At 40.5% G+C, this 72089-nt stretch overlaps 2 protein-coding genes across 2 annotated transcripts in view; one reads left to right on the top strand and one right to left on the bottom strand.

Annotated features, from left to right (window-relative positions):
• Positions 1 to 13062, bottom strand: part of rgs7a (regulator of G protein signaling 7a) — a 52939-nt gene extending 39877 nt beyond the window's left edge. The window contains exons 1-2 of the mRNA XM_053632131.1: positions 12765 to 13062; positions 11265 to 11390 (exon numbers count right to left, since the gene is read on the bottom strand). Of these exons, the coding sequence (XP_053488106.1) occupies positions 11265 to 11342 (78 nt within the window). The 5' untranslated portion in view covers positions 11343 to 11390; positions 12765 to 13062. The remainder of the gene's footprint in view (positions 1 to 11264; positions 11391 to 12764) is intronic.
• A 2945-nt stretch (positions 13063 to 16007) lies between these two features.
• reep3a (receptor accessory protein 3a) lies at positions 16008 to 36048 on the top strand. Its single transcript, XM_053632130.1, has 8 exons — positions 16008 to 16183; positions 25436 to 25508; positions 25742 to 25818; positions 26028 to 26148; positions 26486 to 26599; positions 29241 to 29376; positions 31578 to 31705; positions 31867 to 36048. The coding sequence occupies exons 1-8, from the start codon at positions 16152 to 16154 to the stop codon at positions 31939 to 31941; spliced, it is 756 nt and encodes a 251-aa protein (XP_053488105.1). The 5' UTR covers positions 16008 to 16151; the 3' UTR covers positions 31942 to 36048.
• The last annotated feature ends 36041 nt before the right edge of the window (positions 36049 to 72089 follow it).

Genomic DNA, 72089 nt, shown 5'->3' with positions numbered 1-72089 from the left:
ACCCCAGTAACGAGCACTCGTCCACTTAAACCCCCGGTTTGAAACTGAGTGTAAAAGCAGAGGATGAACTACAGTCGAGTAAAACCCACCCCATGCAGAAGCTTCGACCTTCAGGTAAGACCAGCGCTTCCTCTTTGTAGCCTGCTGTTGCTTAGTGCCTTGTTCCCACTGGGCTTTGCATTCTGTGCTCTTTAGGACACCGTGGGATTCACTGACTCTCTCCATCTCCAACAGCGAACTGAGAGCACACGCAGCTCTGGGCTTTGTACGCCACGTAAACACGCTTTAACCCTTCTGTCCTGCTCAGGTCAAAATGGCCCATTGTATATTTGTATACAGCTCATTGTCATTAACGAACATGGACAATAAATTAAAAAAAAAAAGAAAGAAAGAAATTTATGTAACATGAATGTAGCTACTTTATATTTATACAAGACCTGAATAACCAACAGAGGGCGCACTACTGAAAACACCAACTGTAAAACATCTGCTTTGTTTTGTTTTGGCTATTTTTAAAGATTGATGATCCATGAAGCAAGTTCATTTCGTTCATTCGCCAGCATCTTCTTCTCTCTTTAATAAGACAAAATAAACGCAGGTTGTCATGCTAGCAAGAAATCAAACTGGTTCCTTATACAACTGTATATAAATTTGATCTGGCTACAACAGGGACTATTTTTTTTTATATATACACGAAGGAGCATAACTCAACTGAACTTCAAATAAATAGCTAAGCGTAGCTAATATGCGCACACAGTGCTAATTATCCATTCTTCAAGTAACACGTTTACAAGCTAACGTCTCAAAGAGCAACACGTCATCGTGGTTATTCATTTATAGTTACGTTTAATGTTGGATAACGTCCATGAAGCAAGTTCATTTCCATTATCGCTTACATTAAAGCAGCGATAAGCAGTCGTTCATTCGCCAGCATCTTTTTTTTTCTCTCTTGAATAAGACAAAATAATTTTTTTTCAAAATCTCCTTAAATAACCATTGTATTCATATAAACCTGTGATTTACCTCGCATCTGAAACTACTGTCAAAGCTGCTGTTATAGAAAATTAATCACCACCTTCAGACCAATCAGAATCAAGAATTCCACATTGCTGTGGTATAAGTGAAATAATGGTATAAATCGATGAATTTAACTTGTGATTGCGATGGATTGACGTCCCATTCATGGTGTATTCTCGCGTCATGCCCGGTGTTCTTGCGAGACGCTCCGAATCCACCATGACCCTGAAGTGTTTGAGTTTTTACTAAATAAACAGCATTCATAACAATAAGCTCTACACAGTCTCTATGCCACAGGATGTTTTAGTGTACAAGAAAGAGGTTTTTTTTTTTTTTTCTGGAGCCCGGGCCATATCTGGTTTAATGTGACCGCAAGATATAAAAACCCAAGGTCACAAAGTTGCTTTCAAATTGCTATTTTGAGTGCTTGAGTTAATAAAATTGCTCCCATGATAATGTGCGGTTTTGGTGCTCTCTTCTAAAAAAAAAAAAAAAAAAGCAAAAGCAAAAAAAAACCTCCCCACAATTCAGTGGAAAAACCTCACCAAGTTGCTGTGTGTATATCAGTATATATGAAATAGATGTGTGATATATGTTAATTAAATTCATGTGCCTGAATTAGTACATCATTTGGTCTCTCGAGATTTCTTCTTGTAATGTGCAAACATGTCGTTTTTATTTTAGTCCCATCTGACTCACTCTTCCCTCACCCTCATCCAGAGTGTAGTACTTTACCGTGTCGAACAGAAGACATCTACATTTAATGTGTGTACTCCAGCAGTTTTCCATTTCTCTCTCACTCTCGCTCAGTCCTTCTTGCTCTTGTCCATCTCCTCTCTGGCTTATATTGCACACAGTGGATGGCTTATTAATCACTTCAATCATGGCCTCTCTCTCTCTCTCTCTCTTTCTCTCTCTCTCTCGTGTGCCATGTCTTGTTCTTTCTCATCTCTTTGTCTCTTCACCTCACTCTCACTCTCTCTCGCTTTCTCTTAAATTGCACACTGAGGATAGATTATTAATGTTCAGGTGCTGGAGGCAAAACCATAGAGAGAAATAAAGCTGTCATCATCAGTCTTTCTATATCATTCTCACTATTACGCATACCCTCATGAACACATGCACACACAGGGAATATTATAATTCTGAAAAATAATAATAACAAACACTACTACTACTACTACTACTAAATACCAACAAGAACACCATCAGAACAACACCAACAACAACACCAACACTACCGCCAATGCAACACCAATTACATCACCGCCACCAAAACAACTGCACCAGTAACATCAACACCACTAACAACAACAAAAACAACAACACTACCGCCAATACAACATCATTTACATCACCACTACCACTACAAAAATACCACCACCACCACCATGAACAACACTATCACCATTACAACACCAATAACATCATCACCGCCACCAAAACAACAACACCAATAACTAGTGTCCATGTCAGCATCACCACCACCAACCTGAACATCAATACCATTACAACACCAATAACATCATCACTGCCAGCAAAACAACACTAATAGCAACATCAGTACCACCACAAATACACCACAATAAACATCATCACCACCATCAAAACAGCATCATCACTACCACAAGTACAACACCAATAACATCAACACTACCACCAATACAACACCAATAACATCAACACTACCACCAATACCATCAACATCACCAATACAACATCATCAACACCACCAATACAACACCAATACCATCAACACCACCACCAATTCAACAATACCATCAACACCACCACGAATACAACAATAACACCATCAACCAAAACAACAACACCAGTAATATCAACACCACCACCAAAACAGCACCAATAACACCATCACCACCATAACAGCACCGATAACATCACCACAAAAACAACACCAATAACATCAGCACCAATAACATCAACAACACCACCAAAACAACAACACTAATAACATTAACACCACCAATACAACACCAATAAGATCATTACTGCAAACCAAAATAACACCAATAACATCACCACCACCACAGCAGAATCAACACCACCACCAAACAAGACCAAAACAACACCATCAACATCATCACCATGATACCCTAACACTGCAACACCACCAGTCAGCAAGATCATCAACACTAAAACACCAACATCAACACCACCAACACTCAAACACCATGATTTCCGGTTGTCTTTATGGGGTCACATTTGATTTCCATTTGCCTGAATACCACTTAAGACGTCAGCGAGGCTTTAATGAGGTAAAAACGGTGTGTTAAAACTTACTGGAACAAAACTGTAGTCCATCGACTTCTATTACAAAATAGCAGCGTTAATCTAAGCCATGCTAAATTAGTAACTCTCTGAGATTTTATCGGTTTATGTGCATTATAATGTTAGTACAGCGTCTTCTCCAGGATGTGGCTGTAATCATATAATGCATTAGAGGTTTAGTGATAAAAGATAAATTACTGGACAGGCAGAAAAATGACTATGATGGAGCTCATACTCATGATTATCTTCCAAACGCAGAAACGTCAGCGATCCGGTTGCAAACGGAAACAATTTGAGGTTTAATCAGCTTTTAGCTTTTAGGACTGTTTACTCAAAAGCATCACGTTACTGTCCTCAGCAGATGAAAAAACTTCCACCGTCTGCAGGAAGTTAGCTCAGTATAAAGCTAGCTTGCTAGTGTTTGCTTGCATGTTACAGCCATGTGCTTAACCTCTTATAACAGTTAGCTAGTTTAACATGCTGGAAAAGATAAGTTCAGCACTCAAAAAAATTAAATCGAATGACATCACTCCACTCCGCGGGCTAGCCACCTCGCGAATAATGCTACATCTTAGCTAATGCTACGCTAGCACACCACCCAGTATTTCCCGCTAATTTTCAGTGATGGACTACTCAATGTGCGTGTGTGTGTGTGTGTGTGTGTTTATTTAGATTTATAAGTGGTGAACCAGCACAAAATAAGTAGTTGCGTGTGTGTGTGTGTGTGTGTGTGTGATTCTCGTTCCCCCCGGCTACAGGTCATAATTTATCGCTTCACTAAGTCACCCAGAGGCAGACAGGAAAAATAAGTTAAAAGTCACATAAACACAGCTCAGCGCTTGTCCTCAACACACATGTGACGTGCCCCAGAAAAGACGAACACAAAAGCAAAACGAAATTTTTTAACAGAAGCGGAACGACATTAAATAAACATCTACTAACAGAAAGCCTCGTCACATCAAACATAATATGATCGTCTTTGTTAAGCAAAACTTTTGTTTAAAAAAATCTGCTTACTAGTAGCTGTAGTTTAGATGGAGTTACAGCTATCTAAGTCCTTGCGAATGAGCAGTTACTGTAGAAACGATAATGCATTAGAACAAGCGCATTTTTACAATCCCCTCCGAAACTATTGGAACGGCAAGGCGGATTCATTTGTCGCTGCTGTAGACTGAAGACATTTGGGTTTGAGATCAAAGAGAGTTTAGAATTATTAAAGTATATTTCCTGGTATTTATATATAGACGTATTAAATGACATAGAACATAACACGTTTTGTATCAGCCCACCCAATTTGTAGGCGAGCAAAAATACTGGAACATGTGACTGGCAGGTGTTTCTTGTTACCCAGGTGTGTTCTGTTAGACTGATTGTTTATACATCTGAACATCTATTCTTGGTTTTAGCCTTCAGTTTCACCTGTGAAGACTGCATCTGTTGTTAAAGAGGCGTAAGTTGTTGCATTTGTTGTTAATAAGCCAATATGAAGATCAGAGAGCTGTCTACGGGAGAAAAGCAAGCCATTATGAAGCTGAGAGAAGAGGGAAAATCAATTGCACAAACACTGGGTATAGCCAATAGAACAATTTGGAGCGTCCTGAAAAAGAAAGAAACCACTGGTGTACTGAGGAACAGACCGAATGGGTCGGCCAAGGAAAACAACAACAGCTGAGCACAGAAACATTGCGAGAGCTGTGAAGAAAAACCCAAAAACAACAGTCAGTGACTGTTCACGGTATATTTCATGACAACCTTCACAGGCAAGGGTGAACGTATCGCAGTCCACCATTCGAAGACTTCGAGAGCAGAACTATTGAGGTTGTGTCGCAGAATCTGGAAGCCAGATTGGGATTCGCAAAGAAATACAGAGACACACCACAAAAGTTCTGGAACCAAGATGAACCTCTACCAAAGTGATGGAAAGGCCAAAGTGTGGAGAAAGAAAATATCTGCTCATGATCCAAAACTCATCACAAGCTCATCTGTGAAACATGGTGGAGGTAGCGTCATGGCTTGGGATAACATCGCTGCTACTGGAACATTCTCACTAATCTTTATTGATGATGGAATTCATGATGAGCAGCAGAAGGAATTCAGAAGTTTACAGGAACATTTTGCCTGGAAAAGCATCACAAAAGAAGAAAAGAACAATTTATATCTATCTTGTGATCTTAAACCCAAATGTCTTTGCTGTATAGCACAAACAAACATATCAGCCTTGCCATTACACTAGTTTAGGAGGAGACTGTATATAACCCTATCCTTTATGTTACAACCTGAAATACTGTCCAAGGTGTTTGGTTATACAAAAATAAAGCAGACCTTATGACTAAGAAAGTCTGGATGGCATCATCTTTTAGTGGCACTTCAAATCGATGGCGTTTGTTGTAGCAGTATACTTGATGGACTATATGGAAAAAAACAATAGCATAATAGAATAACTCGATTCTCTCCAGTGGTGGCGTAAATTCATAACTGATCCAGTCTCTGAGCGTGCCATGCCTGAGGAATGGAGATTTTCTATTCGTTTACTAGGATGGAGATGGGATCCCTCGTACTGCTCTTCCTGGTGTGTGTGTGTGTGTCTAAATGAGAACGAGTAGCGCAGAAACCAACTGAAGGGTGAAATGAAGAGTGAGAAAGTGAATGTGGAAGAGAGAAACACGGAAATGATTCACTTTCTCATGCAATTCAATTGAACGGAGTCCACATCAAACACTAAACGCACTCAGGTGTGTAGTGAAGTCCAGGTACAGCGAGAAAATCTCGGGTCTACGTCACTGTTAGTATGCGTTTCATACCGAAGACGAATCCGTCATGGAAACATCTCGCGTTCACGGGTTGCACACTGAGCCGTGAATAGATTTTTTTGTTCTAATAAGCATGAATAAAAAAAGCAGAACGTGTTCGAGTCATTCATCAGATGTAATAGTAGCCTGTCGTGTGTAATAAAATACAATACACGCTACTACAATAGGCACGAATCACACAAAAGCCTCGTAAACATACACATCCGTTCATCCACGGGTCGCATTACTTTCTAGTGAACGCTTTAACCCCTGAATTATTATTGAGATTTTCATCAAATTAAAAAAATAAAAAAGCACACAACTCCCTAACTATTATGAATTCTTTAGTATCTATACAATAAGACTAACAGGAGAGGTGTGTACTGATGAGACGTTAAGGGTTTGTTTGAAAATGAAAGGTTTGGAGCGTCCAAAAAAAAGAGGAAAAACTCTGTTGTGTGATTCTTCATGGACGCTTTAAGCAGTCCGTACAGGATTTCGTGGATTTTATTTGAGAGCCAAGCCGAAAATGCTTGATTTTGCTGCTGGTTTTTTTTTTTCAAGATTCGTGATGCAATTGGAGTTTTTTGTGCTTATTTTTGGGGGAAAAATACTCGGATTGGCGAATCTGCGGTTGCACGAAGAGGGCTTCGGATGAACGCGCGTCGTGATGACGTCGCATAAGCGTCTCGGAACAAATCTGCGGTAATTTAGAAAAACTGAAAGCTCCTCTGGATGTTGTAGAGTTAGCTTAAAGTTGTGTTCATTTTCGTCATCACAAAATCGGAAAAAATCCTGGAGGGACTCTTTAAGGATTTTTCCCAAAAGGACAACTGAAGAAATTTGACATTTTAAACTGAACAAACGGAACGTCAAGGCAGCGAAGCTCCATGTAGAAACGTTGCATCATTTGTCCCATTCGTTCCAAAGAACCCCTGGAGGATCCTACAAGAGTTCCTCACAGGTTCTTCAAGACTTCCTTAAGAGTTAATTAGATAATTAAGGGTTCTTTGTTTCCCAAAAATAATAAAGTGGGAGGTGAGGTAACTCTGTTGTAGGATTACACAGTGAATACAGAAGGACAACAGAAGAAGAACCCTTACATGTTCTAAATCTTCTGCGAGTGTAGGACGTAATTATAGGGTTTTCTTTGACAAGAAATGCTAGAAGTGTGACTACACTGCCAAAATAATGATATCTTAGCAAGTGAAAATATCTTGAATATTTGTAAATTGATAGAATATGACTTATTATGAGTATTAGAAGTGAAATATGAGACTATTCATTTCATTTCAAGCTTTAAATTGTAAAATTGTATCGACAGATATTTTTGCTTCTTTCTGGAAAATGAATGCTTTAAAAATTCGAACAACAAAAAACAAATAGAACGAGCCTAGTTCAAGCTTAGTAAAAAAGTGCAAATAAAAAAAATAAAAAGTCTAGAAATAGGGTTAATAATCATATCTTTTAATCATATCTTTGACAACGTGCTAACAATGCAGTAATAACATGACAACATACTAACAACACAATAATAACACGACAACATGCTAATAATGCAATAATAACACGACAACATGCTAACAACACAATAATAACACGACAACATGCTAATAATGCAATAATAACACGACAACATGCTAATAATGCCATAATAGCACGACAACATGCTAACAACACAATAATAGCACGACAACATGCTAATAATGCAATAATAACACGACAACATGCTAACAACACAATAATAACACGACAACATGCTAATAATGCCATAATAGCACGACAACATGCTAACAACACAATAATAGCACGACAACATGCTAATAATGCAATAATAACACGACAACATGCTAACAACACAATAATAACACGACAACATGCTAATAATGCAATAATAACACAACAACATGCTAACAACACAATAATAGCACGACAACATGCTAATAATGCAATAATAACACGACAACATGCTAACAACACAATAATAACACGACAACATGCTAATGCCATAATAGCATGACAACATGCTAATAATGCCATAATAGCACGACAACATGCTAACAACACAATAATAACACGACAACATGCTAATAATGCCATAATAACACAACAACATGCTAATAATGCAATAATAACACGACAACATGCTAGCAACGCAATAATAGCATGACAACATGCTAATAATGCAATAATAAGGCGACAACATGCTAATAACGCAGTAATAACACAGTAATAACGCAACAAGATGCTAATAACACAAAAATCAAATGACAACATGTTAATAACACAGTGATAACAAGACAACATGCTAATAATGCAGTAATAACGCTCAATGTTTCCTCAAAACTGCTCCACTGTCACCCCGTGTCTTCTTCTGACGAGCTATTAGCAATCAGTAAACGATGCAATGGAAGAGATCTTTGAATTTAAATGAGTAATTAAGAAACCTATCAGCTATCCTTGTAGTGAAAGTAGATATCGTGTTAAGTGGAAAACATTTCTATCGAGAGACGCGAGGCGACTGTAAACATCTGTGAGCTCACGTATGCGGAAGAGGGTAGATAGCGCTTTGCTCTGAGTGTCTACTAAGCCTACAGATGGAGGATATACTCTATGATATGATATAACAGATGGCTAATATAGCAATTTATTTCAGATTCCTATGTAGCTGTCACTAAACAAAATGTGACATGATTCAACTTGGGATCATCACATTATGGAAAATTCGATGCATTATCATGGATAAGAATGTACCTGAGAAGTACTAAAACCCATTTAGCGCCGTTAGAAATGTCTTCATTTTTCATTTCTCTAACGCCAGCTGACGTCTCGCCTGCTGTCTTCCCTGACGGATTAAACAATAATAATAATAATAATTCAGCTTCCAAAGTCTGTGACTAACACAAGTACGACTTCTTTGGTGCATTCATTTGGGACGTTATTAAACAGCACTAAGACAAATGACTCAATCTGGAAAGAGGAAGACGTGGATAGAAATAGAGAGAAAGAATGGAAATCCGTTCGGATGAGTCGACACGTCAGATAGAGTCACAACAACGAGTTAAAAGCGAGCAGGAACAAAAAGATTTCAGTCTGGCTGACAGCCAAGGAGCCGAGCTTGTTTCCCTGACAGACGATCTTAACACGTTGATTGTCAGACTGTGTGCTCCCTACCCACAATGCACCTGCTACTCTACACAACTCTACTCTACTCACAGTCCACCTTGTGCCTGAGGACAACTAAAAGAAAATTAACATAAAACAGTAGGCATTCATTTCTTTGTCATGTCAGTAAGGTGCACAGATGCTAATAATGAGTGAAATGTATTATGCTAGCTGCGTGCCTGGCCTTTTACTAAGCCCCCCTTGTAGCTAGCAATCTGTTTAACCCCTTAAATTCCCAGGAATCATCGTCAGGTCCAGGCTCGTGCAAAAATCACATGTGACGAACATGTAAAGGCGCATTTTATCACTTTATGCCATGACATTGCACATGAATACAATTAACCACGAGACATCGTGCGATCTACGACATCTATGTCAGTGTTTCTCAACTAGCGGTCCGTGGCGTAATTGCAGGAGATCCGCCGGAAAGTTTTTTAAATGTATAAACAAATAAATAAATGATATCTATATTTGTTAAATGTTTCAAAATATATTTAAATATATCATATGCCATATCAAATTGTAAGAACAATTTAAGCTATGTTTTCAAATTAACCAGTCTGGTTATTTCAAATGAGATGATCATTTGCAAAACCCCGCGAGTGGTAGACACGTTCAAGTGTCGCATTGACGGAGAAAATGAACGAAAGAGAATTCAAAGAGTCAAATTAAACGACACAAAAACAATAAAATGTATAAATAAATAAATAAATAAATAAATAAATAAATAAATTAAATGTTTTGATTCAATTTTAAACGTCCAATGCTAATATTATTAATGCTAAATATTAATAAAATAAAATTACATAAATAGAAATGACTGTTAAATATATTTATATATATATATATATATATATATATATATATATATATATATATATATATATATACATATATAGCCTATAACTGTTGTGGAGTGAGGGGGTCCTTGTGGGTTGTTCGAAATAACCCATAGCTCACGAACGGTCTATGTGATAATAAGTGGAAATAAGGATTATTCATGTGGAAGAAAACTGCATCTAATGCGCTACATGTGAAGAATGAACACTTCATGTGAAAAATGATCTTGTAAAAAAAAAATAGTCATGTGATAAACATCAGGTGAAGAAAAGAAAATATGCAATATGTGGCAAACGAATTTTTTTCTGTGTGAAAAATTGTGATGAAAATAAATGAACCTCATGGATAAATTAAATGTGTGGAAAATTAGCGTCTGAAAATAATAAAAAAATTATTGTGTGTATGGGTGGGGGATTATCTGTGCAGCTGTGGTTCAGGTGGTAGAGCGGGTCATCCACTAATCGTAGGGTTGGCGGTTCGATTCCCGGCCCACGTGACTCCACATACCGAAGTGTCCTTGGGCAAGACACTGAACCCCGAGTTGCTCCCGATGGCAAGTTAGCACCTTGCATGGCAGCTCTGCCACCATTGGTGTGTGAGTGTGTGTGTGTGAATGGCTGAATGAGACACAGTGTAATGCGCTTTGGATAAAAGCGCTATATAAGTGCACCATTTACCATTTATCTGTTAAACTAAAACCATATTTCCTACATGTGAAAAATAAATATATATAAAATAAATTTTAAAAATCAGTCTGGGGCAAAAAAAAGTCATTACACGTGAAAAAAAATGAACATGTGAATATAAATGAATTGTGTGGAAAATCTCATCGATGGAAAAATAAATCAGACTTGTATTAAGTGGGAGAAATTAGCATGAGAAAATACATTCATTGTGTGGAAAAACTCACACGATATTAAAACTGTATTACAATTTGCCCTAAAACTAAAAATTTAACTAAATCTTCCATAACAGCTACACGGCTTGAATAAGAATCTCTCGAGTCTATCGAGTGTACCTTCTTCCAAACTGAAAAACAATTCAGGTTCAAACCCAAGCTCTGGATAATGATAACTCTCCGAAATTCCGCCTCTATATCTTCCGGGTGTCCTTCTCAAACGTAGCAGGTACAAGTGTAAAACACTGCGTCCTCGGTCTTACCTTTCTATAGACCAGCGTGTTGGGAGAGTCGTCCATCTCTCCGTTGCTGTTCTGGCTCACGCTGTTGGTTTGCGCCATGTTGGCCGAAATCCAGTGCTCGACAGCTTCTCCAGAAGACCAGCCAACCTGGTGAGGAGATACAGAATGGAAAGGAAACACTTACATGTTTGCAAGGCAACGCACATGTGGACAATCAGACAAACTTGATCAGACTGATCAGAAGGACGTGCGTTTGAATCCCAGGATTGTCAGAGAACCATGTGTAAGGCACTCTTAAATGCTCAGCTCAGCTGCGGAGAGTATATATATATAAATATATATAGGTTGATTATTGTACACAGCATTGTTTTCCTAGAATAGAACGCTCGTTTTTGCATCAGTTTGCTCAACGTACACTCCATTTACATGTAAATCATATATAAAATAATATACAATCTCTATTTTGCGATCATTAGATAAATAATACGGAGCAAAGATACAATTCAAAAAGGGCACCTATATACACAGCTTCAGTACTTGGTCCCTGAAATACACCAATTATAAACACGATCAGCTCTACTTTATTGTTTTGTCATTTCAGTTCAAAAGTTTTTTTTTTTTTTTAATGCACTGAAAAAAAACAAATGCTATATTCTTGCGAAGAACCTCGTATACCGCGTGCTCGCGTCCTGAAAGCATTCTAATCGAGAAACAAGGAAGCACACTTCATTTTTGTCAAAATAAATAAATAAATAAATAAATAAATAAATAAATAAATAAAAAAGCTCTAAGATATTCGCATAACGTTCTATTTTTAGAGACTGAAATCAACGAGTAACTTCTGATCAAACTCAATCACATGAAATCGGAGCAGTCTATTGACGAACGGAAGGATGATATGACTGAGATGGCAAATAAACATAGCGGTCCGTCCGGAACACGTCGAACATGGTGATGTATGAACTCTGACACCTTTCTGCAATGTGGACTAAAATGTTGATCCTCATGATGATCCTTTCTGTAAAATGTACCACAAGACTCCCATCTCCAACACTCATTTGTTAGAAAGTGCAAACAACAACAATTTGGTCAACATTACTAAAACGTTCAAATCTTCCAGCCTGAACGCAGCAGTATTGAGAAGATACACAGATGCATGAGAAGCACCTTCAATGCATAAGATATTCTTGCCCTGTCCATGTTGCAGCTCTTTGCAAAGCCTCCAAATGAAGAGCCAGTGATCTGTATAGATGCCTACACGCTCATAAAAAACACACAACCCTTTAAATGAGCACCAAAATGGCCCCGTTTATTATTATTATTATTATTATTATTATTATTATTATTATTATTATTATTATTATTTCACCATTTCAGCACCTCAGACAGCTCCAACCCCCCCGCAGCGTTTGAACCCGGTTTGGTTCGTTCTTCATCCATCCCGGGTTAAAGGGCTCGAGAGGGAAATAAAGCCCCGGAGATGAAGCACATAACGTGTGTTGACGTGTCTGCAGTCCTCACCTCACAAAGCGCGAGAGGAAGTCGGGATTCCGTCAGCTGGCCGACATGGAAAACCGGGGAGTAGGATGATGCATTTGAAGCCGTAAGAATCTGCAGGTCGATGGAGACAGACAGCGATGTTGCTGAAGGACGGCAGGCGTGCGCGCACCACGTACGCGAGCACGCGCGATCAGCACGCGCAGTCCACCCAGCCAGCACCGAGCCCGCGCGAGCGCACGCACGCACGCACACACTCACACAGAAAGAGAGAGAGAGAGAGAGAGTCTGCGCCTCATAAAGTGCGACGAGCCTGAATCAGGGACATTTAAAGTGATATATGTGTGAGACACTGCTGTAAACCTGACCGACTGGAAAGAGACACAGTCAGGTTTTACCCAGCATGCAGTGTGCAATGTGGGCTGATGTTGTACACTTCACATAGGCTAATGTACGCTGCATGTGTGCACATGATTATTAAACCCGCTTGACTTGACTATACATGTATATATGCATGTAAAAAAAATTAACATGTCCGTTTATTTCATTGTTTTATCGTTATTTTGTGGCTTGTGTTTCTTTTTCAAAAACCTGAGGGATGGGAAAGGCGTTGTGTGAATTAATGTGAATTAATCTTATGATGATGACGTAGATTATTATTATTAAATACAAGGACCCATACTATTAGTACTACGACTACTACTATTATTATTATTAGTAGTAGTAGTAGTAGTAGTAGTAGTAGTAGTAGTAGAATTAGCAGTAGTAGTAGTAGAATTAGCAGTGGTAGTAGTAATAGTAGTAGTATTAGTAGTAGTAGTAGCAGTAGTAGTAGTAGAATTAGCAGTAAAAGTAGCAGTAGTAGTAGTAGAATTAGTAGTAGTAGTAGTAGTAATAGTATTAGCAGTAGTAGTAGTAGAATTAGTAGTAGTAGTAGTAGTAATAGTATTAGCAGTAGTAGTAGTAGAATTAGCAGTAAAAGTAGCAGTAGTAGTAGAATTAGTAGTAGTAGTAGTAGTAGTAGTAGTAGAATTAGCAGTAAAAGTAGTAGTAGTAGTAGTAGAATTAGCAGCAGTAGTAGTAGTAGTAGTAGTAGTAGTAGTATTAGTAGTAGTAGTAGTAGAATTAGCAGTAACAGTAGTAGTAGTAGTAGAATTAGCAGCAGTAGTAGTAGCAGTAGCAGTAGTAGTAGTAGTAGAATTAGTAGTAGTAGTAGTAGTAGTAGTAGAATTAGCAGTAAAAGTAGTAGTAGTAATAGTAGTAGTAGTAGTAGTAGAATTAGCAGTAGTAGTAGTAGTAGTAGTAGTAGTAGCAGAAGTAGTAAAAAGTTATGATTATTCGCAGGCATTAAAACAATGATACAAGGACCCATACTACTACCATTATTATTCTTGTTGTTATTATTACTGTTATTATTATTACTATTATTATTATTATTATTATTATTATTAATAATAATAATAATAATAATAACAATAATAATTTCATCCTCATCTTACGTAAGCGATTTATCTTGGTCAGGGTCAGACTTCGGTCAGACAGACCAGTCCATCATAGGGCACCATGCACACACATTCATACACTCAATCACACCTCTGGGCACTTTATCATAACTAATCTGCTTACCTGCATGTTTTTGGATAGTAGGAAACCTGAAATCCCGGAGCAAACCTACGCGAACACGGGAAGAACATGTGACACTCAGCACAGACATTAGCCCGAGCTCAGAATCCAATCTGGGACCTGGAGCGGCATACATGCAATATACTGTGTTCTTGTTGTTGTTGTAGCAGTACTAGTCATATTTATTTATTTCTTGTACAACAGCCTTAGCTATAAATAGATTGAATTGAATTTATTTAATACAAATCTTGCTTCTTGAATTAAACTCGCATCTGGGTCAAGCAGCCACATTAGTTCCCTCTACCTCATGGACTTCTAGACTGTTAAAGTACTAACTACAATCGTACACTAGCCTATGCTTAAGATCATGCCATCTGTTCTGTTTGGATCAGGATTGAGTCGATTCGTTGTTGTTGGAGAAACTGCTGTGTATATAAATTACTCAGATGCCTCGGTCAGGTCTCAGGACTTTCCTGGTGAAGCAGCACCCTCATCTGCTCAGTCCTGAAAGTGGACTTTCACTACAACCGCCTGGGTTAAATCACAAGTTCTCAACCCTGGTCCTGGAAGAACCTCTGTCCTGCATATTTGAGTGTTTTCACCGCTCTAACACACCCGAGTCAACGTATTAACAGCTTGTACAGCCTGTTTTCAGTTGAAATGTGTGTTAGCGCAGGAGAAACACTAAATTGTGAAGTAAGGTGTACAACAGGAGCAGGGTTGGGATCCTGTGGTTGAATTTGTTTGCATTGGCTTTCCATTTACCTGAAGTTATGCACCTGGACATGACAATGAAAGGATACTAGAAATACTATAAATGATAGATATATAATAATAATATAGGAAAACATGTCCAGGACAGGGATCACTATTGTTTGTTTTTGTTTGTGTGTTTGTTTGTTTGTTTTGCAGTAGTTGTGCAATAAACTCTGGCAACCTAAGGAGTGCTAATTGGAAGCAGATCCAGGGTAAAAATGCTCAGGTTAAGAATAAAATAAAATAAACCTAAGTAAGCCTAGGTTATATTATGGTATATACTACACTACTTCGCCTATAAACTTCATGAATATTTTCAGTGATAACTCAGTGTAACATACTGTTATGCAGCTCTAACACAAAAGTTGCCCCCTAAAAGCATTTTATTACTTGCTTGATTGTTTGTTTTGTTTGTTTCATAATCTAACACAACTCACGAGCTTAACAAGGTTAAAACACTCCAGTTAGAACAAAAACACTAAGCTGTGCAGTGCAGGAAGAGCACATCAGGAAAGCTAGGCATGCTGACGTCACCTAGAAACAATTCGATCTATCCAATCAGCGTTTTCAAGAGGCGGGGACTATACTGAATCCTGGGTTCTGATTGGACAAATAATCTATCAGTTATTCCTAACGTTTTTTCCCCCTTTAGGCGATAAAACGGACAAAGGATATTTTATCGAATTGCTATTTAGGGAAATAAAACATAGAATGGCAGCGTTTAATGAAATAACCGTTGTCACGTTGCTCTGACGATATGATAAACAATCGTTTAGTTCGGTTTTTGCTAGCCGGATAAGCTGCAAACGAAAGTTTGAGCCGAATCCCAAACGGCTCTACTTGTAAACAAAACGCACTAGGTAGGTAGTAGAGTCTGATAGTGTTGTCCCTACATTTAGGGCGCCTACGTAGGGACTTTGCTGTGATTGGGAACATCGACATAGTTAAACTTCCCTTATCCCACCTTATACGTTGTTTCTTGCTTGGGGAAAGAGGTTCTACTGTTAAACTGGCAGGCGACAGAAGGATAAAATGGTTTCGTGGATTATATCCAGAGTTGTTGTGTGAGTAAAAAAAAACTGCCATGTTATCCTGTTTTCACTTTTTTTTTTTTTAATGAAATAGGGAGTATTTTTGTGACTTAGCAGTTGGCTAACTAGTAGTTATAACCGTGAGCTCGTGCGACTAATAACATAAATACGATGCTGCTGTTTTTATACAAAAACACTTTTATTTTTATTGCTATAATTAAAATTCACCACAATTATACAGCAGTTTCATATTTATTTTAGTTGTGCATACTTTTGTTAAAAATGTTATGCTGAAAAATACCATAATTATATATATATATATATATATATATATATATATATATATATGTGTGTGTGTGTGTGTGTGTGTGTGTATATATATATATATATATATATATATATATATATATATATATATTGTATATATATATATATATATATATATATATATATATATATACAAACATATATACACATACACACACACGATTCTGGCGCTACATCCATTCTTATTTTTCTTGATCTTAGAGCTGCTTTCGATACTGTGGATCATGGTCTTTTACTTATCTGCCTTGAAAGTGTTTTTGGTGTGTCTGGGACAGTTTTAAACTGGTTTAAATCCTATTTTACTGACCGTTCCCAGTTTATTTCTCTGGGTGGCTACAGGTCTGACACTAGCTCTGTTCTCACTGGTGTTCCTCAGGGTTCAGTTTTAGGCCCTCTACTATTCAATATTGATCTATCTCCACCTGGGCATCTGCTGCGATTGCTCGGCCTCCGTTATCACTTCCATGCTGACGATACCCAAATCTACATTCACTCAAAATCTGGTGAAAACCTTGATGTTTGTTTTCTTTCTGAATGTATTTCTGAGATAAAAACGTGGATGAATAAGAACTTTCTGTGCCTGAACAGCGGGAAAACTGAAGTTATGCTTATAGGCTCCCATCATCAAATTCGCAAAGCTGGTCCACTGTCTCTGTTTGTTGATGGCTCTGTTCTAGAGACCCGAAGTAAAATGAAGAACCTTGGAGTAATTTTCGATACCAGTCTTGCATTTGATTCTTTTGTTCAGAGCATTGTTAAAGCATCCTTTTTTCACCTCAGAAATATAGCTAGACTGCACCCAATGCTAAACCTCTCTGTGGCTGAAAAGCTGATTAACTCATTTGTTGTCACTCGGCTGGATTACCGCAACGCCATTTTAGCCGGAGTTTCTAAATCCACAATTAACAAATTGCAGTATGTTCAAAACTCTGCCGCCAGGATCCTGACGGGAACCAGGAAATGTGACCATATTACTCCTGTTGTGGAGTCCTTACACCGGCTCCCGGTCAGGTTCCGTGTCCATTTTAAGATCATGATGTTGACGTACAAGGCACTACATGGCTTGGCTCCGCTTTACTTATCTGGATTATTAATCCCTTACACCCCAAATCGCAGACTACGCTCCTGACAGTCCAATTTGTTAATTGTTCCACAAACCCACCTAAAATCTACGGGTGACAGGGCTTTATCTGTCTACGCTCCTTCACTTTGGAACTCTCTTCCTCCTGAACTCAGGGAAGCTCAGACCTTTGGCATTTTTAAAGCTCTACTCAAGACACACTTTTTTAAACTTGCATTTGACTGTTGTCTTTTTTTATTATTGTTTTATAATTATTATTATTATTATTAACGTTGTTGTTGTTCTTATTAACTTTCCATGGTACTGCTTTAATTTTTCTAAATCATTATGTATATAATGCACATTTACTGCAGATGTTATAAGCTTGTAATAAACTGTTTATGTCTTTGAACAAAAGTGGTTTTGCCCAAGGCTTTCTCTTCTGACCCTGTGTAATGTTACACCCCATTTTTTGTGTGTTTTCCTGCTTCAACATCTTCGTAACAAAAATTCTTTAGGGTATAGCGAGACTGGAACATCCTGTAATATTATTAATCCTGCTAGAGGGATGAGATGACTTTCGTCTACCTGCATCACTGTGTTGTCTTCGTACACACGAAGGTCTAAAAACGTACGAGATCAAGGACATGATGTGTGTCTGAAACAGTGTAGTGAGCATGTTTAAAGTGCTACTGGGGTTTCAGAGGGTTTTGTAAATGTCCTTTAGTGACGTGGATAACACTACAATACTATTACTATATTATTAATATCTAGTGGGAGAAAAAACACCAAAAATAATTCTTGTTTTAATTGTATAGCTCAAACTTTCAACCTTTTTTTTTTTCTGTTGACGATTCAACCTGTACTAGTCTTGTGATCGTCCAATTAAATGCTCTGAAGAACGAATATGTCCCGCCCACGGCGGTGTGTCTTGTTCTACAGCCAGTCCGTCCAGGATTTCGCGATTTCAAAGCGAACGCAAAATCAAGCGAACGCCGCGATATGCGAAGGAGCTTGCGATTTTTCAGAGTCAACGCAGATTCGGGCCGAGACGCGTCACGTGACGTCATGAGTACGGCTAAAAGGTCTCGTTTACCAACAGACATCACTGCGAACGAGCGTGCGATCGCAGTTTTGTGTAGTCGAGATTTCGCCAGTTCAGGTAGGTTTTTCCAGGTAGCGTTTTTGGCTTCACGTCTTCCCAATGGCTCGGGTGAGGAAAAAAATGGTGGAAGTTTATTCATTTGGAAGGAAGAGGAGTTTGTTGGTAAGAGTAAGTCACGGGACGAAGAAATGGTACAGGGAACGAAGCACGACCCGAAAGCGAACTCAAATTTTTATTGGACATAATCGGAAACGCAAACAGAATCCCTCTAAATTGTTCCAGAGTGAAAATGTCATTTTAAAAAGTGCTTCACCGGGTAATAATAACGGAATTTTTCCACTCGGGTGTGATTTCAAGAACGTATAGCCTAAAAACCTACACGTCTTCCCTTTAGGCCTAAATTCCTGTCCGTAATTTATCACTTCCTGTACACCTGGCTACAGGAAAATATGACATTAGATTGCTGCTGTAGCTGGGAATTCGAGGTAGCAGTATTAGGAGTAGCAGTATTAGGAGTAGCAGTAGTAGTAGTATTAGCAGTAGCAGTAGTAGTAGTATTAGCAGTAGCAGTACTAGTAGTATTAGCAGTAGCAGTACTAGTAGTATTAGCAGTAGTAGTAGTATTAGGAGTATTAGCAGTAGCAGTACTAGTAGTATTAGCAGTAGTAGTAGTATTAGTAGTAGTATTAGTAGTAGTAGTAGTAAGGAATTTTTGGCTGTTAGTTAAAACGGTAATTCCAGGGTTAACAGTGTGACATTTGAATCCATATTAACTTTATCTCAGCGTGTGCACAAGCTAAGCACCAGCGAGACAGTTTGCATATCTGGTCACGTGACCTTTCATCTTTCAGAACCCAGTATGCAAATCTAACATACCCGTGGGCATATTATAGATATATAGCAGTTTATCATCGACATCACAGTTTTAAAGTCTACGGCACGCGCCGTGTGACAAAAGCATGTTCAAAGAACGCTGTAGATTTTAAAGACTTTACTTGTTGTACTGTTGATGGATGACCGGTGACATTTCTGCCTCAGAGTGATGTTCCTAAAACAGCATTAGATGATTAATCAACCAGAAATAAGACATTTCTACTCACCTCACCTCCTAGTAGAGGTAGTGGTAATGAATTCCAGAGTCAATTGTGCTCGTTATGGTTTTAAGGAATGTAAGAAAATTGTGATATAAATGACAATCTTGATATAAATGTGTCAAATACAATTGTTTAAAAATAAAATTTTCAAGCCCTGTTCGGATCGGATTCGTTTATCAGGGGAAGTCTGTAACGAATTTTTTACACGTCTCCTCTAGGGCTGCACAATTAATCAAATATCGATCGCGATTACGATTTCGACTGCCCACGATTACTTGATCATGATCGACTGCGATATTGACGTTTAAAGTTCGTCCTCCGCTCATAGAAAACTCCGCTGCTGATCAAATCAAGCGCTTCCTAAACTTACAGCCAATCACCGTAGAGCGGCGCAGGGATGACGTCTTTTTGTACGCCAAAACCCGGAAATGAGTTTCATTTAAATTCATTTAAAGTCTCCATGAATTTCCTCGAAACACACTGCGTTATTCGACGTGCTGACATCATTTCCACTGAAACAGGAAGTCAGGGCGGGATGTATCAAGTGGCTCCTCCACCTTTTTAAATAGGCAATAGTGTCTGGCTTACCTCACAGCCCGGGCTAAGCCGTACTTGACGGTTAGCATCACGGACGCGAGCAGTAAAGTGAACGAAGTCAAGCCGTTTCCTTCTTAAACAACTTACAGCTGGAAAACCGAATAAAACGCACGCGTTCGAACAGCCACAGACGCATTCACGACCCGCGCTCGCCGATACGAGTTCTCTTGCTCAACGACTTTGACATTTTAGATCCTAGAGAGCATTTGATTGGACGAAATCTGATTAGAAGTGTACAACGATGTATCGGCGGTAGAGCGAGACTGTACATTTTGAGCTCGTATATCTTCTAAATGCGAAATTTCGTCATCGTTTTTTGGAGCGTGCTAGCTTATAGATGACCGTAACGCTGACATATTCATACTAAAAGCCACAAAACTTCGATTTTCAGCTGATTATTTAAGCGTATACGATCATTTTCAGGATATTTATGGGAGCCAGAGAGCTTTCTGTTCCTGAGCGTTTTACTGACACAGCAGATTTATTCATTGTTGTTAGAAGTTGACGGTTTTTATAGTCCTGATTGATTCGGGGTCCGAGTGATTACACCCAAATTGGATTGGATTAGCCGCCAAAACAGGCTAATAAGAGCTTTAACAGCCCAGTCATAAAGATAAGAGTGTTGATGATGGCAGGTTGTGATTTCCACACTGTAACAGAATCACAGGGTCAGGAGTCCCAGGGCCTCACTTTCTGAAGCACTCGCAATTAAACTGCGTTTCAAGTGTTTACTGAGTTACTCAAGTGTTTGCTTAGTTAATCATGCGCACGTGGAGCGTCGCTTATCTGTGGGAATCTAAGATACCACGGCCACGTCACACGTTACAGGGTTACGTCTGCCTGATAAAGACGATATATAAACCTTGACGGTAAAGTCCACAGGTTAAAGATCCGTCTTGTGAGATTCCAAAACCAAAATAACGTGGATGTGTCGGAAGACGTGAACGCCGGGATTCATCCAAACACGTAAAAGTCCATCTGGAGTGCCATGGTCACACAATATTAGCACATGGTTATGAAAAAAGCAGAGTTATGAGTTGTTCATTTTGTGGCCTAGTGAGTGCTGAAGTTTATTCGGGAATATTCGGGAACGTAGGACGCAAGATAAGTCGTAGTCGGATATAGACAGGATCTCATGAGAAGAATAGCGTCAAGAGAGTCAGTCTCTAAAGGATCAGAAAGAAGAAAAACCCAAACATGAGATATAAAGGCTCAGATTCGCAACTGGAGAGTACGCAAGACTTGGCGACGAGCTAATGAAAACCGGGAGTATATAAAAAACGAGTAAACAAGGAACTAATGAGGATCGGTTAGGACTACAGATGATCCAGACGTGGCCTAGTATTCTGTTCATGGCGCTGTCTGGTGGTGTGAAGTGGAATGGTCAGGTGACTCAGCGATTTTACCAAAAGTATGAAATGTTTTAAGGAGAAAATTACGTGTAGTAAAAGTTAGCTGAGAATGTTGGTTTACATAGAGAACAATCGCTTACAAACAAGAACATGATATTGTTTAGCGAACGTTTACATTCATAGACGTATTCCATCTCTTAAAGCGCACCTATTACGGTTTTGAAACGTTCCTAATTTTGTCTTAAAGGTCTCATACGATAGATTTTCGTGCATGCGAGGTCAAAAAACACTTTAACGTGCTCGTAATTTAAACTGCAGCATGACCTTTTTCCTCAGTGTCACAAACGACTCGTTAAATGATTCGTTCTAAACGATTCGTTCTAAACTCCTCCTTTCAGAGATCGTACTCTGCTCTGATCGGTCAGACGTCCCAGTCTTTCGTGATTGGTCTACCGCTGTCAGCGAGCAGCCGATGAAGACCAGAGGCGGGGCTTTTTTGTTACGAACCTACGTAGGTTAGTACAGGAAGTACAGTCTGGAATCACTAACGACTCGTTACAGCTGTTCAGAATCGATTCCTTCTTTCGGGAGTCGATAACGGCGCTTGTCGTGCGCTTTGATTTTCGCAGACTTTTTACATTCACAAACAGCTCTATAAAAAACACAACTGACGAGGTTGTATCGTGGCTGCGTCCTCGATTTTAAAAACTCAGCGAGTGGGTGGTGAACGCCGGGAGCGTGCGCCGTTCTCCCTTCTGTCTTTATTTTCTCTCGACATCGACGCTTTTACAAGCCTGCGTGTTCCTGATTCTGAAAAGGTCATCCGACTTCCACGCGTGTTAATTATCCAGCACCAAAAAAAAACAACTACCAACAACAACAACAACAACAACAACAAAAAAACGTTTCTACTGACAGCCAGATCTCCTTAGCGATACTCGATAGAGAGTTCTTCCGCTGGTTGAAACTCAAGTCCACCAAATAACGGACTAAAAGATATGAAATCTGCTCGTCCTGTGCAGAAATGAATGTGCAGAGAGCAAACACAGAAGTATGACTAATTAGTATTAAAGTTCTTTATTTATTTATTTAAGCTAGTTTCTAGTTCATCGAGGCCAGTTACGTTAGCATGTGACCTTAACGTGGCTCGTCTTAGACAGGAACAGTGTTTATTTGTTGTTTAGTTCATGTAGCAGAGATAGCAAAGGGTGGAGAGACGGTTAGGCAATAGGGGGAATTGTTCCAGCAGCTCCCATTTACACACACACACACACACAAACACACACACACACACACACGCAGTATCAGGCGGTGCTGTCGTTCCCATAGTTACATGAAAATATATTGGCATGGACGCAGTCTCACTAAAGGCTGCATTTTTCCCACAAACCCACAGTCAGCGATCATAATGCTTTCCACTTGGCTCAGTTTCACAAGATGAAACAAAAGTGTTTGAAATGTTTATAAATCTGAAACGGAACGATACACACACACACACACACACACACACCATGAGGAGGATGCTCGAGTATTTTAAGGGCTTTTGCAGATAACTACGATGTCAGGGCTTGTACTATACATTTTCGAATGTTCTGCCGTAAAATCATCCAGAAAATCCGAGTCCCATTTTGTCATTGTAGATGAAATGACCTAGGTAAGGAACAAAATAGTTTGTGACGTGCTGTTATCGGAAAATAAAAATAATCAACCGTGGGGTGGCGTGTATTTTTAGCTCTTCCTGAAGTGTGTTATTCCTCTCATAGCACAGAGATACAGAGATCAGCCGTAGCATTAACACCACTGACAGGTGAAGTGAATGATATCGATTATCTCGTTACTGTGGGATCTGTCAAGGGGTGGGGTGTATTAGGCAGTCAGTTCTCGAAGTTGGAAAAATGGGCAAGTGGAAGGAAGGATCTGAGTGACTTTGACGAGGGCCAGATTGCGATGGTTGGACGACTGGGTCAGAGCGTGTCTAAAACAGCAGGTCTTGTGGGGTGCTCCTGGTATGCAGTCGTTAGTACCTAATAAAAGTGGTCCAAGGAAGGACAACCGGTGAACCGGAGACAGGGTCATGGGCGCGAAAGGCTCACTGATGCACATGGGGAGCGAAGGCTAGTCCGTCTGGTCCGATCCTGCAGAAGAGCTACTGATGCACAAACTGTCGTCTATGATAGTAAGGAGTCCGAACACAAAGTGCATCACGGACTCCTGTACGTCACCGAAAACACCTACACTGGGCACATGAGCATCAGAACTGGACCAGGGAGCAATGGAAGAAGGTGGCCTGGTCTGATGAATCATGTGGAATCCACGTGGAATCATGTGTGATGCTCTGGGCGATGTTCTGCTGGGAAACCTTGTGTCCTGGCATTCGTATGGATGTTACACTGACACGTACCACCTACAGACCGAGTACACATCTTCATGGCAACGCTATTCCCTAATGGCAGTGGAATCTTTCAGCAGGATAATGCGCCATGCTACACCGCAAACATTGTTCAGGAACGGTTTGAGGAACATGACGAAGAGTTCGAGGTGGGATGTTCTAGACGAACGAGTCCGATCCATGGAGGCCGCACTTCGCAGCTTACAGGACTTACAGGATCTGTTGCTGACGTCTCGGTGCCAGACACCACAGCACACCTTCAGAGGTCTCGAAGGTGGAGTCCATGCCTCAACGAGTCAGAGCTGTTCTGGTGGCACAAGGGGCGACCTACACAATATTACGCAGGTGGTTTTAATGCTATGGCTGATCGGTGTGTACATTACTAGAGAAAATGAATGTGTTGTAAAACGTCCTTTACAAAGCTCATCTATATTGATCAGATTAGAAAAGAAACAAGGGTCTCAAACACTTACAGAGATGAAAACCATATGAGAAAATGTTCATAATTTGAGGTGGGATTAAAGCTGTTTTGTATTATTTATATTTTCTTTTGACGTTTTGTAATTTATTATTATTATTATTATTATTATAATTATTATTTTGGAACCAGTGATATACTTCATGACAATGATCTGGCTTCTTTTCTACAAAACATTGGTAAAGTTGTAGTTGAACTCGTACTCATCATTTGAGACAATCCCTATGTTTACACGGACAGCGGTAATCTAATTATGGACCTTATTCTGAATAAGACGATATTCTGATTAAGGTGTTTACATGAGTCGCTTTTAGAATATTCCTTTCATGTTCCTGTTTTATGTGTTATAGAATATAGATGGATTAACGTCACACGTCATTACGTCCCCACGCCACGCCGTCTGACGTTCCCTCCAGAATTTCACGTATCGACGTACAGCTGGTCTTCGTTATGGGACCGTATACAGTTTTGGGTGTTTTTCTTATTAATTTCATGAAAGCGTCAAGTGCGGGTAATTGTTAGTCGTGCTGTACGTGCAAATAGACGACTGATTGAAGCCGTAGGCTGCGTCCCAAACCGCGTACTTACCGTCTATATAGTAGGTAAGTACGCGGTTTCGGACGTTAATAGTGTGATTAAGGTGTGTACATGTCTGTAACGCACGTCCATAATGCGACTTAAACAGGAATACTCCACACGTCTTAATTCCATTCGTGTTTACTTCGAGTATGACTTTAATCGGATTAAGGTCATCAATAATCTCTGTTTACATGCTAGTTTCTTAATCAGAGTATCGTCTTAATCGGGTTCATATCGGATTATCGTCGTCCGTGTGAACGTACTGATAGTGTTTTATGTCTGAATGTTTGTGTTCGTGTTCCAGGCTTCTCTTTGGCACACTTTATCCAGCATATTACTCCTACAAAGCAGTCAAGACCAAGTCTGTGAAAGAATACGTAAGCCTGATTTTCTTCCTTTCTCATAAAACATTGGGATATTTACGAAATAAACAGGTGAAATTTAAAAGAGGTGAAGGCTGGCTTGTATTCGTGCCGAATCAGCGTCTGTGTCCTGTACAGAGGAAAAGCAGTACAGCAGCTCTATCTGATCCCTGTCATTTCCCTTTCCTCTATGTGTATGTGTGTGTGTGTGTGTGTGTGTGTGTGTGTGTGTGTGTGTGTTTCCGCAGGTGCGGTGGATGATGTATTGGATTGTGTTTGCTCTTTATACCGTAGCAGAGACGATCGCAGACCTCTCCATAGCATGGTGAGACATCACACACACTTTTAAAAAAAATTATTATTATTATTATTTTTTTTTTTTTTTACGAAATATTTTAATTGCTTGTTAGGATTTCATTTTAAAAGTGCCGTGTGTTCAGCGCTACATTTGTGCCTCATGACCTCGGTCACATCTCCTCCAGCGCTGTCAGTAAACGCCTGTATTAATTTATTTGTTTTTATTCGAACCGGCAGGTTTCCGTTGTACTACGAGTTAAAAATGTGCGTGGTGATCTGGTTGGTGTCGCCGTACACCAGAGGAGCCGGTCTGATCTTCAGGAAGTTCCTGCACCCGCTGCTGGCCTCCAGAGAGAGGGTACTCACATTAAGCAAACTCCCAGGCTGTTGTAGTTTTAAAGGAAAACCAAACCGAACTCCACAATGCCAAGGACACTAATAATGAATGGAAACGTGGGCTTGTCGAACACGATATCCTCTTCCTACTGGACGTTTATTTTAACTTCTTTACTTCCGACGCTGGAAAAGCTGGAAGACGAACACGCCGAGGGCGTGGCTGTAGAAATAGACGGTTAATTTGTTCTAGGTAGTCAAAAAAAAAATAGAAGAAGACAAAGAGAACCAGTGAAGCATTTGAATTTTGATGCTAACTGTTTGATGCTAACTGTGTGTGTGTGTGTGTGTGTGTGTTTCAGGAGATAGATGATTACATCGTTCAGGCCAAAGAGAAGAGTTATGAGACCATGGTGAACCTTGGAAGGCAAAGCCTCAGTGTTGCTGCTTCAGTCGCTGTCACTGCTGCTGTCAAGGTAGTACACACACACACACACACACACACACACACACACACTCTCTAGAGGGAGAGCTCAAACGTGAATAAACGCAGGGTTTTATTTTTTTGCCGTCATGGTAACAGATACACAACACTCAGACATTCATCTTTGTCTCACAAAGGAGTCTTTCACACGTTCTCAGTTTACTGATCCACTCGAGCCGAACATTAAGCTGTCAGTACTAACGTCCTGAACTCCCGCTCGTGCCAGCGTTTAACGCTTCACTCCTAAGCAGTCCTGTCCTGCCGTGCCAGCACTTTTGTACCACCTGAAGAATCACGTCGGCATGTAAGCGAGCAAAACAAACATGGAGGACGGAGTGCTGGTGAAAAACGAGTCTTGTTAGTGAGAGAAGATTTACGACATGTTGAATAAAAAAATGTGTTATTGCCAATATTCCAACTTCGCAGTGGAACCACCGGTCAAAAGTTTATGTTTTTCCCCCTCACATTTTAGAATAATAATGAAGTCATCAAAACTCTGGAGTAACACAAATGGAACTATGGGAATTATGTCGTGCAAAAAAAATAAATAAATAAAAAATCCAAAATAAATCTTAATTAATTTAGCATTTTATCATCTTCAATTTCCCCAGAAATGTATTCTCGGCGTTTTTCTCACCCGATTCCTTGAGGAATTTCCCTGAGATGCTTTTTTAAACAGTATTAAAGGAGTGCGCACCGACGCCGGACTCTCATCGCCTGCTTTTCGGAATATTTCCCTCCGAGTCGAACGTTTAAATAAAGATTTTTTTCGTTTTCTAATGAAAGAAACTTTGAGATCAAAAGGTTTTTAAGATCATGAGAAACATTTCGGTCGGGTGTCCACATACTTTTGACCGGCGGTGTACGTGTTTGTCACAAATGATCTGTAATATAAATATCATTTATCTCGTCATGTTCTAAATAATGTCACGCATGAGGCGTATCACACAGACATCATTAATCTGGGAAGCAGGTTTATTAAGAAATATGGCATAACAATACATATATATATATATATATATATATATATATATATATATATATATATATATATATAATTTATTTGACCCTTATTTCTCAGGCTTTGCTGCTAAAAAATCATTTCTTGCTTGCTGCATGCAGTGGAATCTTATTCCTGAAGACAGCGGGCGTTTCTGCTGTGCTTTACTTCTGGTTGTTTCACTCTCATTCCCTCTCTCTCTCTCTGTTTCTCTCCCTTCTTCCTCTCTCTGTACACTAGACTAACCTCGTAATGGTCTTTGTGCCTGGCTAAAGATGTTGGCGCTGCAGGTAACACCCTGATTTGTTTATGTTCTGCTCACTTGCTTCTTCTTGCACGCAAACGCTGTATTATATGTATACCTGTTTTACCAAGAGAACGTATGGAAAGAGGAATTAGATTTATTTATTTATTTGTTTGTTTGTTTATTTATTTATTTAGCTGTGATTCTTTCCAGGGTGACGAGATCTACCAGGAGATTAAGCTAGTTTTTAAAATGTTGTTTAAAAGCTAGTGTTATTTATTTATTTATTTATTTATTTATTTTTTTAAAAATGTTGTTCGAAAGCTAATTATTAAAAGGCTACAAGGTCAGCTGCCTTATTGGCACACCTAGAAATTCTTATGAGCAAGAATATGAGGGGGGGGAAAGAATTGAGAAGGAATTTCTTTTTCTGTACTTTTTGATCTGCTGCTCTTGCTGTGTCACAGGACAGCCGAACGCTCGGAGGAAAGCGCTATCTATCCCTCTTCCGAATACATTAGCTCACATACGCCTACGCTCGGTTAGTGTTCCACTGATTGACCGCGTTTACACGGACAGCAGTAATCTAATTATGGACCTTATTCTGAATAAGACGATATTCTGATTAAGGTGTTTACATGAGTGGCTTTTAGAATATTCCTTTCTTGTTCCCGTTTTACGTGTTATAGAACATAGATGGATTAACGTCACACGTCATTACGTCCCCGCGCCACGCCGTCCGACGTTCCTTCCAGGATTTCACGTATCGACGTACAGTTGGTCTTCGTTATGGAACCGTATACAGTTTTGGGTGTTTTTATTTTTCATTTTACGAAAGCTCCGAGTGCGGTTAATTATTTGTCGTGCTGTACGTGCAAATAGACGACCGCTTGGAGTGATACCATCTCTCCCACCTCCCTCTTGGACTCCCAAATGATTTCTTTTTTTAAAGCGCTTAGGAACTGTTATATCTCTTTAGATATGAGGTGAGACAGAAGGCCATAATTTCCTTAGTAATTGATAAAGTTAAATTGAGAATAAAGCGTGTTGACCCTCGAGGGTGCCAATAATTATTTTCTTTAGCATACTGGAGATTTCGCTTGCCCTTTGTGTGCTCACACTTCTTCTTTCTTTTCATAGTTGAATAACTGGTACTGTTCACAAAGATTTAGGAAGCTACTGTTTTACTTCCTGAAAACGAAACGAACCACGAAATAACCAGAGCGAGACAGATGCTGGTTATTAGTAGATATAAGATGCCATCAGGAACCAGTTAAATTGTAGCGTCTGTATAATTAAACCTAATCCATCCGTGGCGAAGAGACAAATGGAGGAACTTCTGTTATAGAACTCAACATGATAACCTGATTTGTTTTGTTTTTTTTACAGGGACAGGGTGCCATCAGTGAGCGTCTAAGGAGCTTTAGTATTCCTGACCTCACCCAGGTTCCGTCCAGCCAATCAGCATTCGCGAAACCGGCCCAGCTGGGCATTGAGAGTGAAGACCCCAGCACCCAGGGCTCTGGTAGGCAACTGACAGTCAAACCTTTCTCAACGTTTCTCTTTTTTTCAGACTCTGTGGTTATCTAAGAATAAAATATTCCATAAAAATATATATTTATGTCCGTGTGTAAGAGTTCAGAAGGTAATAAAAACACGTTTCCAGGCAACACAGGGGTGTTTTTGGTCAAGACTTTTGGATACCCAGTTTTATAGGAAGCTTGATGATGCCATCAGTCCCAGATTACTGGGATATGATTTAAGCAGGATGTATCCTGGGATCCATTATGGTATCTAACAGTAGACAATCTTGCTGAGCCATTTTTATATTTTCTCCAAAGGATTCTCATCATGATTTCCCCTCGCGCTAGCGCTGCAGCACGCAGCACCCAAACCTCCGGGTTTCGGTGACATCGACTTGACACGTTTGTGTTTCATTATGATTTCTGTCCTGTCTCCTCCGCCGTATCGTCATTGGTCGTTTCCCGTATGTGTGTTCACCCTTGATTTCATTTATTATTTAAACCCCTTCGTGTCTCTTTGTTCATCACGAAGTATCACTGCATGTGTGTTCTCACCGTGCCAAGCCTTTGTACATCACGTACATGACATTTTGTACTTCATAGTTTTGATCCGGTTCTCCTCCTCGTTTCTCCGTTCCTGTTTAGCCTTGTTTATACCCGCTATTGACCCATTGCCCGGTTTTGACCATGCTATTGTCTCACGTTTCGAAATTTGTCTGCCTGTCTCTACTCTAATAAATCTCTTATCCGCGTCCGCATCCGTCCTAATCCACGTCACGTGGCAATTCTCCAATCATATCTGCTTTGTTGTCTCTCAGAAATAATTTCACAGTTTCTCCCTATTGTTGATATTTTCAAGTAGATATTGAGTAATACGTATTCAGTGCACAACCAGAATAGAACCCACGCCCACAAGATTATGCAAGTCTGTGAGGACTTTTAACAAAAACCAATTCATTATTGCACGTAAATTAATTATTGATGCGTCAGTATGGGTACAGTAGTAAGACATGATTAAGATATGATTCTGTTTGTTGGACCTGTATTAAGAACAAGGTTCTTGGACAGTTTAGTGGACATGTACGTACGGTGTTTCTCAGATACACACTTTAAGAGCGTGCGCTAGCAGTATAGTTCTTCCTTCTCCAACTTCCAGTCAGCCCTGGAATATAAATAGAGCCTTGCATACCCTGGCACTGACATTGCCTTTACTGAAAACGTCAGTATATTCTATGAATACCACCATCCACTATAAACCTGTCATTCCTGTTTACTCTGCACATCCTGCAACGATTTCTATTTCTTGCTCACAGCTTCTATTTTTTTTTTTGATACAACTTTCCCCAGAGAAATAAGGATCGGGTGTGAATGTTTTTATTACCGGATTTCCGATGAAGGCTGTGTTGCGAGATGAGATATGATGCGCCTTGACTAAACTGCCTGAAATGATGCTTAAAAGCTTCCAAGACACAATAATCTCTTAAATACTGACTGTAGTGTTGCTGCGTGCGCTTTATGTGGCATGCTTTAGACAGCTACCGATTTTAATAGGATCTAGTTTTACCTCCTACACTTCGAGAAGCTCGTTTACACAGCTGATTGCTTCAGACATTTCCAGCGTACCTCTAAATACAAGGACACAACATTCCAGAAATATTCCTCGCCCACTCTAGATTAGTCACGCACTCAAAGACCGGTCATAAGGATTCACTTCGTCTTGAACTTTCTCATTGAGGGAACATGCTTAAGAGGAAAACTTGACTTCCTGTAGTGCTCAGATTTAGATCAGTCTAGCTGGTGATCAGACCGGCTTGACACTTTGTACACTTTTTTTTTTTTTTGTATTTTGATGAAAAAGCTCCGGCGGTCTCAGAAAATCCAGTGGTAGCTCAGGGGTTAAGGTGTTGGTCTACTGCTCAGAAGGTTGTGAGTTGTGGATCCTTGAGCGAGGCCCTTCACCGTCAGTTGCTCAGATGTATGAATGAGATCAATGTAAGTCGCTCTGGATAAAAGAGTCTGCCTAATACCCTAAATGTAAATGTAAATTCAGCCTGTGATCTGGGTCGTAAATCTGCCAAACTAGAGATTATCCGTGCGGTTATGTATCGTTTCATCTCTCTAGTACTATTAAATTTGTTCCATAAATAAATCGAACTGTTCTGGTCCGGCTTTAAATGCTACTCTTCTGCTAATGCCTATTTAGAGTACAAGCAGGCAGGACACAGGGAGGAAGTAGATGGGACGTGTTCAGAGGACGACTCATCGTTGCCAAAGGGTCTGCGCAGAACTCAGAGTGTGAAGATGAGCCGTGCCAAAGTTGTACGCAAAGAGGTGTGTATGCACAGGAAACAGCTTGTTTCTAGTGCGAGATCCGTTTGTAACTCCATTACTGATGGTTATTTTTAAATATTCAACTATTAACAAATGTGCTATATAATCCTAATTAATCATATTCATTTGATACTATTCTGTGTGTGTGTGTGTGTATACAGTCTCGTTACAGCTCCCTGAAAATTAAAACCAGAAGGAGGCCAGTGATCGCTGCCAACACGTTTGAACAGCCATGATCAACAGGAAACACGCCAGAAACCAGCTTGGATCGTCCCATTAGGCAAACCACAAAACCTTTGAATGAACAGGCCTAGTCCTTTTTAAAACACACTGCTAAGGACCGTCTGTATGAACAGGCCTAGTCCTTATGTGTCACCCAACAAACCTCCCATGAAAAGACCTCATCGTCCAGTAATGCACCAGCAAAGTATGAACAATTAGTCATTCCGTAACACCCGCTAGTCATCCCACAGTACATGCCTGATGAGCTGTGGTATGAACAGACCTGATCGTCCTGCAACACACACCATAAAAACCTCTATATAAACATGTCCCGTCAATCCGTAATCCGACGGACGGAGACAGATTGTGCAATAACACGTGACAAAAGCATCTGTATCAACAGGCCTGGTCATTATTATATTGATGATTTAACAGACACGATCATTCCAAAAGACACCCAAAGAGCATCTATGAACAGTCCCGATCGTTCCACAATACACTAATGGGAAGCATCTATATGGGCAAACCCTGTCATCGCGTAATACAAATCCGTAGAGCCGTTGTATGAACAAGCTTTGTCGTTCCCAACGATCCTCGATACGACCAGGCTTTGTCATTCCGTAACACACACCCGAGGATCCTCTATATGAATGGGCTTCGTCATTCTGGAACACACATCTAATTAGCTTATATACAAATGGGTGTCATCATTCTGTAACAAAAAAAAACTCGAGGACCATTTATATAAATGGGTTTTGTCATTCTGTAACCTACTTGAGGAGCCTCTAGACGAATGTGCTTCGTCATTCTATATCACACATGAAGATCCTCTATATTAAAGGGCTTCGTCATTCCGTAAAAAAAAAACACACCTGAGAACCTTGTCTATGAACTGGCATCGTCATTCTGTAACACACTCCTGAGGATGATCGTCTATATGAATAGGCTTCATCATTCCGTAACACGCCTGAGGATCCTCTATATGAACGGGCTTCGTCTTTCTGTAACTCGCATCCGAGGAGCTTATATATAAATTGGGTTTTGTCATTCCGTAACACACACCAAAGGACCCTCTAGACGATTGGGTTTCGTCATTCCGTAACACACACCAGAGGATCCTCTATACGAATGGGTTTTGTTCCGTAACACACACCAGAGGATCCTCTATATGAATATGTATGGGCTTCGTCATTCCATAACACACACCAGAGGATCCTCTATACGAATGGGTTTTGTCATTCCATAACACACACCAGAGGATCCTCTATACGAATGGGTTTCGTCATTCCATAACACACACCAGAGGATCCTCTATACGAATACGAATGGGTTTCGTCATTCCGTAACACACACCAGAGGATCCTCTAGACGAACGGGTTTCAAAGAAGAGGTGGCGTTTCAACTTTGGATACATGGCTGTCTGTATCAGCGTGAACTGGGCTAGTAACACTGGGTACACTTACGCTTGCTACAGACGCGGTGTTAGACGGACCTGGGCCACCGCTGTCAGAGGACTGTGGTTGCGGGGCGATAGCTTTGTAGCCACTTCTCCATTTTAATGTTACGAGCTATTACTTAACTTCATCATATAGCCGTGTGCTGGCGATAAATGACATGCGGTCAAATGCACACTGACGCAGGACTGTGAGTGGTTTGCAGTTTTGACCGTGAAAGACAGGCTAATATGATTGGATGTCATGTATTTGACCTTTACAACATTGCAATTTTGCTGTTTGTACACTGGAGGGGGCACAAGTTCATTTTTTGGCCGTGAGGAAAAACATGGATTACAATTTTAATGTTATTTAGTGAGGCGGAATTAAATGAACAGTAATCTCAGCATTTTGCTGACGTACCCCCTCCGTCACCTCAGTTTGGGAACCACTGCTCTATACGAATGGGTTTCGTCATTCCGTAACACACCTGAGGATCATTAAAGGGCGTCGTCATTCTGTAAAAACACCCCTGAGGATGATCGTCTATATGAACGGGCTTCGTCATTCTGTAACCCACATCCAGACGAGCTTATAAATGAATAGGCTTCATCATTCCGTAACACACATCAGAGGATCTTTTATATCAATGGTTTCGTCATTCCGTAACATACACACCTAAGGAGGCTTGATAAACACTTGGTCGTCCATTAACACTCCAGAGCCTCAGTATGAAATCTATAGCAAGTGTTTATCATTAATTCATTAATCCCTTAGCTGTTTTACCTTGAGCCCCTCTCCCCCATCCTCCCCAAATCAACACTGGCCTAAAATGCTGGACTGGTATAAGGTGACATTTGACATAAACACACCATGAACGTTTGTGACGTTGACTGACAATGTTCTTCATTTATGCAGAGATACGTCTCTTAGGATCATTTTCTCATCTTAAACGAATATAGCGGGGGGGTGTGTGGGGGGGGGGGTGGCGTCGTCATAGCAACAGCTTTTAAAACGGCTTTTCCATTTATTAAAGTGTATAACAGCTCGGCGTCAGACACTGGCAGATATTATTTATTATATCTATTTACACCGAGAACCGAAATACTTAAAATAGCCTGCCTATTAATAATTAATACAAATTAATAATCTTCATTCGTGAATTTTCATCAATACTGGTCTGTATTTTATCTCAACGGCTAGTTAGTTTCTAACAGGAAGCGTAGTAATCATATCGTTTCGATTGTTTTGTCGCAATACCAAAAAGCGGCCTTTAATTCCTTAGTGGGTTTTATAAGGAGTTTCAGGTCTACTGCTTTAACATTCATAATGAATGCAGCTAATATTAAGCACTTTTCCAACACTGACCTGCCTACTTCTCTCAGATGTGTGCGTGTGGATGTCGCAACGCTCTGCGGCCTGTTTACAATTTATTCTCCGTGCATTTTTTCTTTTCTTTTTGTTTTTCCCCGTCTTGTAATAATGCTTAGTTTAGGGCGTGTACAGATCATTTAACTTAACACAATATTGTATTTGTTTTCATTTCACAAGTCGTAGTATTCCTGTGTCCAGAAGGAGTCTACCTTTGACGGCACAGATTTGCCGAGCGCTTGTGCTCCAAACCTGAAGGCTGTGTCCCCGTAGTTCTGTTCACAGGACGAGAATTCCCCTACGAACGTTTGGACACTATGGCAGAACCAACCGTTCTGCCGTTTTTCCCAAGCACAACGTCATGATAATATCGGAAGCTGGTAAATAAAAGCGTTCCAATTTAACGGCCTAGCGCTCTTCGAACACGTGGATGTGAACCGAATGTACGCTAAGCACCGTGCTTGTGCTCTGCGGTCTTGTTTCGAGTTGAACCGTGCGTGTATTTATGTATCGAGACGCTTTCTTCCTTTTAAATGTAGCTTTGTGGACTCGTATTTAGTCTAGTCCACTAGTGGACTTCATCTGCACTTTTAAATTCCGGATCGGACTTATCGAGTATCCTGAAACAAAAACATGAGCTAATTATTTAGTTTTAAATTCATGGACTCAAAACTATGCTCAAATTCTCTCTCTCGCTCTCTCTTTTTTTTTCTTTTCCACTTCTTCCCAGAAGAAATGACGACCAAAAAAATCGTATATTAACGTGTGTTATATTGTTAGTGTTTGTTACTACGGTGTTGAACTGTTCTGTTTTCTCGCCTGACGCGGGTGTAAATGTGTAAGAGAGAACTCGGTCCCATACTCGTCTATTCAGCATCCGTTCTGTAAACGTTAGAACATTCAAATTTGGCCTAGATCCACGTATGTGCATTTGTTAGACTGAGACGTCGTGTAAGATGACCGATCGGTTGCTTTTGTTGTGCGAGTTAAAGCAGAGTGGTTAAGGAGAGAAAACACTAACATTATTATTATGTACTCTCTTATGAGAGAAAATCCAGCAGCTGGTTTGAAGGCCGTAGTTAATGCCGGATCTACACCGGCACGTCCAGTCTGAGCGAGCCTGAATGTCTCTGCATCGATTGTTAAATAAAGTCGAAATGCTTTGATTTTATAACTGTCCTGTTTTCAATTCCACACATGGTATATAAAATGTACGACTATTTACACTGACATTTATTCATTTAGTAGACTTAAAAATGAGGATTTATCAGCCAGGGCCAGAAAGGAACCGTGTGATTGGTGTGCAATATATATATATATATATATATATATATTTTTTTAGTTTTACAGTGGAGTCTGTTCTGCCCCAAAATCTTTTTCATACACGTCTTAGGGTCCGTTAAAATCAAATTCAAGAGAGAGAAATGAAGAGAAATAATAACGGGTCGGAATGGTCAGAATTCCTTCGGGAGTGAGCGGGAGTAACCCCTGTGTTTCTCTCTGTTCACTACTTAGTAAGTGACGAACTATATATGGGTCATCCATCCTTCCGTTTTCCATACTACTTATCCTGCACAGGGTGACGGGGAGCCTGGAGCCTATCCCGGGGAACTCGGGGTACTAGGTGGAGGACACTGGATGGGGTGCCAACCCATTGCAGGGCCCATTCACACACCCGTTCACACGCCACGGACAATTTAGAAATGCCAATCAGCTTACAGTGCACGTCTTTGGACTGGAAGAAGAGGTCTATGGGTCATGACAGGTAATATTTTAAACGATGACCCTTGAATATCAGACATTTCATGTTTGGAAAAAAATAAAAGTTTAATACGGTAAAAATCATGCGGAAACATTTTGAGAAAAGTCCTGCTCAAAGCTTTAGTACAATGGGCCCTGTTGCTTGATTGCAGGACTTGACATGCTCTGAATTCACCACTAGATGGAGGCTTTGTGTTTGTTTGTTTATTTCTCTCTCTCGCTCTCTCTCTCTCTCTCGCTCTCTCTCTCTCTCTCGCTCTCTCTCTGGCCTCAAAAACGTCTTCCTGACAAGAGCGAAACGTGATGAGCTGTGTCCTGATGTAGCCCTGAAAAACATAACAAAACATGCCATTGCACATCAGATGAATCGGAGCAAAGAAACACCAATAACAGAGTTTGTGATCGCTTATGACTGAATGTTGCGTGTTGTTTTTATACAAAAGGTCCTGAAATGTAGTCAATCAGGTATTAAAAAAAAAAAGGCGAATCGTTTCACATATTGTTTTAAAGGAACGTTCCATTAGTCAACACCTCTAATAAATGTAAATGTTCTCACTGCCTGGAAGTGGTCGTATCAATAAACAGTCCGTACGGGATTTCTCTCGATTTCGCTGCGGCTTTTTTTCACAATTTTTTGATGCAACTTGTGGAGTTTTTTGTTTGTTTGTTTGTTTGTTTGCGGAAAACTACTCGAATCGGCGAAATCGCTATCGCACGAAATCTTTCGCACTGATGTTCGTTGGTAAACGAGACCGTTTAGCTGTATTCGTGTTCGACGTACGTGAATCGAAGAGGCCTTCGGTTGAATGCGTGTTGAGACGACGGGCCAAAATCCGCGGAAAATTACAAGCGCCTCGGAATACCGCGGCGTTCCCTCGATTTCGCGTTCGTTTCCGTGATCGCAAAATCGCTAAATCGCAGAGGGACCGATTGGCGCGTAATCCGTTAGACGCGTTTCATCACGTTTAACACTTTAACAACAGATGGGGGGAAATAATATTCTCTCACATCCCTCTAAATCCCTTTCCATACGTCATTATGTGAGTAATATGTGAAACGCGTGGGGGAAAACGTGTAGGCGCGTTAAAATCACGCCTTGCACGTGACATGACGTGAACAATATATGATCACGTGTGGAAAGAAAGTGAGAAAATCACCAGAAAAAAAAATCCCAAGTAGAAATCAACCCACCTTTCAAAAAAATGAGTGAAATACAGTTTATAAAATGTGGAAATTGACTTTAATTCCTTACCACTATTACGTAATTATTCACGTGATTTTTCCGTAAGGTTGAATTTTGCTTTAGTGTTTCATAACCGATTAATAAACGCTGCGTTTAGCCTTTTGAACCCTAATGTAGCTGCACCGCCCTGTTTACAGTGTTGTGTGTTCTCCACGTGTTCGACCTTTGGTTAGGTTTACCGCAGTCGAATATTCACACCTTCAGGCCGTAAAAAAAAAAAAGAAGAAGCAAGGTCTACCCTCACACGCAAGCTCGAACATGTTCGAGGGCCGCTGAGGTTCTGAACGAGGAGTAACGAGGACACATGACTCACTCTACAACACTGATAATTTACTCGTCTTTGTTGTTTTGATGCGTTCCTTTATGAGCGCTAATGTGCGGCTTTACCGAGTGACGCACGTAGCAGCTGGAAACGTACAAAAGGTTCAAATTTTTTTTTTTTTTAAAAAAAGGGAAATATCATCGCAAAGGTTATTGAAAAGAGAATATATTGATGAATCACGTCAGCGCCTCGGGCTTATAGGAATAAGCAGCAGCGGTTGTTGTTGCATGTGCATGTGCATGCACGTGTGTGTGTGTGTGTGTGTGTGTGGTCCGACAGCAGTCGTTTAATTGTGTTCCCTCTCAAAAGGACACGGTTCAGTCTTTCGTCGCGTCACTTTGAGGACGTCCTGTGTCTCAGACAGCATTAGAGGAGAGGAGAGGAACGGAAAGAGAGACGGAATGAAAGAGACTAGGCTTATCTGTGCAGAGGTCGAAGGTCAACGTGTGGCAGGATCTCCGGAGCAAGCCCAGAAAGAGGCAGCGCTGAGAGAGAACACCAATCTGTTCCGTCCTGCTGATTCGAAATGCATTATGGGTAGTGAGTTAACAGCTACAAATGATCTGACGCGGCGGTGTGGTGCGATGTGACGCGTCCTGACGCAAAGCGGGACTCGCTTTAACCATCCCGACGTCGCTTTTCTCATAACGCCGCATCCTGAAGTGTTTCATTCCTCTTATACCACAGCGATTTGTCAATAATTACTGTTTGTAATTGATGAAAGGACAACACCTAGTGCTTTTCTTTTAACTGTTTATGGTTGCATTTAATGTTCTGAAATGTCTCTGAGACAAGTTAGTTCCTGTTGTCGCTTGCATTAAAATCAGCTATAAAGTCGGTCCTTAACCAGGAACTCTTCTTTTTTTTCCTCTCTCTTGTTACCAATGTTATCAAGGAAGTTACCGGAAAGTGGAAACAACTTTGTCCTGAAGGCAAAACTGTTACAGAGCGCTAAAGCTGGAAATGAAATAAACTTAGTGTGAGAGAGTGCTAATACACTTAAGGATTAGTAAGAGGACCCGTGATCCGAGACATCCGAATAAATAAAATAAAAAAAGACCCATAATGCAACAATGACTAATAAATGATAAATAGTGCAGCTCTAAGCTGTGTGCATACATAGAAACATAAAAACTTCAACAGACAGCATTGTGGTTCGGGTTTGTACAAGGAGGCACGAACCGATTGGAGAGCTACCGTCTCTTTCATTTGTCCTCAGTAAGGAATGTGTTCAGACTTCTCCCTCGCTCTTTCTCTCCCTCGTTTCTTTTTTTTTTTTCTCTCCAGTCACTCACTCTTATTTGACCTTAACCGCCTCATTCATTCCTTCTGCCTTTGAATCTCTTCCTCCACCTCTCCTGCTGCGCAACTCACACTCCGCTCTTCAGTCTGGCCTTAATAATCCATCCTTTAAATACCCAAAGGTCCGGACCCCCGACACGTCCCCGCGATCGGGTTCCTGAGGCCTCCTTTTCATTTTTCTTTTTTTCATTTCGTACCTCCGTCCCCCTTTTTTTCCAGGTTCTCTGGGGGGGGGCCCCGTTTTTTTTTTTTGGACCACTCTGTCCAGAATAAGTTAGCAACGGGGGGTAAATGAGGAAGCATTGATTGACACAAAGACGAACATAATGCCCTGATTCCGCACCCCGAAAACGTTAATGCATAGGATGCGAAAGCTCGTTCGTTCGCACACGGCTTAAAGGAGTGTAAAAAATGGGACTAAGACAAAACGAGGTTTGCAAAGGAAATAAAGGAGAACGTAATAACGTGCCTAGCTTCTGTACCTTCAACACACAGCCAGAGAAAGCTCTTCTTTTGCAGCCAGGATGAGAACGAGAGAGCTATATGTGCCTATAAACGTGACACAGGTGCTATTATACCGAAAAGAGTCACCACACCACCCACACACATGCACAGAAAAGAAAAGACCTCAAAGATGGACTTAGATTGACCTAGATCACTTCTACACCTAAACAGCAATCCATAGCGAGCAACAACAACAGCTGAAAAACCTTTAGACAGGGCCAGAAGATTGTTTGTGCTTCGCTCCCAAAGAGAAAGAGTGTTTTTATGGCTAAAAATGAAACCTGGCTTGTTACCAAATGACTGCACAAGACACTGTTTTACAAAAATATTGAGACGGCCAAAAAAATAACTCAATGTCCTACCTCATTGCATAACCAGTCGGTCTTTCACACAGAACCAGAAGAATCCAGACAGCAAATAAGCGATGGTTTAAGTGCCAGCCCACATTCACCACCTTCATTTAGCACGAAAACTAGCTGTCAGCCACACCACAGCCACAGCTCAACCCTAAGGAACTTAGTCAAACCACTTTTGACCCAAAACTGACACCTGCACATGTGTTTGTCTCATTGCTTTGGCCAAAAGTGGGAAACTTTAACCAAGGCTGCTATCAGGGTTTGGATGCAGGATTTTATTGAACAAAGCAGATAAAACAAAATCAAAGTCACTAGATTAGCAAAGTATCAGGAGCTCATAACTATGCTATGCTATGTCAGGGAACAAAAAAGACGGGTGAATACTGAAAAAGTGTGTAAACAAACGAAACACTCAGGACTTTGCAAAGATTCGATGAAACTATGTGTTGTTTATGGGGTGTGTGCTGTGTGGGATCAGGCGGCTATGATCAGCAGTCCGGAGAACTAGAATAACTAAATGGTCTGCAATTATATAGCGCTTATATCCAAAGCACTTTACACTATTCCTCATTCACATACACACTCACACACCAATGGTGGCAGAGCTGCCATACAAGGCACTAACTTGCCATCGGGAGCAACTCGGGGTTCAGTGTCTCGCCCAAGGACACTTCGGTATGTGGAGTCACGTGGGTCGGGAATCGAACCACCAACCCTATGATTAGTGAACAACCCGCGCTACCACCTGAGCCCCAGCCACCCCTGTGGGGCTAGCAATAAGCTAATCAGCTAGCAGATCATCTGACACATGATGTTACTGGGTTTGGAGTTTGGCTGAGGATTCTGGGAAGTGGAGTGGATGTTGGTAGATGGAACAGCCATGACAGCCCACACCACACCACAATTTCCAAGAGCTGCCATAACTGGGGGAAAGCCATTAATGGTTCAGGGGGCCCAGACGTAGATAGGGTCTGTGAAGCAATCAGAGTAGATTGGGATGGCATGCCCTGTGGAAGTCCCAGTGGACTCAAAGTCATATTTTGCTCAGAAAAGTTTTCTATGTTCAAAATGTTCTTTTGTCCAGAGCAGTGAGACATGGCGGCAGCATATCAAAGATATTGTGCCATTTTTTAAAATTTATTTATTTATTTATTTATTTTACATTTTTACAATTAAAACGTTGCAATGTATCAAAGAAAAACATGACAAGCTTTTCTTGATTAGACACTTGAAATATCTGTAGAAGAAGTAGTATGTTTTTTCTGCATCTAGGCCAAAAACAACAATAGACTAAGGTTAGGTTAGACTTGTTCCTAAAAATAAGACTGGCTAGATATACCAAAAGATGCATTGCGTTGTAATAAAACTGTGTTTTTGGCAGAGGAGAGCATCTATTGAAGATAATTGTCCAGTCGGGAAGGGATCACGAATATATATATATTTAGGCTAGGTGTGGGTTTTAGAGATAAACAACAATCAGATGGAGAGAAAAAAAAATGAAGTTGAGGGATTTGTGTTTTCTTTGTGGCTCTGAGAGTTTGTGTATGTCTGCAGTGACCTGGAAAGAAGACTAGAAAATAAAATCCACAAATAAAATGAAAGCATGAATGAAATGCTTCATTGTTAGATCGCAGACATTTACAAACCTGAGGTATTGGCTTGGCCTTGCTTACTACCTGACTCAATATGGAACCCTTTTTGGGAAGCAAAGAAAGCTTAATTATGCTGTTGAACCCTTAAAGAAACCTGAAGAAGATGTGTTTTTTTTTAAATAATGAAGGCAGAAGCTGATCAATGACCTTATTAAGCATCTCCATAGTTTGTATATGATTTCTAAAGAAGAGAAGGATGTGCTTAGAGAGAACACATTGATAGTCCTCTGTACCAGGGACGTTTCTATTCAATTTTATTTGTGTAGCGCTTTTAACAACGGACGTTGTCTCAAAGCAGCTTTACAGAAACATATAAACACAGGATAGAGATTTTAAGTGTGTGAATTTATCCCTATTGAGCGAGCTGGTGGTGACGGTGGTGAGGAAAAACTCCGTAAGATGATATGAGGAAGAAACCTTGAGAGGAACCGGACTCAGAAGGGAACCCGTAATCATCTGGGTAACAACGGATAGTGTGAGAGTAAAAGAAAGGTCATTACGGTTTTATATGAAGTCTGTTTGTTGAACTAGTCCACTGTTCACTAAAGGAGACCCGAGTGGTGGTAATTGCAGTCCCAAGGCCATCGCAGCAACCGTAGTCCCAGCAACTACAGCGAGAATGTCCGTGTGGAATTGAGGTCCAAAATTATTTCATGGTACTTCTAAGCAATCTACAGGTTGTAGCCTCCAGTTGACGAGAGCTCCATCTAGAGATAGGGCATCCGAATGGATCAGGCAGGTCCGGAGAGCAGAAACACCAGCTACATTGAAGGCTAGTTTTGTATAGAAGCAGAGACTGAAAAGACACGGTACATCATTATGTCCTGGATAGAAGAGTAGAGAAATCAATAACTGAGTAGGAGTGCTCTTCCTTCACATGAAAAACTGAGCTAAACATTGGATAAGAAGAGCATGCATATCATGGTTGTAGTAGAGCTTAGGCCACAGGATCAGAGGCAGGCAGTGGTTTGCTGCCTCAAATGCAAAGACCATGAGAATGACAACCGACTAACCACTCTTCACACGTCTCCACCATCCTATCTATACCATTCAACAAGTGTTGTTGAGAGCATCCCAAATTGATGCTTCTAAGATTCAAGGCAAGACCAAGGTAATAACTCAGCTTTACTTACGTCCCTTACTTGGATTTTCCCAAGTGTTGAAAAGAAGTTGGCTACGGATCTATTCATCATTGTAGAGATGATTCAGAGATGAAAAAAACTAACCCTGAGCCGTTTGCTGTCTTAATTTCCGTTTCAAATCAAGTGGCTTTTGTTGTCATTTCAACCATGCACAGCTGTGCAGTACACAGTGAACTGAAGCACCTTTCCTCCAGGACCACGGTGCTACATAAAACAACACACTAACCACACGAGACGACACAGAACTAAATAAATTTACGCGTTTTTACATAAAGTGCACGTGTAAACGTGTGCTAACAACACAGGGCAGTACAGTATTACTAAACAGGACAGACTAAGTGACAGTGTAGCATCCAAATGGACGTATATAAACACTGTAGGGTGTGAAATCAACACCGGGGAATTTGCTGCGTGTTCCTTAAATGTTTCTTATGGATAAACGTAATATTTTCGATGACTCTGAAGGGGACTGGGGGCACCAAGAGCCTTATATTTTGAATTTCAGTAACATGCCCTTAGTCTTGGGTGGAAACACAACACGTACATACTCCTGCCTTTGCTTATTATTTCTCCACAAATCCTGCAACATTTTGATTTGTTGCGACATAAAGTGGATGTCAATGTGGCAAACAAGATCAGACCTATCTGGTTATTACAGCAAAGGCCTCAGGTGTATACTGATGCCTTGGAATTCACCACTATACTACAGAATTGAATTATTATAGATGATCATGTGCTGAAAGAAAGTATACAGAGTGTTGAAGGCCTTCAGTCTTATCTGGGCACCGATTTGCATGTAGATCTACCAGAAGAATGATAGTGGCTTATCTCAGAATAAGTGTCAAGATCTATTTAGAGACGCCACAAAGGGTTCCTCCATGGAACCTATAGTCAGAATGCTTGACGTCAAAAGGAAATTCTGAGTGGGTTTGGATCGGCAAAGCATACCAAAGATTACTTGAAATAGGGGTTGGGGTCTGTACGAGTTTATAGGTATTCTATTTGGATTTAGAAAGAGTACAGTATTTAAAAAAAAATGATGAGACTGTATTGCAAGACCAGAAGTTGTACAAGTGGAAGTTGTGTACATAGACAACATGCTAGAAGAGAATGTTTTTGGCAGTTCCTTTGTATGGATGTATGCTACCAATGCTTTACACCGTGGTATTAGTGCCCCAGACTTCTCTCTTTTATTGCTCAGACCATGGCGAGTTAAACTGGCACATAAAAGTCTCTCACCTGTGACACAGAACCAGAAGCAGACCAGTAATTACACCTTCAGTGTACATGTAGTATCTGAATGTATATGTGCTTGGAGGTGATTTGGGCTGAGATGTGGAGGATGAGGAACATCAGAGGAACATACGTTATTCATACTACCTGGGTTTTCAACCAGCATTATTACTTGTTAACTATGGACTGTCAAGTGCAAGGTATTGATTTGGTGGTTTATATAGTCAGGATGAATTTGTGGTTTGGGTTTGTGGTTTTTAGGTCCATGATGTGAGTTGTGATGCAGTCCTTCAGGACTTGCATGTTTTCCGTGTGTGTGTGTGTGTGTGTGTATGTGTATACAATCACAGTGTCTTTGTCTCATTGTCCACCAGTGCTGTCCAAAGGTCTCTAACACTGTACATTTTGTGGTAATGAGGTCCAAATATCCACCAGTCAGTGCCCTTTGTCCCAATGACGTAACCAAAAGAAAGGGGATGGCACAAACACACACACACACACACACACACACCTTGTAGCCCTGCTAATGAAGCCACGCTAGCATGGAACGTGGTGTGTGTGTGTGTTAGAGAGAGAGAGAGAGAGAGAGAGAGAGAGTAATTAGCAAAGAATTCAATATGTATGGAGTTGATTGGGCTCGGCTGCTCAATTGGGTCAAAGAACTCAGATTGCTTGACAGGATTGAGAAACAAATCGCCAAGTTTCTTGCTGAATCTGACGGAAAAGGGGGCTGTCAGGCGTCATTAGGGTGCCCTCTTAGTGCCCCGGCGATCAAAAGGTCCCAAATACACGCACACACAAATGGGCCCCACAAGTGAACTGTATCATTCATAAAAATCAAAGCATGGCTCTGATCTAATGAAGCAGCAGCCAGAAAGACTTGGGTCTTGTGTGTTCATGTGTGCATGATTTGAGAGACATTGACAGCAATGGTTTCCTAATGAGGGAGCATTTCTTTACAGCATTAAGATCATTCCCTCTCTCATTATTATCTTTCTTTACGTCCTCTACTGTTTACCTAGTGGAATACCAGAAAGTCAGCCACTGAGGTGCTTGACATCTTTGGAAATCCAATTTCAAGTAGATTACACTGCCAGAATTTAACGGCCTGAAGGGTTTCGCTCAAACAGCTTGGTGGTATCAGAATGACCACCTAGCAGCTTTCCGAACAGCAGTTCAACATTTACTGTCTACTATTTCTACACTATGTGGCCAAATGTTTGTAAACAACTGACCATCAGTCCTTTCCCAAACTGTTGCCACTATGTTGGAAGCCCACAATTGGCTAGCATGTCTTTGATTGCTGTAGCATTACAATTTCCTTTCACTGGAACTAAGAGCCCCTAAACCTGTTCCAGCATGACAGTGCTCCCATACACAAAGCCAGCTCCATGAAGACATGGCTCACCAAGGTTGGAGTAGAAGAACCCGAGTGTCCTGCACAGAGCCCTGACCTCAACCCCACTGTACACCTTTGGGATGAACTGGAACACCGACTGCACCCCAGACCTCCTCGACGTCCCAACATCAGTGCTTGATCTCACTAATGCTCTCGTAGCTGAATGAACACAAATCCCCACAGCCACGCCCTCTATACGTTTCCTTAAGTTCCTTTGCTGGAATTTCACTAAACATTCTCTCAGACAAGAACAACCTAATGGCTTTATTTGCATTTCACTGCCTTTAAACACACTTGGACATTTATCCAGTCAACTGGAACACTTCTGCTGACTGCTAACAGACGTGTCTAAAAGATTCAAATGACTGCAAACCTTATCGTGGATAAAACATGGTCTACCTGCTGTCTCCTGCTAGGCTACGCTGTTGCTATCCAAACAAGAGAAAGAAAGCATGGTACGATAACATGGCCTTTACAAGGGCGTAATGTCTATGCTAACTCTTATTGTTAATGAATACGAATGTTTTATTAAACCTGTGAGGTTTCTAAAGACAAGAATGTCTATAGTTTTGAATCCGAAGCGTGATGGCCTCTCGAAAAATCCTGTTAGGCAACCTTCGCTCTGGAACCTGTTCAAAACAACACCAGAACGCCACGTCCACTGACGTCAAGTGCGTAATGCAGAACTACGCAGAGAAGAGAGGTCAAGAGGGAGGGTAATGTGTGCGTGTGTGTGAGTTAGCACGGTATGCTACCGAATGAAACGAGCCATACTCGGTCATTAGTGCCCGTGTAATCAGCGGCGCTGGGAAAGAAAAGGGGGTCGCGCTGCTGGTGCACAGGTCAGCTGACCCGGTTTGTGTCCTCCCTCACAGTCCCACACACGTACGTTCTAATTGAGGCAATTAGAGCAATGCGCTAATGACTGGGCCTGGGAACACACACACACACACACACACACACACACAGACTCACACACACACACTGGATTGAATGCCTAAACAAATAGAAATATGTGTGCCAAGCGGAGGTGTCTGTCTATATCCCATCCTGTCTGAGAGTAAAGCTATGAAATTGAATCTAGGTGTGTGTGTGTGTGTGTGTGTGTGTGTGTGTGTGTGTGCACGCATTTATTCTTGTTATGTTAGTCAGCGATTCCATTCAGTATCTAAAGAAAGTGATGAAAGATGGCTTCTTTCATAAAACAGGATTCTCAGTCTGGTTCAGAGGAAGTGACTGCCAAAACACAACATATTGTTGACACCATAAACCTGTGTCGGGTATGAAAAGAAAAAAAGAAAAAAAGGAATATACGTCAAAAGAGATTCACTAGGGTTAAATTAGGACAAGAAAATGTTTTAAAGTTAAAGCATGACTGGCCGTGTCGTTATAGGAAAACAATCCATGACGGGTTAATGTGATGCTTCACAATGGCAAGTGAAGTTACTGACTCTGGTGCTGAAACTAGAGACTCCTTCCATAATCATTAAACAAACAGAAAATACTTATTTAATAAACATATTCTCGTAATCGGTTTATCATTAAGAGTCGATTCTGTAGAGCGTCTGCTACATTAGTCCACGTGTAGCTGTTACTAAAGAAACGATGATGTATCTGAAACGAGTGCATAAATCGTTTGAATTACAGCCAGAACTACTGACTGAGCTTCTGTTACGGAATATTAATCACCTTCAGATTTGAGAATATGGAGAATGGGTGTCAAATAAGACATATCGAGCCGTAACTGTATCAGTGAATAACTACAACCCCGATTCCAAAAAAGTTGGGACGCTGTGTAAAATGTCAATAAAAAACAGAATGCAAGGATTTTGCAAATCTCATAAACCCGTATGTTATTCACAATAGAACATAGAAAACATATCAAATGTTTAAACTGAAGAAATGTTGCATTTTCAGGGAAAAAAATAAGGTCATTTTGAATTCGATGGCCGCAACACGCCTCATAAAAGTTGCGACGGGGCAACAAACGGCTGGAAAAGTAAGCGTTAATAAAAAGAAAGAGCTGTTCATAGTCTTCGCAGTGTTACGTTGGGGAGCATTATTCTGAAATCGTTCCACAGATTGTAGACGCAGTTTTTCGCAGATTGGTCAACCTCTGCCCATCTTTACTTCTGAGAGACTCCGCCTCTCTAAGATACTCTTTTTATACCCAATCATATTACTGACCTGTCGCCAATCAATCTCCAGCTGTTTCTTTTTAGTAACACTTACTTTTCTAGCCTTCTGTTGCCCCTGTCCCAGCTTTTTTGAGACGTGTTGCGGCCATCGAATTCAAAATGACCTTATTTTTTTCTTAAAATGGTACATTTACTCAGTTTAAACATTTGATATGATTAAGTCAAGGCATAGACTCGACAATTCCTCTGAAGGTGTGCTGTGGTTCTGGCACCAAGACGTTAGCAGCAGATCCTTTAAGTCCTGTAAGTTGCGAGGTGAGGCCTCCATGGATCAGACTTGTTTTTCCAGAACATCCCACAGACGCTCGATCGGATTGAGATCTGGGGAATTTGGAGGCTGAGTCAACACCTTGAACTCTTTGTCATGTTCCTCAAAACGTTCCTGAACAATTTTTGCAGTGGTGCAGGGCGCATTATCATGCTGAAAGAGGCCACTGCTGTTAGGGAATACCGTGGCCATGAAGGGGTGTACTTGGTCTGCAACAATGTTTAGGAAGGTGGTACGTGTCAAAGTGACGTCCACAAGAAAGCCAGGACCCAAGGTTTCCCAGAAGAACATTGCCCAGAGCATCACACTGCCCTTGTCAGCTTGCTTTCTTCCCATAGTGCATCCTGCAGCCATCTCTTCCCCAGGTAAGCGACGCTCACTCACCCCGCCGTCCACATGATGAGAAATGTGGTTGTCCTTCCTTGGAACACTATTGGTAGGTACTATCCACCACATACAGGGAACACACAACAAGACCTGCCGTTTTGGAGATGTTCTGACCTAGTCATCAAGCCATCACAATTTGGCCCTTGTCAAATTCGCACAGGTCCTTAGGCTTGCCCATTTTTCCTGCTTCCAACACAACAACTTTGAGAACTGACTGTTCACTTGCTGCCTAATATATCCCACGCCTTAACAGGTGCCACTGTAATGAGATAATCAATGTTATTCACTTCACCTGTCAGTGGTTTTAATCTTATGGCTGATTTAATGTTATGGCGTGTGTGTGTGTGTGTGTGTGTGTGTGTGTGTGTGTGTGTGTATACAGTGCCCTCCACCAATATTGGCACCCTTGGTAAATTGTTTAAACTTTTGATCATTTGTTCAAAAATTTCATAAAAATACTCTGTTCGCATGGATATCAAACACTTGCAAACACAACACAGGTTTATCCAAAAAATATATTTTTGTGAAATATAGGTGTGCAACAATTATTGGCACCCTTGGCAGTCAGGTTTTCATTTAATATCTGTTGATATTTGATGGAGTCCATGATGTCATGTATCCTAACAAAATGTCCAGGTCCTCTGGCAGAAAAACAGCCCCAAAACATTAAAGATCCACCTCCATATTTACCCGTGGCCATGAGGGACTTTTCCATATGGCTACCTCTCTGTGTGCTCCAAAACCACCTCTGGTGTTTATTACCAAAAAGCTCTATTTTGGTTTCATCTGACCATAGAACCCGATACCATTTGAAGTTCCAGTAGTGTCTGGCAAACTGAAGACGCTCGAGTTCGTTTTTGGATGAGAGTGGAGGCTTTTTTCTTGAAACCCTTCCAAACAACTTGTGGTGATGTAGGTGATTGTAGATTAAAATAATTGTTGCACACGTATATTTAACAAAGATATATTTTTCTGAATAAACATGTGTTGCGTTTGCAATAGTTTGAAACTCGTGAGAGCAGAGAATTTTTGTGAATTTTTTTGAACATAAGATCAAAAGGTTGAACAATTTTTCACAGCCTCCATTGCTTGTATTTTAGTAAAGAAAGGGATGGACCTGACATACGTACTATCAATGTACTTCGATGTGAAAATCTCTACGCTAAACAGAAAACACAGTGCTTCATTTCTTGAAGAAAATCTTGAAACAGTTTCAATAGAGTCAGTACATTAAGCAGTTCAGGCTTAATTCATTCTCAAAAAGTGTTAAGCAGAAGAAGAAGAAGAAGAAGAAGAAGAAGAAGAAGAAGAAGACATGGAGATGGGAAACAAGTAGAAAAACACCACCTTCTAATCTTTTAATCTTCTCATTGTCATCCCTAAAGGAGTGCGCTTTGGCAGAGAGCTCATGAAAAAGCTCTAATGTGTGTTAATTAGATGTGAGAAGCCAGACAAGCATACACACAAAGAGAAAGGCTACGTTGTGTGTTAGGGGCTGCTTTAATCAGGTCTATTGTGAGCAGAACTCCAGCTTAATCCTCCTCTGAGTCTGTCTGTCTCCCCAGTGTGAGTCTCATCATAGCTCCAAACTTTAAACGGACTGAATCCCTTAAACACACCCCTCAGACCTGCTGCCATCTCTCTCTCTCTCTCCCTCTCTCTCGCTCTCTCTCTCTCTCTCTGTCCTATCTCTTCCGTCCTCACTTCTTCTCGTAGTGCCTGTATGTCTGTGGTGCCGATTAAAGAGGGGATTTAAAGAGCCTTGGCTCTGATGGGAAAGGAAGTTCTGAAATTCAGAATAAGGTTTCTGCATTGAATCTTCTCAGAGCTCCTTCATTTGTTTTGTGCTATATTTTCTTAAGACGTTTTCAACATTTTAATATTACATAATCCAGAAAACTCAACAGCCACGATTACATTCAAACATCCGATGTTCAGGGCCGATTTCATCCTGTCAATCAAAAGAGGGCGGGAAAACACGTCGATTTCTTGCTGTGTGTAAAGATGATGTCTGTTGTGTGGAATGACGATACAACTGCAGTTGGTAAACTCCGTAATCTCTGCACTGATATAATTTTACACCGGAAGTGAGCAGCAGTGAAGCGGGAGTTTCGGCGTCGAGTCTAAATTTATTTTTGCCGCACTTCTCGAGCTGCTCGCGCTGAATTAAAGCTCCAGTACACCGCTGAAAAATTTAAATGAAGATGAGTTGACCAAAAAGTATATATTGCACAGAAAAATATATTTGTAGAGTAGTATATTTCATATCCAGTGCATGTTAATATATAAAAAAGTTGATATTATATATGACCAGTTTGATGTTCAGTGATGAAGTAGAAATGCTTGTGTTTGTGGAGAGTGAATGTGAGACTAACAGGAGGTTTTTTAGAATTCAATCAATGTTAGTATAAATTAATAACTTTCAATAAGTTCAGAAATCTTACTTTAATCTTCAGAATTGAGTTCATGTGTTAATGTTAATTACAGTAATGTGTGTTCTGTTTATGAGACCAGTTACTGTGAAACAACTTGTTGAAATGGAGAGAATAAAGTTTTTATTTGAATTTCCTTCAGAATTGTGGAATTCATTATTATTCATTTAAAAGAAGGCATAAAAGGCAGAACTATCGGTATCGGTATCGGTATCGGCCGATATCACTCTGAATAATCGCTTATTGGTATCGGGTGAGAAATTTAGTATCAGTGCATCTCTAGTTATTACGCTTTTTAATAAGACCCTCAGATTAGCTGTAGACCTAATCAGAATCTAAACTGTCATTCAGTAAATCGCTAACAACGACGGACGACGAAAACTGATCTACATACCAACCGGCGGTGTGAGCGTGGACCAGACAGCAAGACAGACCTGTCTGTTTTTAGCGTTTTGTTATTTTTTAAAAAAAATAAAATGAACATGATAGTTTGTTGACTGGAATAAACAGTCCACACTGATGAACTGATATTTAATCACTAACTTTGATGTCTCTAGGTTCACGGGGGGGGAAAAAAGTATCCTTCTCGCTGAAAGAACAGAGATACAGCGACGCTCTAAAGACAGTTGGTAGAGGTCAGGCTTAAGACTAGCATCTGAATCCATGTTTGTTTGGGAACGCCAAGTCAATTATATTCTGATGGAGTAAACCATGAAGTTCTGCCCAGCCAAATATGCCATTTTACACAGAAATACTGTCACGTTTTGAAAAAAAAAAAAATGTATTTGAATTTCCATTTCAGGCTGTCTACTGACACCTAACACTGGCTACTCACATAGTTTGGTTTTAGTATGAAAATAGAAAGAAGGCAAATGTTTGGTGTGAGACTTAATTAATAATGAAGAGCTTCATCTTTTGTGTTTTTCAGAGACTCAGCACAAGATCATGCTCTTATACTTTTTTTAAAAAAAATCACAAAAGCACTCAACACAAAGCGGAATTAACATCTACTGGAACTGAAGTAGTGTTACGCGTTCATTCCCGTTGAATTTCCCCCCGGTTTTATTTGCATTCAAATGAATGAATTGTATGAAGTAACCATTACTTTAACCACTAGACAGATATCATCGATTTCTCAATCTTTCTCTCTCTCATGTGTAGCTTCGCAGGGCAGAACAGATGACTGTCATCTTTCTCAAACTAATCGCATTCTGATTAGACTAAGCCAACCCTACCCTTGTGACCTCTGACCCCTTCCTAATTGCACACAACTAAGATAGCGATGATGGCACACATCCAGAAGCGTTTTTAAACATCTCTTCGGCTCTCGCTCCAGACGCTGTCTGAAGGAAACACGCACTTCAGTCTAAACTAAACACTTCAGTCGGGTCGGGTCACAGGATGTAACTGTAATCGGCATGTCAGACTAATTCAACGACATAGACGTTAAAGATGTTAAAGCGAGAACCGGCGTTGAAGTTCAAACTTGTATCGGGCTGAACCTGAAATCGTGAAATTCAGTTAGAAAGATTTTATCGTTACATTTAGCCTGTTTGTTTGATGTTAGTTAGTTTGAAAGCGCGCTTATATCAAGTTCATATTAATGCTCTTGTTGTAATAACATGATCACTTCTACGGTTAAAACGTATTCACGGAGACTTGTATGGATGACGCTCCATGTAATCTAATAACAAATGGCTTTAAAAATTCTGTAAAGGAGACACGTTTATTTAACAGTCAGGCCAGGAGACATGACAAGCCGCATATTTTGGCCTTATTAACTTCGAGTGGGAAAAGAGAGGATATTGTTAATGATGATAATTATAATGAGTCTTTATTTATCACATATACAGTGAGGGAAAAAAGTATTTGATCCCCTGCTGATTTTGTATGTTTACCCACTGACAAAGAAATGATCAGTCTATAACTTTAATGGTAGATTTATTTGAACAGTGAGAGACAGAATAACAACAAAAAAATCCAGAAAAACGCATGTCAAAAATGTTATAAATTGATTTGCATTTTAATGAGGGAAATAAGTATTTGACCCCTCTGCAAAACATGACTTAGTACTTGGTTTAAAAACCCTTGTTGGCAATCACAGAGGTCAGACGTTTCTTGTAGTTGGCCACCAGGTTTGCACACATCTCAGGAGGGATTTTGTCCCACTCCTCTTTGCAGATCTTCTCCAAATCATTAAGGTTTCGAGGCTGACGTTTGGCAACTCGAACCTTCAGCTCTCTCCACAGATTTTCTATGGGATTAAGGTCTGGAGACTGCCTAGGTCACTCCAGGACCTTAATGTGCTTCTTCTTGAGCCACTCCTTTGTTGCCTTGGCCATGTGTTTTGGGTCATTGTCATGCTGGAATACCCATCCACGACCCATTTTCAATGCCCTGGCTGAGGGAAGGAGGTTTTCACCCAAGATTTGACGGTACATGGCCCCGTCCATCGTCCCTTTGATGCGGTGAAGTTGTCCTGTCCCCTTAGCAGAAAAACACCCCCAAAGCATAATGTTTCCACCTCCATGGTTGACGGTGGGGATGGTGTTCCAGGGGTCATAGGCAGCATTCCTCCTCCTCCAAACACGGCGAGTTGAGTTGATGCCAAAGAGCTCCATTTTGGTCTCATCTGACCTCAACGCTTTCACCCAGTTGTCCTCAGAATCATTCAGATGTTCATTGGCAAACTTCAGACGGGCATGTATATGTGTTTTCTTGAGCAGCGGACCTTGCGCGCGCTGCAGGATTTCAGTCCTTCACAGCGTAGTGTGTTACCAATTGTTTTCTTGGTGACTATGGTCCCAGCTGCCTTGAGATCATTGACAAGATCCTCCCGTGTAGTTCTGGGCTGATTCCTCACTGTTCTCATGATCAATGCAACTCCACGAGGTGAGATCTTGCATGGAGCCCCAGGCCGAGGGAGATTGACAGTTCTTTTGTGCTTCTTCCATTTGCGAATAATCGCACCAACTGTTGTCCCCTTCTCACCAAGCTGCTTGGCAATGGTCTTGTAGCCCATTCCAGACTTGTGTAGGTCTACAGTCTTGTCCCTGACATCCTTGGAGAGCTCTTTGGTCTTGGCCATGGTGGAGAGTTTGGAATATGACTGATTGATTGCTTCTGTGGACAGGTGTCTTTTATACAGGTAACAAACTGATATTAGGAGCACTCCCTTTAAGAGTGTGCTCCTAATCTCAGCTCGTTACCTGTATAAAAGACACCTGGGAGCCAGAAATCTTTCTGATTGAGAGGGGGTCAAATACTTTTTTCCCTCATTAAAATGCAAATTAATTTATAAAATTTTTGACATGCGTTTTTCTGGATTTTCTTGTTGTTATTCTGTCTCTCACTGTTCAAATACAACTACCATTAAAATTATAGACTGATCATTTCTTTGTCAGTGGGCAAACGTACAAAATCAGCAGGGGATCAAATACTTTTTTCCCTCACTGTACACAGAGATATTATTTTCTTCACATACCCCAGCATGTCAAGAGGTTTGGGTCAGAGTGTAGGGTCAGCCAAGATACAGCGCCCCTGGAGCAGAGAGGGTTAAGGGCCTTGTTCAAGGGCCCAACAGTGGCAGATTGGCAATGCTGGGGCTTGAACCCCTGACCTTCTGACCAGTAACCCAGAGCCTGGCAGTGCTGGGGCTTGAACCCCCGACCTTCCAATCAGTAACCCAGAGCCTGGCAGTGCTGGGGCTTGAACCCCCGACCTTCCCATCAGTAACCCAGAGCCTGGCAGTGCTGGGGCTTGAACCCCTGACCTTCCCATCAGTAACCCAGAGCCTGGCAGTGCTGGGGCTTGACCTCCCGACCTTCCCATCAGTAACCCAGAGCCTGGCAGTGCTGGGGCTTGAACCCACGACCTTCCAATCAGTAACCCAGAGCCTGGCAGTGCTGGGGCTTGAACCCACGACCTTCCAATCAGTAACCCAGAGCCTGGCAGTGCTGGGGCTTGAACCCCTGATGGAACAACCCTTTATAGCTGCTATAACGTAAGCAATAACAGGAACTAACCTGTTTCACAACACGTTAAATGGATAAACAATAAATAGATCAAAAGTATTACGTTTCTTTGATGAATTAAAAATGTGCAATTGTAGACATATCGCTGTGAGATAAGAGGAATAAAACACTTCAGGATGTGCTGTTTCAGGAAATTCAAATTTGGGATAGCAACAGGAACTCTGTTACTTCCATCATTCAGTTTTTCTTATAGCATAACAGCTATAACATAACAGCTATGAATCAATGATGGATGGAGTGAGGAATGAATAATGTACTGCCATTTGAAATGAACTGAACAGGTAATCCCATGTCTGATTATGTTTGGATCTGGTTTGAAAACTAGCAGTGGGAAACGCATACAACCGCTCTGTGCTATGTTTATATTCTGTCAATGCTATAAATCCCTTGGATTAAAAGCATTTTCTGAATAAATAAATAAATAAAAACCGGGGGTGCACGGTGGCTTAGTGGTTAGTATGTTCGCCTCACACCTCCAGGGTCAGGGGTTCGATTCTCACAGTGGCCCTGTGTGGGTGGAGTTTGCATGTTCTCCTCGTGCTGCAGGGGTTTCCTCCGGGTACTCCAGTTTCCTCCCCCAGTCCAAAGACTTGCATGGTAGGCTGATTGGCATGTACAAAGTGTCCGTAGTGTGTGTGAGTGTGTGTATATGATTGTGTGCCCTGCGATGGATTGGCACCCTGTCCAGGGTGTACCCCGCCTTGTGCTCGATGCTCCCTGGGATAGGTTCCAGATCCCCGTGACCCTGAAAAGGATAAGTGGTATAGAAGATGGATGGATAAAAACCATCCATCCAAAGCGTCTATGACTATGAATTTAGTTCATGGTGCCATCTGATCTCAAATTTCACTCTCAGCTTATTGAGGAAAATAATGGTTTTTGTCTATGCCTGCGATACATGGTATTAGTAATTGACTGTAAATCTACACAGGATCAAATGCTTACAAAGGCTGTCTCAGTGAAATAAAATACGGTTAGTCATTTCACAATTACAGACGCGTCTTAAGTCTCTGTTTATGGACTCGGCTTGCCAGAGAGACTTGAATTGCGTAGACCCGCGTGCAGGGACGCACAGACTCGCTGAGAAATGTTTTAATCTGTTTGCAAAATGGCATAATAGTTTTGCCTTACACAACAGAGTCAGTGTTTTGCTGAAAACTTGGTCATGCACGAACTGCTGCATGGTGAAAGTCATTGTGTGTGTGTGTGTGTGTGTGTGTGTGTGTATGTGATTTACACGCAGACTCTGTTTACAACTTGTATGCATGTATGCACTTTTTCAATACAGGCAGGTAATGCTGTTTGGATGAATGTGTGTGCCTGTGTGTGTGTGTGTATGTTCAAATGAGCCCCAGCATGCTTCCTCACGTCTCAGAGAGGATTCCTGAACACTTTTAATACCCCTGGGTGGTTCTTTCCGTGTGCTTTGGGCACAGTTTCGTCACGTTTCGCCACAAATATTGCTTTGCGTCATTCCTCTCTTCGCGGCGCACACACAACAAAGGTATGAATTAACTCCATTGTATCGATGCAGACATAAGAAAAGAACCGCAAGATGGGGTAACGTGGCAATTAATGACAATTTAATGATGTTGAAAAACTGAGGATGGAAGTGATGCAGGGAGAGAGAGAGAGAGAGGGAGAGAGAGAGAGAGAGAGAAGGAAATGCTGACTTGTGCTCAGTTGACCAAACCCAAATTTGTTCTATACATAATTATATGGTGCCATTCTTTTCTTCCTGTCTTTACAACCCCATGTAACAATGCATTCAAAATGTGACGATCTGCATTGTAGAAATGTGTGATTCACGTTGTATTTTTTATGCATCTGATGCAATTGCACAGGTGCAGTTGCATTAGATGCATAACAGTGCTTAGCACGTTCGACTCACATCTCCAAGGTCGGGGGTTCGATTCCCGCCACTACACTGTGTGTGTGGAGTTTGCATGTTCTCTCCGTGCTGCGGGGGTTTCCTTTGGGTACTCCAGTTTCCTTCCCCCCGTCCAAAGACATGCACGTTAGGCTGATTGGCATGTCCAAAGTGTCCGTAGTGTATGAATGGGTGTGTGAATGTGTATGTGATGGATTGGCTCCCTGTCCAGGGCGTACCCCACCTTGTGCCCGATGCTCCCTGGGATGGGCTCCAGGTTCCCTGCGACCCTGTAGGATAAGCGTTATAAAAAATGGATGGATGGATGGATGGATGCAATTGCACTGTTTAAACAACAGAGGTCCCCAAAATCAAACCAGAGTCAAAATATACTGTATTGTCAGATTGCATGTTGTCAAATGATTGCAATCTTATGTGGAGAACCTGCTCCATTACTGGGAATCATCATAATTGTTAAAAAGAACTCCTCAGTAGCTTTCAAACAACACCAGCCCCATGCCACTGCAATCTTTCTCAGTGCCTGAGAAAGAGGTCGCTGAACCCGGGCATTTTAGCCAACTTTGGAGCTCTACCCCTGGTTAAAATGATGCCTCAGGCGCAGCTACGGAGCTCATTATGTTTCAATCGATCATTGGGACTGCATGCACTCTACTGTCATACTCTGATGGCTATTCATCCAAACATTTTCTACATAGCAGAAAGACCTAATAGCCTAATAGCATTTGCAGAAAATATCATGAGGAAAATGGTAGGAATAAAGTCCTTGGCTGAAATAGGTTCACTGTAGGTAAGCATGCTGTAAAGTGTACGTGCTGTAGAGCAGAGCAGTTCTGCAGTCCATTGGCATGAGCAAGATACCAAGAAGCGTGCCTCGGGAGAAAAGCATACTGATAGCATGAAACAACAGATTACTTCAGGAAGGCTTGCCCGATTTCTCCTCCCTGCGGCATCACCTGAATCTGACATGGTAATGACACACTTCTGTCAAGTATTTTAATTGTAGGTTCAGAAAGCAATACAACACAAAGGGTTATATAAAAGGTTATGAGAGGGTACGAGGTTATTTAAGGTTCTAAAAATGGTGTATTGTGTGTCGTTGTTGTCCTCTGACTTGATTTGAATGATTTTAATGATCAAGCATATACAAGTTTATATTAGTTGATGCTTATTAGCAGAGATGGCATGACACCACTTTTTCCGATACCGAAGCCCTGAATATCAGCCAATAATTATGCGATATTGTTTGCTTTAAAAATTACTAAACTTTAGTTGTTGTTTTTTTTTTTTAACTGAAGCACTTTACAGTTAAACTCTTTCACAGACAAATCACTTACACTGTAAATCTAATAAATATATTATAGCATGAAGTACATTTATAATAAAAATCAATCCTAACAAAAGAAAAAAAAAATCAATTGTCTTCATATGTAAACTTTTCCAGTTCCAAAAATACATTTATTTTCCAAACTCAAATCCAATCTTTGCCTTTTTTTTTTTTTTTTTTTTTTTACAGGATCCTATATCTGATATGTTTACTCTAAAATCTGTCCAGCATTTTTGCTGGTATCGGTCCTATACAGATTCTGGCTATCGAATCAGTGCTATCTCTAGCTTAAAGTGCACCTATTATGCTTTTTCAAATATTCCCGTTCATGTAGTGTGTTATAGAGCTGTTTGTGAATGTAAAACGTCTGCAAAGTTTCAAAAATCAAAGCGCACAACAAACAGAGTTACTGACTCCCGAAAGAAGGAACCTGAATCGAGTCGTTAGTGATTGCAGACTTTACTTCCTGTACTAACCTACGTAGGTTTGTAACAAAAAGCCCCGCCTCTGGTCTTCACCGGCTGCTCGCTGACAGCAGTAGACCAATCACGACAGACTGGGACATCTGACCAATCAGAGCAGAGTATGCTCTCTGCAAGGAGGAGTTTAAAATGAATCCTTAAGAACGAATCATTTAACGAGTCGTTTGTGACACCAGGGGGAAAAGGTAATGCTGCAGTTTAAATTATGAGCACGTTAAAGTGTTTTTTGACCTCGGATGCATGTAAACCTATCGTATGAGACCTTTAAAACAAAATTAGTCACGTTTCAAAACCATAATAGGTGCGCTTTAAGGCTATAAAATAAGACATCAGTGTTTTTTTTTTGGCACTGGCATTTCACTTTTGACTCGTGCAATGGACATTGATCAGATGAGACACATCTATTCTGAAATTGACATGAGGAGAATAAACGCATACTTCTTTGTCCATTCATGTTAAAACATTCTGGTTTTGTCATCGACGTTAAAACGTTCGCTAATCAGACCAGAAATAATCTTCTCTACGGTACATTGTTCAAGGATTTCTTTTGCTCTAGCGAATTACTGAAAGGTGGATTTTCTTTCAAATGCAAATGAACCGTACAGAGATATTCTATCCTGCATCTTGAGCTGCACACAGAAACTGAGACTTTCCAGTAAAACTCGGAGTCAAAAGGAACAGACGGACGTGACTCGAGGTAACTGCCATGCACACGTTCCTCACCAGCTCTCGGACGGACCGTCAGTGGACATCCAATAAATCTTTACTGTGTACACTTTTCTCTTGTATTCTGCTGAAAGGAGAGAATCCCAGAAGGACGTCGCTTTCTGTAGTGAGTTCTGTGAAATCATGTGCCATGTATCAAGCAGATGGCTCTCCGACATCTCAAAAAGTTACTGAAGCTCAACATCTCAACATCCGACAGGGTCTAACTCATGTTTTTTTTTTTTTTTTAAAAAAAAGGAGTCCGGGCATGCAAAATAAACGACCGCCGATGTTGACCTTATCTTTAAAAGTATTCTTTAAGACTAAGCAAGAGCATGATTGTACGCATGGGTGCTGCATTGGGTTAAACAATTGGAGGGGGGTCAAAACAACAAACTCGTCAAGAAGGCTCGTGACTCATCCATGACTGCACATATTTGTTTTAAAACTAACCAACACCTCTCTGCCTGAATTTACACGTCTTTCATTGGATTATGAGTTTTAAACCCATGCATTAGTTATTATGGGTTAGCTAATTAGCAGATGCTGTTGATGCATGCTTTTTAAAGTAATTTCATAACCCAATAAAAGATGTTTCAATTTAGGGGGATGGGTGTAGATGTAGGAACAAGAATTATGGGGAAATGTTATTATATTATGTTATGATATTATATTTATATTGGTGACATAACTGAACCTTTTATGATTTTGGACTGTTTTGGACTGTTATGTGCTGCTTTTCTCTAAATGTATGGCACCTCACCAGTTTAAGTTTTTATGAGGGTCAAATAACTTTGCCAAGTGCCAATAATCTAATTTATCCCCCAAACCCACACTGAGAAATTGTTTATCTCAAGACAATTGAATCAATCCCACCTTCAGTGATTTCACCTTGACACGGATATATTATATGACGTGTGCATTACACGCAACACCTAGAACAGTGGTTCTCAAACTGGGGGTCGCGACCCTGTTCTGATTTCTAAAGACAGAAGTGATTTAAAAAAAAAAAAATCAATAATATTTCGTGACTCTAAGATATGACGTCGCCGTGCTCAACAACAGCTCGCAACTGCACGTGGAAACCGCAACTGCACGTGGAAAACGGATCAATTTGGGTCTAAAAATGTTGAGGACATTGTGGACAGTCTGCCGGAGTGGCCTGAACCGTGTACCTCTACTAAACACAAGAGCAATACCCCGTCAGGCCATTGTAGGAAACGTGGGAAATATCAAGAAGAATTCATAAAGTATGGAGCCACTTGCTCTACTGTCAACGACGTGGACCATCCTCGGTGTGTAATCTGTTCAGAAGTGCTTCCCCATGAAAGTATGTAGCCTTCGGAGACATTTGGAGACAAGAAAAAAACTAAGTGTGTTGAAGGGAAGTTCAATAGGAGCGCTAATCCACACAGAGCTGATGTGGCTGAAGGTTTTAATTCCATCCAGTTAGGAGCCACTTCCTCTTGTTGAATCAATTTGGCTTAGTCTTTTTGATAAGTTCTATCAAGCGTGGCTCCTCCTCGGCTGGAATGAAAATCTACAGCCACACTGGTGCTTAACTGATAAGATTGGTCACCCCTGGTCTAATAGATATGTGCAGAAGGTAATCCCCAAGACGGCTCTTGTTTTCATTTCACACTGATGGTAACCATAGTTAACTAAGGAATAAAAAAACAAACAATTTTTAAACAGCAGAGTAACTATCACCACCCTGACGTTTATTATTCCCACTAACAGTACGTCCCAAAGTGTTTTACTCCTCTTATACCACAGCAACCTGCCGACGATTCCATTGATCATTTATTAAAGAATAACCGGTTATACATTTAGTCAATTTATAAAGCTTACACTAGAGACTCCTTCCATGAATGTTAAATAAAAACCGTCCTCACGCATATGTTAGTCTGTTTATATGGAGCATCCGATATACAAGTACCTGTAGAAAGAATTAAAGTCCGTTAATAAGCCGGGAAAGTCTGTCTTCCATGAAGCTCTACAATCAAGAATTGTTGTTATAGAAAATTATTCAACACCTTTCGACCAATCAGATTCAAGAACTCGACAGCACCGTGGTATGAAGCAACGAAAGTGCTAAACTGTATGGTGAAAGATACAGTAACGCATGCATGAGTATTAGGAAACACAAGCAGCACTAATTCAATATCTTTCTTTCACATTGGACTTTCAATAAGCACTTTATCCTGGCCAGGGTCTCGGTGGATCCAGAGCCTTTCCCAGGAACACTAGGAACGAGGTGGGAATACACCCTGGACACATTCCATGCACAAACACATTCACACAGTCCTTCAAACCTAGCGGCAATTTATCTTCTTTCACCTACTAGCTGGGAGGAAACCAGAGGACCCAGAGGAAACCGACCTGGACACGGGGAATGCTCACAAGCAAACACCACACAGACAGCAAACTGATCTCTCTGAGGAAGCAACTCTTTCTCTCTGCGCCATCGTGTCCAACTAATTTGCTATCTGCATAAGTAATTGAATCTGAAGTCTATTCATTCACAGGATGCTCGAAACGCTATTTGTTAGTTTTGGGTTGGCCTGCAAATCTGTTGATTTAATCTATGCAAAACCAATTAAGGTCCCTACTGGCATTCACTCAGTGAGATTTAAACAGTTAAACACTCACACGCACACACAAACACACACACACACACACACACACACACATCAGGCAAGTGATCCATTAGCGTGAAAGTATCTCTGCTAGGACAAGCCAATTAAGCCTGAGTAAATGTTTATCTACAGTATTACTGTAGCGCCACTCCCCTCTCAGGAGAAATCATTCAAACACACAAATCTATCCCAATTCAGGGATGTATACTATAAATAAAAGCTGTGTGTACTTGTATTATTTAGTGAGGACTCTTTGTAAGGATGTCCACACAATGATAAGATAGTGTTAAATGTCCTCACAGTCACTTGGCCCTCACAAAAATAGTGTTTTACAGCTTTTATTTGAAAGACTAAAAGCTAAATATATCTATCTATCTATCTATCTATCTATCTATCTATCTATATATATATATATATATATATATATATATATATATATATATATATCTGAATGAATGAGGCTATTAAATCAGGCATAGCAGGAAGAGACAGAGGGTGAGAAAGGCCTTGAGGCAGGTAGAAGTGTTGCGTAATTGCTTGTAATTAGCATAATTAACGTCTGTGAGCTGAGAAGTTAGACAGGTAGGTAGACCAAGGTAAAGGCACAGGTACAAATAGAGACATGTGTACATATAAAAACAAAGGTGCAAAGGTGTAGGAGGAAATACAGGTAGAGCTGGAGCCCGAGTCATAGATTTGAGGAAGGACAGATAAAGGGAAGATACAGACAAATGGACAGGTAGAGATGGGGAAACAGGTTCAGATCAAAGTGCAGGTAAAACTAGAGAAAGAGCTGGTGTAGGTAGAGATGGAGAAAAAAAATATAAATGCATGTACACTTATAGATGCAGATAGAGTTAGACATATAAGCCCAGGAAAAGACAGTGGTACAGGTTAAGACACAGGTGAAGGTAAAAACAGTGGTAGATGTAAGTAGACGTAGAGAAGCAGGAACATCAGTCAGAGCTTGACTTTTGACGATTTGGTGGATGAAAATCTGTGATCCATGTATTTAGGGGAAAGAGTGGTAGGATAATATTAACCACAGGGTAAATCGGTGCACGAAGGACCACTGGGGTACCAGGAATGCATTAATGGGTTATGTCAAGTTTGGGGATGTTATATGCGTGGATGTAATAATTAGCATGGATATCTAATGGGATGGTGGGAAGATTTGGGTTGAGATTCAAAAGCTGTGGGTTGGGTAGGACTCAAACAGGATGAGACATGGGTATGGATTTCACCACACATAGTGTCACAGGTACAGGTAGAGACCAAAGTACATAAGTAGAATTATGCAAGTACTAATCCATGTGAACAGTCAGCTGCAGGTGCACCACCCAAAAGACTAAGTAACGCATGAAATCTTTTTTAAAAAGGGTTTAAAAAGTGCTGACTTTTAGCAATGATCTTTCTCAAAACCGGAGAAAAGATCTAGCGCTGGTGTTCCTTGTCAAGTCAAGGAATCTGAATCGTGCAGTACATGCTGATGCAGGAATCCCCGATTTTGATGACTTGGGGATACCTGTTGTTAAGGCTCGGTATGAAACAGGGGTCAGAGGTTATGGGGTGAAAGGTGAAGAGGTGAAGACGCGAGATTGATGAGGCGATTGTGCTGACGTGCACGAGATTCGACTATGGAATCCAATACATTGGTTTGACTCGAGCTGGGTTGTGGAGACAGTGCTTTAGACAAAACCAGAACCACAATAATGATTCAGTGCCTGAAACTGCCGTTTGATTCGCGGTGACCTGTGACCATTTAATGGTGTTTGAGCGTAAAATCCTGCTGACTTGAACAAGTCATTTGTGTGTCTCAGACATGCAAGACAATAAATCAGCCATGCTTGGATCTTATTGAGATATTCTTGCTTTCCGCAGACATACCCAAACACTCGCGGGATTTAAAGCACAATCGTTCTCACATGCATGCACAAACACTTATTATGTGTCTTATATGGGTGTGCTCGGTTTCTCTTCTCTTCACCCAACACATCCGCACACACCCCTCACTGTGAGTTCTCGCCCTGGTATGTTAGGTATATAGACGACACCCGCTAATCAGACGTTCTTAAATAGTGAGTGAGTCACTGCTGAAATGATTATGTTGAGATTTAAGTATGAAATATCAAGGAGATAAAAGAAAGAGTACAGGGCTGTCCGTTTAAATAGCACTCGAATCATAATATTTACATATTCAAAAAGGATATTTTATTGAAAAAAAAAAAACGTTTTATGGCCATTTCTGTCACTGTTTTTTTCTGTCCGAATCCTAAACTGCTCTTCAAATGATTTGGTATTTGGCAGCGTTAAACCCTTAGGGGTCACTCTTCTAACTACATTTCTTTATTATTAGTTTCACTGCAATTTAAAGCAAATAACAATAGGTTTTTGTGAAAATTGGTATTGACAATGCATTAAAATACATTATAAAATGCCTAATGCATTTTATTATATTAAATATTTTAACACAGCCTGCATACACATTCACACACATTCTCTCTCTCTCTCTCTCTCTCTCTCTCTTTCTCTCTCTCTCACACACACACACACACACACACACGCATGTTCATTTAAACATAATTTTCAAGAGTGAGGTAGAAGTGAATTTTCCTGGCCTGTGTGTGGGAGAAAGAAAAAGCCCCCTGCTGGTTATTGTTTGTTTGAATGATTGACAGGTGTGTATCACAGCATGTTAACACGGCCAGGAAGGCAGAGGCAGGCGCGCTCACACGCACACACACACACACACACACACACACACACACACACACACCACTTGAACCAAACACACCCTGCCCAGTCCCTGTGGTGAAGCTGTCAATCATTCTGAATTGTACCACTCAGTGTCTGCACTCCTTCACTGTTTCCCTTACTCCACCCCCAATTTATAAGACCCCGCCCCCTGTGCGTCCCCTGCTGAGTGTGATTGACAGCTTGACTGTGAGAATGGATAGCGGTCTGAGAAACCTCCCTCCTCCCCTGGCACGGTCTTGGCCTGGTCTCGCCCTGGCGCTACGCTCGGCTCCCAGCGGATAACGCTAAGCTAATTAGCCAACGGTGGTCATGTTTCGCCATAAATCATACAGACTGATGCTGACAGTGAGCATGAAAACCGAACCTGGCACACACCAAACGGTTAGCTTCGCTCTCTTTTTCTCTCAGTTCGCAGGAAGGGAGACAGATGGAGGGCAAGCGTGCGTGAGATGTGTCGAATGAGCATGTGTACAGCAGGACTCCCTCGGCCCCTTGGGTGTTTTCTCTTTAAGGCTGGAATGTCTCGCCTTGCTGATTGTTCTCCAGGCCTTTGAGCAGATCTCTGAAAGGACTGCCGGAGTCAGCAGACCTTTTTTTGAAGGCTCCCGAGATGTCTCTGAAGATGGAAGGGAACCTTTTCACAGCGGTTTTTAATTACTGACACGCAGCAAATCCAAACACAAACGGTTAGCAAGATCTCAATTAATGCCAACTGTTCATCTGCCAACTGTTCAGCCAACCAACCCTTTCTGATCAGACCACTCTGCTAAGTGGCTTGAAGTTTTGGCCCCCATCTGAACAGCATGATTAAATCTAATGGACCCAAATCAAGTCTCGTTTCTAACTCTAGAGGACTTCCAATTGATTTTCCAATTGATTTTGGAATGCTGACTGCTCAGCCATGCGTTCGGCTCGTAAAGGAATATCCAATCCCATTAAACTTGGACAAAGTTGCTGGTCCATGCATTACACAGAATACTCCAATAATCCACTAGGACGTGAGCAGGAAAATCACTTTAATCACAAAGACGAGAAGGGAGTCATTTGTCAGTGCTTGTTGCCTTGTCCAATCATCTGAATTTGAGCAATTTGTGCGCACACAGTTAAAGACATCATAACACGCTACACTGAAACTGATCGATGAGTAAGCAGCTCTTGGATCAAACGCTGGATTCTATGAGGTTTTATTAAAGGATTTAAAAAAAATATATATATATATATATATATATATATATTATTTCTCTCTATATGTGGTCTTGGCATCCTTACTAAATGGGGAAAAAGTGGTTGGACTCATGAACTTAGTTGATTCTTGGAAAGTTCTATCAGAAAATGCTTCTTACCAATTTTGTCCAACTGATAAATTGGACAAAATGATATTACCAGTTTTGTCCAATTATATTAAAATAAAAAGGTTCATCATTAAGAAACAACACCATACAGTATACTGTATTAAGCAGATCCATATGTTACCCTTTAATTCAACTAGAAATTCAACTAAAATCAAAGCTACTGTAAAATAATCGATCTAGGAACACCTGTGACCACGATAATTGAATTCTGTATTAAAACAGCAGGTTAAAAATCAATCAGTCAATTAAACTAATATCTATTAGTGATCAAATCTCAATAACACACACTCACTCATGGCTTATTGCGTTAATACATGGCGTCAGCATCATATAGAGCAAATAATTCAATCTACACAGAAAGCTAAAATAGCTAAAAGGTTCAATCGTGTACTTTTAAATAAAAAACCTTCACTTTGATAATAATAATAATAAAAAAAGATGAAAGAAAACAAATCTTAGAGCAGGATTCAGACGTTTAAACTTGAATATTTGGTCTAGTACAGACATTTAATTTATTTTATACAACAACTCTGGCATCTGATCGATCAGAAGGTGTTGATTGTTTTTCAAAAGCATCTTCGACAAGAGTTCAGCTACATGAATATATTTCTGATATTAAGATCGTTCGTTCCGATATGTTATCGTTTCTACACTAGAAGCTTTTTTGTACAGACTTGTAAGGTGGCTGTTCAATATGATCAAATTATAAATATAATAATAAATATAATAGTAAACTGTTTTTTACTGTTTAAACATTTAACATTCAAGGAAGTGTCCTCACTTTGTAACAAGAAGAGGTAAAGCTGTTTGTTTAAGTTTATCGCCACAGGAAAGAGGAGTTTTCCCTTTGTGGTTTCACTGTAACATGGCAACATGGCATGCTTTTTTATTTATTTTTTTTTGTCTTATTAACTTTAACAAAGAGAACAAAAAGAGAGGCTGGTGAGAACAGGAGCTAACTTGCCTTGCAGACATTCCACAACATTAAACGTAGCTATAAACAGATAAAAATAAAAAATAAAAAAAAAAAGAAAACATGATGTGTCATTCATTATTAAATAAACATGTGTAATCATTGGCAAATTGCTGTGATATACGGAGAATAAACACTTCAGGATGCTGTTATTGATAAATAATCAACTCCGTGGTGGGAACAGTAACTCCGCTTCACATCAGGCGGCATCACACCGTACATTGATTATTTTCCGTAACTAACACTGTTTATGATGTATTAATGATAAGTTGAACCTTTGTTGACGTTCATTAATGCAGTAAATAATGTTAACATAGTGACAAACTAAGTTAACATATATTCGTTTATGTTTGCTTAAATGTTTATTCCATCCATGACTAAAAATTGTTCAAATAAATTAACAAAAAAAAAAAAAATTTAAATTGTCTTGAACATGCTCCTAAACGACGATCTTTTACTTAACGTTGTTCTCTGGGAACTTTTTCTGAATTTTGCTACACACATGCTCTTTAAACTGTTGTTCATTGTTCATGTCGCATATCTCCATTTTAGGTGTTAATTATTTGGCTTATTCATTTATTATTTTTAAAAAACAACAACAACAACAATTGATGCAATTGTTTATGCTTTGTTGGTGTTACTGATGGTTCAATAATGGCGACGTTTGTGGTTTGTTAATGTTAATGCATTAAATAATGTGAGTTAAGTGAACATCAATGTAGAGTGTTAGCATTTGATTGAATTCATAAATGAAGCGTGACTCTGGTGTGGCTCTTCGATTTGAATGCCGCTCTGCAGCAGCCATCCATCTCAGTGGCAGGGGGCAGGTGTGTGTAATGTGCGTTTGAATGCGAAACGACGGCAGATAAATCCAGTTAGGCTTTGATTAGATTACAGTAGGGCAGGATGAATGGGATCAGCTAGAGGGCTGACGGAGAGAGAGAGAGAGAGAGAGAGAGAGAGAGAGAGAGAGAGAGAGAGAGAGATCCTCAGAGTTGGGGTTCTAAATGAAATGGCCTCGGTCCATTCACTGCTTCCAAAAACTTCCTTCCTTTCCTCTTTCATATTGATAGTGGTCCCAAAGGGAGGGGGGAGGGGGGCCTTGTGGGAAAGGGGGCAGGGTTTGGGTGAGTGGATTAGTGTCTTACGATCTGTTTATATCTGTAGCTTTATTTTCCTCCTTTTTTTCCAGGTACCATTCATGCTTTTCTTAATTAGAAAGTTAACAGCTCCGGTAACTTTTTGAGCACTCTAGATGAGTGTTTCTGAGTCCTGGTCCATCACATTTTGGACCATCACGTTTCGGTGGTTTTCTGCTACAAAATCATCAGATTCAACTAGAGATGCACCGATACTGAATTTCTCAGCCGATACCGATAAGCGATTATTCAGAGTGATATCGGCCGATACCGATACCGATAGTTCTGCCTTTTATTCCTTCTTTTAAATGAATAATAATCAATTCCACAATTCTGAAGGAAATTCAAATAAAAACTTTATTCTCTCCATTTCAACAAGTTGTTTCACAGTAACTGGTCTCATAAACAGAACACACATTACTGTAATTAACATTAACACATGAACTCAATTCTGAAGATTAAAGTAAGATTATTAACTTATTGAATGTTATTAATTCATATTAACATTGACTGAATTCTAAAAACCCTCCTGTTAGTCTCACATTCACTCTCCACAAACACAAGCATTTCTACTTCATCACTGAACATCAAACTGGTCATATATAATATCAACTTTTTATATATTAACATTAACTGGATATGAAATATACTACTCTATAAATATATTTTTCTGTGCAATATATACTTTTTTGTCAACTCTTCTTCATTTAAATCTTTCAGCGGTGTACTGGAGCTTTAATTCAGCTCGAGCAGCACGGGGGGAAAAAATAATAAATAGATTAGACTTGACGCCGAAACTCTCGCTTCACTGCTGCAGCTTCCGGTGTAAAATTTTTATCAGTGCAGAGATTACAGAGATTACAAACTGCAGTTTTGTCGTCATTCCACACAAGAGACATCACCTGCATTAATAGTGAACTCACTGATGCCCATGCCATGGGCACTGACACACCATGACAGACGCTGGTTTTTGGACCTGACGCTGATATCAACGCTAACAATTTTGTATTTGTTAATGCATGACATCTCATACATTTTATTCATTTATAGTTTACTTGTGGAACATCCATGAAACAAGTTACTTCCTGTGATCACTTACATTATAAGAGATATAAACAGATGCTCTGTTGTGCCCAATCGTGGTGTCAAAGGTGAGTTTTGGCACTCATCGCAACCCATCTTCATCATCCTCAGCAGGAAATGGCTATCAGAGATGCCGAGTGATTGACGTTTGAACATTTTCTGACGACTTCCTTGGCTCAGCTGGAGAGCTTATTTCCTCCTCACATACCTACCCAAGTAGCAAGTATTCAGTTAGCTACACTTACACAAACAGATATACGCACAACATGGCCATTAAATCCGATCAAATCCATTACTAGCAGCTCTAGCAACTGCGTTTAAAGTTTATTGGTCGGAATATAGTGTTCTAGTATATAGAAAAACATTACTTCATACAGAGAAAACCTATGACAAACCTTAGGAAAGGTCAGATAAACCATGGCTTTAGAGAACACAATGAGAGAGAGAGAGAGAGAGAGAGAGAGAGCTCGAAAGTAGAAAATCTGGATAGCCTTTTAATTTACCATCAGAAAGACATTCCAGGCAGAGAGAGAATGCATGTGTGTGTCTCTGTGTATTCCTACAAAATGATATATTCTTGGTTTCCACCCCCTGTAGCTTAGGGTGAATGTTTCAGACAGAGCCTCACTTCCGACTGCAAGTGATTAACATCCACACATTCCCATGTTCGGGTTTGTGTGTGTGGATGTGTGTGTGTCACTCTCCAGTCAGACTGTGGTATGTGTTCCAGGCACTCACCTGTTTCTGGTCAACGCCCTTTCGCACTCACTCACACACTGAAGAGTAACCTCAGCGATCCAGGTGTGAACATATTCAAATAGTTATCGGCAAGAAGGAAGTACACACCTTCATTGAATCTGCTTCTGTTTTTTTTTTTTTTCTCCCCCTGTTATTTAATAGCTCTTTCACCCTAAGGCTGAGAGAAAGAGAGATGGATTTGGGCTTTGGGACGAGACACCTTTTGAAGGTGCACTTTTGAGGGCCTTTTTCAGGCTTTTGTCCTCCTCTTTCCTCTCCTCTGTCCTTCTTTCTCATCATGCTTTTTGTCTCGAGGTGCATTTGACCCCTTAATCACTGCCTGAGGTGAGCTCCACACGCCACTAATGGATCGCTTACGCTCACACACACACACACACAGTTTGTTGATGTGTGTAAGTAAACAGGGAGCTTCTTCAGGTTGCCATTGTGGCATGAGAGGATGGAGTATGCTGCTGTCACGAAGCAATCTGTTACCACACACAAACATTCTAACAAGCTATAAAGTGAGCGTAAAGTTATAGAATGCATAATGTTAACAGGAATGATCGTTTAAAAAAAAAAAACAAACAGAATTGTAATGCATTAAAGTGCACCTATTATGGTTTTTCAAATATTCCCGTTCATGTAGTGTGTTATAGAGCTGTTTGTGAATGTCAAAAGTCTGCAAAAATCAACCGATTCTGAACAGCTGAAACGACTCGTTAGTGATTCCAGACTTTACTTCCTGTACTAACCTACGTAGGTTTGTAACAAAAAGCCCCGCCTCTGGACTTCATCGGCTGCTCGCTGACAGCAGTAGACCAATCACGACAGACTGGGACGTCTGACCAATCAGAGCAGAGTATGCTCTCTGACAGGAGGAGTTTAGAACGAATTCTTTAGAACGAATCATTTAACGAGTCGTTTGTGACACTGAGAGAAAAAAGGTAACGCTGCAGTTTAAATTACGAGCACGTTAAAGTGTTTTTTGAGACCTTTAAAACAAAATTAGGCACGTTTGAAAACCATAATAGGTGCACTTTAAAATATACACACCGACATACATTTTCAACATATCTATCACACTATTACTTCATATGAGCTGCACAGTGGATCGGATTCCTGTACTGCACATGCTAGTGATTGGATTGGATTCCTGTGTTAGCGCATGCATTATTACATAAAGCTTATTGGTTGCAATATAGTAACCAGAAGTCATTCACTTTGAATGACAGTTGCCAGTTTACAGTAACAGCATATAGACTGAGTACTGGAAAAGTGGGTGGGGTTCAGGTGACATAGTTCAACTTTTACATGAGAAGTGAAGCGCTGCGGTGACTCGCAGTTTTGTGTTTGTGGGTTTATTTTCTCCAGAATCCATGGCTTGTGCACCGTGTGACACATGCTATATACGCAACAGTGAGCGTTTTCTCTCTTAATATTTTATCATATATCTACAATACAATTTCAGTATGTTTTTTTTTGTTTGTTTGTTTTTTTACAATACGCCACATCGCTATCAAACCTTGTTTCCCCCAAACACATACACTGTACTCATAAGACCACTACTGAAGCAGAATCAAATTCAGCTGTCATGGAGAAACTCCACCATCATGTGACATCCACACTTCAGACTTTGTAGATCATGTACGTACAGTATATCTATCTTACAAAATAAAGCGTTCCCTAATTGAACTGTTTTAAATTATTAATGTATTTAGTCTTATGTGTGCAGAGTTTGCATGTTCTCCCTGTGCTGCGGGGGTTTCCTCCGGGTACTCCGGTTTCCTCCCCCAGTCCAAAGACATGCATGGTAGGCTGATTGGCGTGTCCAAAGTGTCCGTAGTGTATGAATGGGTGTGTGAATGTGTATGTGATTGTGCCCTGCGATGGATTGGCACCCTGTCCAGGGTGTACCCCGCCTTGTGCCCGATGCTTCCTGGGATAGGCTCCAGGTTCCCCCGCGACCCTGAAAAGGATAAAGCGGTATAGAAGACGGATGGATATTTAGTATTTAATTTAATTTATTTTAGTAACTGCTT

Source organism: Ictalurus furcatus, chromosome 9 (genome assembly GCF_023375685.1).
Source record: "Ictalurus furcatus strain D&B chromosome 9, Billie_1.0, whole genome shotgun sequence".
NCBI lineage: Eukaryota > Metazoa > Chordata > Actinopteri > Siluriformes > Ictaluridae > Ictalurus > Ictalurus furcatus.
The sequence above is the reverse complement of the archived record's forward strand: the minus strand, read 5'-3'. Positions and strand labels throughout refer to the sequence as shown.

Excerpts from the sequence above, each read along its gene's own strand:
- reep3a (XM_053632130.1), top strand. The coding sequence starts at position 16,152 with ATGGTTTCGTGGATTATATCCAGAGTTGTTGT. Across the intron at positions 25,819-26,027 it reads GCAGACCTCTCCATAGCATG|GTTTCCGTTGTACTACGAGT; the intron begins GTGAGACATCAC and ends TCGAACCGGCAG. Across the intron at positions 31,706-31,866 it reads CCAAAGTTGTACGCAAAGAG|TCTCGTTACAGCTCCCTGAA; the intron begins GTGTGTATGCAC and ends GTGTGTATACAG.